This window comes from Chanodichthys erythropterus, chromosome 3 (genome assembly GCF_024489055.1).
Source record: "Chanodichthys erythropterus isolate Z2021 chromosome 3, ASM2448905v1, whole genome shotgun sequence".
NCBI lineage: Eukaryota > Metazoa > Chordata > Actinopteri > Cypriniformes > Xenocyprididae > Chanodichthys > Chanodichthys erythropterus.
This window is the reverse complement of record NC_090223.1, coordinates 12,408,058-12,480,146: the sequence shown is the minus strand read 5'-3', so window position 1 is coordinate 12,480,146 and position 72,089 is coordinate 12,408,058. Positions and strand designations below refer to the sequence as shown.

At 42.0% G+C, this 72,089-nt stretch overlaps 3 protein-coding genes across 3 annotated transcripts in view; all 3 read right to left on the bottom strand.

Moving 5' to 3' along the window:
- LOC137017073 (zinc finger protein 502-like) overlaps positions 1-18,483 on the bottom strand; it is a 634,288-nt gene extending 615,805 nt beyond the window's left edge. The window contains exons 1-4 of the mRNA XM_067381009.1: positions 18,420-18,483; positions 14,931-15,292; positions 14,537-14,846; positions 4,894-4,906 (exon numbers count right to left, since the gene is read on the bottom strand). Of these exons, the coding sequence (XP_067237110.1) occupies positions 4,894-4,906; positions 14,537-14,846; positions 14,931-15,292; positions 18,420-18,477 (743 nt within the window). The 5' untranslated portion in view covers positions 18,478-18,483. The remainder of the gene's footprint in view (positions 1-4,893; positions 4,907-14,536; positions 14,847-14,930; positions 15,293-18,419) is intronic.
- Positions 18,484-22,616: 4,133 nt separating this feature from the next.
- On the bottom strand, positions 22,617-26,312 carry LOC137017091 (zinc finger BED domain-containing protein 4-like). Its single transcript, XM_067381045.1, has 3 exons — positions 25,846-26,312; positions 23,868-24,550; positions 22,617-23,711 (listed from the first exon to the last, which is right to left on the bottom strand). Exons 1-3 carry the CDS (start codon positions 26,047-26,049, stop codon positions 22,619-22,621), a joined length of 1,980 nt encoding a protein of 659 aa, XP_067237146.1. The 5' UTR covers positions 26,050-26,312; the 3' UTR covers positions 22,617-22,618.
- A 16,788-nt stretch (positions 26,313-43,100) lies between these two features.
- LOC137003346 (zinc finger protein 271-like) lies at positions 43,101-68,343 on the bottom strand. Its single transcript, XM_067363471.1, has 3 exons — positions 67,754-68,343; positions 66,064-66,072; positions 43,101-43,827 (listed from the first exon to the last, which is right to left on the bottom strand). The coding sequence occupies exons 1-3, from the start codon at positions 68,341-68,343 to the stop codon at positions 43,101-43,103; spliced, it is 1,326 nt and encodes a 441-aa protein (XP_067219572.1).
- Positions 68,344-72,089: the final 3,746 nt, after the last annotated feature.

Here is a 72,089-nt window from a genome sequence, read left to right as displayed (position 1 = left end):
CGTCGCCAGAGGGTCAAAAAAACATAATTTCATATTTATGTTTAAATATTAGACTATAGCCTTATATTAGTTTTTAATTTTCATTCATGTTGATTATGAAAAGTGAACAGTATGTTTAAGATAGGCTAATATGATGAACACTATGTCGGGAGACATGGGTGGTTCAGACGGGATTTTCACCACTTCATTTTATAATAAGCCTTTCTTTAAAGTGAATTTCGTTTTGTATAAATTGTATCTTATTTTTAATCAATGTTGTATCAACCAATTGCCTGGATTTACTAAATAGGAAGAAAACCAAGAACGTCATCATTAATTGATAAGATATTTTTGGTCGAACAATATGTTTTAGTTGAACATTATCTGTAGACATACTGGAACTTTAAAATGGTCATTAATACTCTTGATATACTATTTAAGGTGCTGAAGACTTTCATGCCCTTAAATTTATCTGAGCGTGAGCGGAGTAAAATAATGAAAGTGATCAGCATGATTGATATTCAAAACGGTAATGCTGCATTGTACGGAAGAGGATTAGGGCCAAGCAATAATAAAAAAAATAAAAACCATTTTGAGATTAAAGTTGTTCAATTTCCAGAAAAAAATTGTCAAATTTCCAGAAAAAAAGTCGAAATAAAATGTTGAGAATAAAGTCATTAAATTACGAGAAAAAAACTTGTTAAATTTAGAGAAAAAAGTGAGGTAAAATGTTGAGAATAAAGTCATTAAATTTGTTTTCGTAATTTAACGACTTTTCTCTCGTAATTTAATGACTTAATAGCTCAATGAGGCCTCTAATGCCAGCGGGTTAATGTACACTTTCAGAGCCCAGCACTTTTTTCTTAATATGCATTCTTGTGTTTGTGAAACATCATCAGTCACTAATAAAAAATAGTTATAAAGAGCTTAAATATTATTAGAAATGTATTTTATGAAACATCTTCATGAAAATAAAATTGGCCTTGTTTCAGTCTAGAAATGCACTGCAGCTAAAGCCATATTCTATTTCAAATCTGAAGATAATTTTGAGAAAACATCTAAAATGCTAACTGATGTTTATTGTCATCCTCTAAGCATCTATTCAGTGTCTCTATTGTTTTGTGGTGCAAACTGCCCCATTCAGTTTCAGTCTCTCCTGCACACATTCACATCTCTCCGGCTTGGTTATGGCTCGAATTATAATTCTTTTGTCATTATTGTAATTACTGATGACTCTCTATTCACACTGTCTTTGTTTCTTCTCACTTCACTTTCTTTCAAACATTCAAATGAGCTTTACTATTTAAACAGCTGCATAAGGGCTAGCTAGCATGTTAGCACTCGATCAAAACACGACAATTTATGAGATTAAAACCATGTTTTTGCTTCAAACTCACTGTAACGCAAGTCGCGTGTTTAAAACAATCTTCTGTGATCATTTTTTGGCTTCAAAACAAAAAAATGAGACAGAAAATATATTATTTTATAGTATTCTGCACAGTGATATACAGGCTATGTTGATTAGCATTGTGTTATAAATATACACTATTATACTAAATATACTTTAATAAACTCTATCTGACATGGCTTGAAAATCTCTCTCTGCATGTTATTATCAAAGGGATTTCTGTCATATAATTAATGAAAGTCTCACTCTTGCACTTTCTGCTCGAGGATGCCCTCTGGCTTTTAGTATGAATGAAACAGACATAATAGCGCTCCATAATACTCACATCGCCACATGTATGAGTAAAAATTGAATAAATATTATTGACAAAGCATATGAGAATATATAAATAATTCTCCAAATGTACACACTTTTTAACTAAAAGCCACGGGGGACATTGTTTAGTCAATCGCTTTCATGAAGACCGTTAGTATTTTTATGGTTGGATGCAGTTGAGGTTCATAATTCATATTAAAATATCGACTCACTTGGTGTTTCATTTTCATAACTTTCAAGGCATTACTGTCACTTTAAGATTTTCAGACTAAAACAGAAGCCAAAAACAGAAGCTTGAGGTTATTACAATCTTTTATACTAAAATTAACTTTAAAACATTAAAACAAAGAACAAATTAGTGCGCCAACTTCCTCTTGCAGGTTAATATTTAGTTTGACCTGATGAATTAATATGAAAGTTTCTCAAACCTGCCTTTTTTGTTGAAAACAAACATTTGTACCCATTTCAGTTTGACTGTTTATATAACTGTGATAAAGTGTTTGAATCTTTCTATCATGAATGTTGTTCAGCATCATGAATGAATGAAGAATAAACACCAACCTCTCTGTTCTTCAGTATCGTCAGTGTGTTTCATTCTGCAGGGTTCGGGATGTTCTCACTGTCCTCTTTAATAAACTCAGTCTTTGCAGATTTCAGCTCTTCCTGATAATCTGATGCTCGTCTGATAGGAATATTCAAGCATTTATTGGAGAATTACAGTGGGAGGAGCTTCAGTGATGATGTAACTTCAGTGGGAGGAGCTTAATTGACTGAAGTCCAGTGTGGGAGGAGCATCACTGAGGATGTGACTGTGATGGGAGGAGCTGATCTGGCAAAACATATATCAGTTTGAGTTTGTTTTAATAATAAATGACACTTAGAAACATTTATGCATGTCTGTCTATTTATTGTAAAGTAACTGACGAAAATTCGTAAATTATATTTATTGCTACTCCTAACATTATTCTGCTTCTTTATTCAACAGTCAGATATCAAGAAATACACAAAAAGAATACAAGTAATGTAAAGTCACTTCTTGCAATTATAAATTATGGTAAGAAGAACAGCTGAAAGCATAAAGTCTGTTGACAGCAATGAAATGAGCTTTAAGTGTCAATTTACAGAAGATCTGAAGACATCAGCATAATAAATGAGGTGATGTCAGACACAGACGAGGACACAGATGAGGTAAGTGCAACAGTGTTTATTAACAGAGGTTTCAGACACAGGTGAAGACACAGGTAAAGAATTGCCAATGTCGTAATTCTGCTCCACCGGGGATAGCTTCTTGGAATAGAAGGCGCATGGATGGAGTCGTGGAGGATTCCCCTGCCGCTGGGACAGTACCGCTCCGACCCCGGTGGAAGAGGCATCTACCTCGACGATGAACTGACGGTTTGGATCGGGATGGACCAGGATCGGAGCAGACTTGAAGGAGAGTTTCAACTGATGGAAGGCGTTCGTGGCTGTGGGGTTCCAGGACAGAGACTTGGGCCGGTTACGGAGAAGAGAGGTGAGTGGTGAACTGAGCATGCTGTAGTAGAAACGGCGGTAGAAGTTAGCAAAGCCCAGGAATCTCTGAAGCTCCTTAATGGTGTTGGGTTGTTTCCAGTGAGTGATGGCTTCCACCTTCCCCTGGTCCATCTTCACACCATTGGAATCGATGACATAACCTAGGAACTGGACTGAGGAGGTGTGGAATTCGCATTTTTCCAGTTTAAGGTACAGTTGGTGTTCACGGAGCTTCTGGAGGACGAGTTTGACATGGTTCACATGGTCTTCATTACGATGAGAGTAGATGAGGATGTCGTCGATGTATACAATGACGAACTTGTTCAGGTAATCTCGGAAAACTTCATTCATATAATTCTGGAACACAGACGGACTATTGGACAACCCATACGGCATCACCTGATATTCGTAGTGCCCGGACGGGGTGATGAACGCTGTCTTCCACTCGTCCCCCTTCCGTATGCGAATCAGGTTGTATGCACTCCTCAAGTCCAGTTTTGAGAAAATGGTGGCTCCACGTAATTGTTCCAGGGCAGCTGGGACCAGAGGAAGGGGATAGCTGAACTTAACTGTCTGTGAATTGAGATGGCGATAGTCAATACACGGCTGCAAGCCTCCGTCCTTTTTGGCCACGAAGAAGAAACTCGACGCGGCAGGGGAAGTCGATGGTCGTATGAATTCCTGCTGAAGAGCCTCTTGAACGTACTCCTCCATGGCCTTCTGCTCCGGGATGGACAAGGGGTATACTCTTCCCTTTGGTAACGTGGCCCCAGGCAGGAGGTCGATGGCGCAGTCCCATGGCCGATGAGGTGGAAGTTGAGTTGCCAACCGCTTACTGAAGACATCCTGGAATGCCCGATAAGCTGAAGGAATGGTTACTTGGACTTGGGTTTCAGTGGGAACGGTGTGACTGCAAGCAGCGAGTCGTTGGGAAACCCGGATGGATTTTTGGATAAGATTCTCTAACCCCAGGGAATCTTCATATACCACGATCCATTGTTTAACTTCTTCACGTAATCCATGACGAAAAGCTGTGATGAGAGTGGTTTCATTCCAGCCACTTATATAAGCGAGGGTGCGGAAGCGCACAGCATATGAACTTACAATTTCGTTCCTTTCTTGGCGAATGTTGAATAGCTGATCGTGAATGGATAAATCAGCTGTCTGCTGGCTGAAGACTTCCTTTAACTGGGAACAGAATGAGGATACAGAACCAAGGATCGCAGAATTAGCTTCCCATAATGATTGGGCCTATTGCAGGGCTTTACCTGATAATAGATTAATGATGAACGCCACCCGGCTTCTTTCGGTGGTGAACAGAAGAGCATTGGCTTCCAGGAAAAGAGAGCATTGTAGTAGGAACCCGCTGCAATACTCCGCCACGCCGCTGTATGTCGCTGGTTTGGCCATGGGACTCGCAGGGGCAGCTGAAGAAGTGAGCGGTGGTTGTGGTATTTTGAAGGAGTGAGGACCGTACAGCGTTGACCAGTTCCAGGAAGGGATCCGTGGTGCGGTCCCCGCCTGTGTCTGAAGAGCTCTGCATCTGGTCTGGTCTTCTGTCAGACACAGACGAGGACACAGATGAGGTAAGTGCAACAGTGTTTATTAACAGAGGTTTCAGACACAGGTGAAGACACAGGTAAAGAATCTTGACACGTAGAACTGACGAATGGTATAACAATGACAACTTTCCTTGGTAGATGACGATGGTGACACAGATGATGATGGAGGACTCAGGACTGGAGATGAAGACGATGAAGACAACAGAAGGTACAATGTTCAGGTAAGACGAGGTCGAGTGACGTGTAGGGATCGGTGCAAGACCAGACAATGAGTGAATGGGACTGGCGTGCTTATATGTGGCTCTGGTGATGATGCACAGGTGTTCAGTATTCAGGTGATTGTGAACGAGTGGGCGTGGCGTAAGTGTTCGTGTCAGAAGGTGCAGATTGTGTAGCCGTGACACATGAAATAAAGAGTGTTTTCAGCAGTTTCTCTGTTAATATTGATGATCCTCAGACTATCAACACTAATTCAACAAGACATTCAGATCATCAGCTCACTATAATATATTAAAATATATATTTTGTAGTACTTCATCTTTCAATCACTAACTTAATTTAGATTTTTTTTTCTCCAGAAAACAAGAAAAATGATCATGTAATCTTACTTATCTAGCAAAAGCATCTAAGATTTTTCATATATATTTAGACTGAAAGCAAGACAAAAAATACTAAATAAGAAAAGCTTTTTTGTGCTTTTTTTTTTAGAAGGCAGCTGTCTGATAATTTTCATGATATACAACTCTCTGGTCAAGAGAGATTCTTGGTTGTTGGTTATTTCTTAAAATCAGGCAGGATTGATTTGTTGGTTTGACTCTTTAAAGGTCAAACAAAAGAATTCACTATCAAAGGTTGGAAATGACTGCAGTAAAGTATTGGGTGTGAAATTGCCTGGGTTGCCAGATTTGTTTTTATATTCAGTAATCTGTTGCATGAAGCTAGTTGAACAAACTCTGAGTTTCACAATAGGTTTGGAGTTGACAAATCCAGATAAATCCAACCTGGTTTAGATCAGGATCAGATGTTTCACTCTGTCAACTCAGGTTTAATCCAGAGATTGCAAAGCGTGTGCACCTGAAAGAGTGACGAACAGCCAATCACACGGAACAAGGAGAACGTCAGTTTAATTTACTTCTAGAGAGAGTCACGCAATTCATGTCTCTTCCGAAGATTAAGAGATCTTTATGAAAAATATGAAATTAAACATATTTACAAAGCAGGAATAAACAAGTGAAAATTTGAGAAAGAAAATATCGGACTATATCAATGCATGTGCATCAAACAAATATACTGAATAATTAATATAGTTTCACAAAAGAGCTCAAAAAATACTTGTAAGCTTTATCTGTTTGAAAGATTTATATAATATGCATGTATTATATTTATTTTAATTTAAAAGCAAAGTTTAATATTGTCAATGACTATAATTGTTACGGTACTGGTGTAGAGATGAGGCAGATGCAGATTTTCACAATCATAAACACTCTTTAATCAACAACGGCAGGGAATCACCAAACATACACATAACACAACAGAGAACGGACGAGGAGTGAAGGGAGTGAGTGCAATATATGGGGAGTGCTGACAATAGAGTCCAGGTGCAGGTGATGAGTGACGATGAGGAGCTGACGAGGGAAGTGAGTGCAGGTGTGGAGAACAGGAGGATCTTGGGAAATAGAGTCCAGGGGAACACAGGATCTGTAACAGTACCTCCCCTCCCTCCAGGGGGGCGGGCGCCCTGGAGACCTCAAACCGGAGCAGGGGGAGGAGTAGACTGGAGTGGAGGTCTCCAGGGCAGGCTCAAAAGCCATGGCGGGTCAGGAGCCGTGGGCAGCCATGGCGGGTCAGGAGCCGTGGGCAGCCATGGCGGGTCAGGAGCCGTGGGCAGCCATGGCGGGTCAGGAGCCGTGGGCAGCCATGGCGGGTCAGGAGCCGTGGGCAGCCATGGCGGGTCAGGAGCCGTGGGCAGCCATGGCGGGTCAGGAGCCGTGGGCAGCCATGGCGGGTCAGGAGCCGTGGGCAGCCATGGCGGGTCAGGAGCCGTGGGCAGCCATGGCGGGTCAGGAGCCGTGGGCAGCCATGGCGGGTCCGGGACCGAAGGCTTAGGACCGTTGAGCCCAGTCGGCGGTGAAGGACCGGCGGGAGATGGCGGGACCGTAGGCTCCGCCGACCGAAGCGCAGCCGGGGCTCCAGAAGGCCGCAGTGGAAGCAGGAGGACAGCCAACAAAACGAACACTGGGGGGAGTGAGGAGGCCAACTGGAACTGAGGGACGGAGTGACGGAGCGGAGATGGAGGAGTGTAGTCCAGAGGGGAGGGCAGGCCGACGAGTGAACAAGGTGTGAGTGGAGGCAGGATGGATACTGGTGAAGCTGGTGGACTGATGGGCAACGGTGGAGCAGAGGGAGGTTGGAGCCGGGGTGAAGGTAATCGCCCAGAGGTCCGAGGTGGAGATCTGGGCGAGGGGGCTTGAGGTGAAGGTTCAGTGAAGAAACACATGGGAGGCGGGAGAGGGAGGCAGGGAGGGAAAACAGTCCTTACAAATTTCATAATAAAGGGCTCGGCGGAGACGGGAGAACTTGGCTCGGCGGAGATTGGAGAACTTGGCTCGGCGGAGACGGGAGAACTTGGCTCGGCGGAGACGGGAGAACTTGGCTCGGCGGAGACGGGAGAACTTGGCTCGGCGGAGACGGGAGAACTTGGCTCGGCGGAGACGGGAGAACTTGGCTCGGCGGAGACGGGAGAACTTGGCTCGGCGGAGACGGGAGAACTTGGCTCGGCGGAGACGGGAGAAGACTGGGGTTGAGGGCCATTTCATCCCCTCAAATACAATTAAAATCCCCACAGGCACTGGAGCTGGCTCTGTGGGGACTGGAGCGGGCTCTGGAGATACTGGAGCGGGCTCTGGAGATACTGGAGCGGGCTCTGGAGACACTGGAGCGGGCTCTGGAGACACTGGAGCGGGCTCTGGAGACACTGGAGCGGGCTCTGGAGACACTGGAGCGGGCTCTGGAGACACTGGAGCGGGCTCTGGAGAGACTGGAGCCGCTTTCTTCCTCCTCCTCCGCTTACTGGGCCCAGTAGAGGAATGTGGGTCCAGCATGGGGCAGGCAGGGAGTTCGCTGGAGGGGTATGCGGAGGAAGACGGAGCTTGGCAGACTGGCCGGGCTGACCGTGTTTTTGGAAGGACTGGACGAGAGGAACACCCAACATTCTGAACTTCTTGGACTAAGAATTCGGAGCAATTTAAAAACAAAACTAAATTTATAGCATCAGTTAAGGAAACATAATCATTAGGTTCCATAAAGCGAATGGTATTCTCATCCAGTCCATCCAAAAACAGGTCAATCAACTGAGCATCCGACCAATCTGTCGAATAAGCGAGCTCTACGAACTCCTCCACATACCTCTCCAGCGAACGACCTACCTGCAGGAGCCCGATAAGGCGATCGCTGGCTGTCAGGGTGAGAGGCGTTGGAGGAGCTGGATCCAGGGAGCCGGTGGAAGTCTCCATTTTCTCCTTGTAAAAATCCAACGTTTTTTGGGTCCGTTCTTCTGTTACGGTACTGGTGTAGAGATGAGGCAGATGCAGATTTCCACAATCATAAACACTCTTTAATCAACAACGGCAGGGAATCACCAAACATACACATAACACAACAGAGAACGGACGAGGAGTGAAGGGAGTGAGTGCAATATATGGGGAGTGCTGACAATAGAGTCCAGGTGCAGGTGATGAGTGACGATGAGGAGCTGACGAGGGAAGTGAGTGCAGGTGTGGAGAACAGGAGGATCTTGGGAAATAGAGTCCAGGGGAACACGTGATCTGTAACAATAATAGGCCTAATTATCATTTTTATTCCTGTTTCTATAAAAGTATGAATATGGAGGCTATCTTACAGCGACAATGATTTTGTCCTCCATTGTTGTTTCGGATTTCTGCCTCCGTCACTACTAAAGCAAGCTCCTGATGGGTTAAGGCAGTGCGAATTTGCGCCAAATTTACTAAAATACTTTTTAACTAAAATTTCAACTAAAATATCCATTTAAGTCTAGATTAAAGACACATCTCTTTAGTCTCTCTAAAATGTTTTCACTATAAACAGATTTAATTTGGAGATACAGGGGGAGTGGCTTTATTGCATCAGACACATGTCACTTTACTCACAGCTGATTGGTCAAGTTTGGATTTGTGATCTCTAACCCAGAATAAATTATGCTCCGGAGCAGGTTAGCCGTGTAGCGTAAATTACCATAGCAATGAACCTCACTAAAAACCACTCCACCTTCATAAGCCTGAAAAACCAGAGTTTGCTCAAACTAATCTTGAACTTACCTGGGTAGAAACTGAAATGGGGTTTGTGCAACAGGCCACAGGTGATGAAGAAAGTGACATATTCATTTCAGACCCTCCCCTCAGGATCTTTGTATAGAGTCCCTTTAGCTAAGACAAACAGATTTAAATGTAAAGAATGCAGTTAGCTAATAATGTAATAATGTAGGCAATTAATATACAAACACTGTTAGAAATTTAATTGAAGGTACAAGCTCCTGGAAAATGAATTACATATTAACAATAATTAGGATATAGAAATTTGGGAATGTGCATGTTGACCCAGATGTTGCATCTTCTGAAGTTCTCGCAGGAGTTGGCGCCGTCTCTTCACAGTTGTTGGTCATCTGAGGTCTTCTTAAGAGGCTGGATCCAAACTGAAGCTGAAGTCCTCTCTAGTCACGGGCTTCCCAAGATAAATCAGAAAGGAGAATGGAGAATAATTGTAGCTGCTGTTCATAACATTAAGTAAATATAGCCACGAGCAATTGATCTGATATTATTATGTGAATACTTGGCTAAAGAGATGCGTCTTTAATCAAGACTTAAACTGATATTTTAGTTGAAATATTAGTAAAAAAAAATTTTGTAAAAAAAAAAAAAAAAGATTTTAGTAAATTTGGCACAAATTTAATATAGTATTTGTATTTAATATTGGGGGCATTCAAGTTATTTGACATTTTATTTATTTATTTTTTTATGCAATAGTTACTTTCCCTGTTAAATAGTTACTTTTATAATGATGTAACTCAGTTACTAACTCCGTTACTATTTGTGAGAAGTAACTAGTAACTATAACTAATTACTTTATTAAAGTAACATGCCCAACACTGGTGAGGAGGTCGGACAGTCTGTTAAATAGTAAAAACGGTGTTTGCTCAAGCTGTAGGCAATATTGAGACTACAAGCTTTAAAGCAGGCAAATTGAGCTTATTGGCCGTATTTTACAACTACTTTCCCGCTGACGAGTTGTGTATTTATTCAGAGGAAGTGTGTGAAAGAGTCTCTCATGACACAAATTTGTGTCTGTTGTGAAGTGAATTTCACGCGCGAATGAAGCAAGTAAACGAAAACTGTTCAAGCGTCACTACACGCGAATAGCGCGATTTATTCACGCAAGTCGCGTCTGGTGTGAAGCCATTAGCGGTTTGTTATCATCATCAAGCTCAGGCTGCGATGCCACTTGATTGAACTGGTCAGAATTCCCAAGATTGAGCGATGAATTGAGCTTTCAGTGTTTTATTAAATAAATTATACATTGCAACATTATACTTCACCTGAGCGAGGGGGATTCAGACGAGTGCCGTGATGTCAGCAGCTCTGATTGGCTGAAGGCAGAGAGCAACAAAATCTGACCAAGTTGAAGAGACGTTCAACCCGGGTGTGTCTCATCCGTCCTGAAAAGTGAAGCCGCAAGCTCTTTGATCACCCCCTGGTGGCTGGATGCAGTACAAGTCATAAACCCGCCCTCTCAATGCAAACGAATGGCACTTGTCAAAATAACAAAAATTGAATTACACTTACAATAAAATTTTCCAAAAGATGGTTTTGGTCATTTAAGGTAGTATAAATATATTCAATAGTTTGTTTTTGTGATCAGTTTGATTTTTGCTAGCAATTTGGTGCTATAGAAATGGGGCGTGTCATCATGACTTACAGTTGATTGACAGCTTCTCTGAGAACTGTTGGAGCTTCGGGGGGAGATTGAAGATAAATAAATAACTAACTATTATTTTTCGATTTCTGTGTTATTTCTCACTGACAAAAGGAGCTGTTCAGCATTAAACTGTCCTAAACGACCTAAGATCTGACGGATCACTGAGGGTTTTTTTTCGGTCACATTAAATGTGGGCTTTATAAGCGAATTATTAAATGTTATTAGCCAAGATAACACGGCTAATGTTAGCCATGACGGAAAAAGCAGGTGATCATTATCTGGCAGTTACTAATTATTTTTATCGGTATAAAATTATTATTATCAGGACAAAACTAATCCTACTCTAGTTAATTAAAGAGCACTGTCTAAAGCAATCAATCTGCTGTAAAGTTAGTTCAACTTGACCAAGGTTTCAAAAATATTATTGCTCTAGAAACAGAATATTATTTTACAAGTATAATTTTAATTTGTGTATAATTTAGATATTTAAAATACTTCAATTACGATGCGTTGTTTTGACCTAGTTATTAGTAATTTAGTTGATGAACAACGTGCATAAATAAACATTCAAATAATTGTAAATTCCTTATTGCCAGATGTAATTAACCCATCGTTTAAGCCAAATGAAATAGGGAGGAGGAAAAGAAAAATATAATAAACAATAGATAAAACAAATAGGTGATCTGATCTTGATGATGCAGACGTCTGGGTGGAAGTTTGATACCGCGACTCCGCCTCCAGGCTCCACTGACGATTCTTTCTGCACATGCCCAGGTTCCAACATGTCAACGCCCATCATCGTCCGTTTTACCCTCGGTTCATTACAATGGAAGGAAGCGACGTTGCGTCATCCATCTTTTTTTACAGTCTATGGTTCAACCCCTCAACATATGTGTTACTTGTGCTGCTGGTGTGTTGTTTAATATAGATTTGTGTGTGCGATTGTAATATGATTCTGCCAGAGTAAACTTATTATTAAACAGATTTACACGTATTTTCAAAATGTAGACTGCACTGCATATATTAAAAAAATGGGTTTTTGAGCAATCATAAACAACGCAAAAACATGCTGTGACATCATGTGCAAACAACTTATAAGTAAACTTACTCAAATTTAACTTTAGATACACTACACACTTTGCAGTTGTTTTTCATTTGAATTCTAATCTAAAGATTTAATTTCAAGATTTAAAGCAAAAACAGAAAGGTCTGACTATCTTTGTGAAATTATATACCACCACACACACACACACACACACACACACATAATAATAATCGAAATGTTTCTGAAGACAATTAGAGATGAATTCATAACCCCTCACCCCCAATTCAATATTTATTAGTGGTGGGCATAGATTCTTTTAATCTAGATTAATCTCTAGATTAAAATGGCTCATTTAAATTCTGCCGAAAACATTCAGAATATGTATGCTACCCAAATAATGACAAAGTAATCCGCCATTTTGTCCGACAAAGCAGTCAGGCGTTAGAAGATTAACCTCGGTGGAGTTAAACTTAAAAAAAAATTGTGTATATTTCCGCGTTTGAAACAACATTCATTCTCATGTTCATTCATGTTTATTTGATGCTATAAATGAACTATTAGTAAGAGATGATCGGTTTACGAGCCTCTTGAGCTGAGGCGCTACAGCAATCTGTCACGACCATGGTCACGACACATTAAAGAGCAACAAAAAGTTTTTTTTTTTTGTTTGAATTTCTTAAAAAAAAACTACAACCTGCTCTGTCTTGTCTGTCGACGTGTTGTCAGTGTCCTCTTTGCTCCGTATCACTGTGTGTGGCGTGACAGCGCCACGGCTTGTCGGACAAAGCAACAGTAACTAAGGGGGGCGGGTCTTTGCAAAGGGTCAATTCGGCTAGATATACATCCGCGCTAAAATATCAAGGTGAAAGTCATCATAGCTTGCGTAGTATAGACCAAGCTCCCAACCCAACTTTGAGAAATGATGTTTCATTAACAAAATTCGGGAGGAGCACTTTCAAATGATCCTTTCAATCATCACGTCATTCTGACCAGCTGTCAGCAATCAGTAATCAACAAGTCTACCCAATCAGCATAAGTGGAGACCATTATAAATACACAGTCGACTCACCCATGTTCCTCGAGTTCTTCAGCATCCCTCCACCACCCCATCTCCTCACTCTCGCATAGTTATCTTCCTAACCAAATCTCACACGCGCCTGGTTATTTCCTTAACCAGAATACGGGGGGAGTACTCTGGGTTCGGGCCAAATACTGAGCTCGGAGCCCTCTCCTCGGACAGCACGCCAAATACGCTATTTATTTATCTGACTTATTTGCAAGTGTGAACTCGTGAATAGATTAACGGCGATATTTTTTTTTATCGCCCGAGTCTCACGTTAACGCAGCACGTTAACGCCGATAACGGCCAACCATTAATATTTAAATATTTGAAGACCTCAGATGCAAAAGCCTCTAAGCGCCATCTTGTAATGAATCGTCACATAGGCTGGGATCCATTTGCATGCTTTATAGAACAGAAGCGTAGTCGTACAGGCAGGGTAAATCAGGAGCAGACAGATATAACACAGGGCAGGCAGAATCGTAGTCAGAACAGGCACTAGTTGGGGGCTGGCAGCAAACACTCGCAGAACAGAATACAAAGCACAGGTCAGGGATAGGCAACAGAGGTTCGTAGACGATAAACAACAGGTTCAACAACGGGTCAGACAGACAGAATAATAACGGGTCAGACAGACAGAATAATAACGCTCAGAATTGTACACCACGGCAATACAAGACCTCGCGATTGACAGTGGGCAACGTGAATCCTTAAATAGTCCAGTAAATGAGCTACACCTGGCAGGTGATTAGTCCGGGATGAAGGCTGATGGGAAATGTAGTGAAAGAATGTCAATACTCAGGTGAAGTTACCTCCGATTGCCAGAGGAGGGAGCTACGGAATTCATGACGCATCTGATATTCTCGTATGTTTATAGCTTTAGGTTCAGTAATTTCACTTTAATGACAATTAATAACTGAACATAAACATACAAGCTTGATAAAAATGCTTATTTTAGAAGAAAATTTCAGATGGCACTTTTGCATCTGAAGTCTTCATTTTCTTCCTATATTTCGAGCATCGTGAACAGTGAGCTGCTCTGCCTGTACATAATTTTCTCCTTTTCGCGTCCGTCTTCAGCGTCTCGGGCCTCTTGTTAACGGCCGTTTACAGACTCAGACATGATGTAGGCTATTTACCTTTATCACTGTCCCAGTAGCTCCCGAAAATAACATAAACAATAAATACAAAAATACAGTACAAAGACTGGAGAAATGTAATGTTCTCTTAAATTGGCAAGTTAGGAGCTACTTTTAGCTTTAAGATGTTTTGTGAATACGGCCCCTGTAAGAAATGTTACTAAACAAAGATAAAATAACTGCTGAAAGTGAGCTGTTATGTAGGATCACTCTATCAATAGGAAAAATATCCCACCTTTATTAGTCAAGCATATTTACAGTACAAACCTTGAAAGTGAACTATAGGCAAAAAACAAAAAACTCAGAAACACAATAATCGTAATCGAGGTAAAATGTTCAATTAATTGAGGTTTTGATTTTAGGTCATAATCGTCCAGCCCTAATTTAAGTGTGCAGCTTCTCTGCTGTGGATCTTCTTGTGTGTTTTCAGATTTGATGACTGACTGAATCTCTTGTCACAGTGTGAACACTTGTAAGGTTTTTCTCTAGTGTGGATCCTCTCATGTGCTTTCAGAGATGATAAATAACTGAATCTCTTGTCACAGTGTGAACACTTGTGAGGTTTTTCTCCAGTGTGAATCCTCTGGTGCACTTTTAAACAGTTTGCTGAAATAAAAGTCTTCTCACACTCAAAGCACATGAACTCTCTCACACCAGTGTGTATTTTCTGATGTGCTTTTAAACTTTGCAGCAGTGAAAAACTCTTTCCACACACAGAACATGAATGTGGCTTCTCCTTCGTATGAACTCTCAGGTGTCTCTTCAGGCTTGATGCCCTATTAAATGTTTTTCCACACTGATCACATGTGAACAGCTTTTCTCCTGTATGAACTCTCATGTGAACATCAAGACTTTGTTTGTATAGGAATTTGTTTCCACATTGTCTGCATACATACGATCTCTCTCCAGTGTGAATGTTCATGTGAACATCAAGATGTTGTTTGGTTGTGAAGCTCTTTCCACACTGATCACATGTGAACGGCTTCTCTCCTGTATGAACTCTCATGTGAACCTCAAGAATACCTTTGGTTGAGAAGCTCTTTCCACACTGATCACATGTGAACGGTCTTTCTCCTGTATGAACTCTCATGTGAATCTCAAAATTACATTTGTACGTGAAGCTCTTTCCACACTGAGTGCAGGTTGTAGATTTCTTGGCTCTTCTTTTATTTAAAAACGTCTTTTTAGTCTTTGAGTGACTCAAAGGTTTTTCTCCAGGTTTGACATGATGTTTCTCCTCCACTTCACTCAGTTCTTCACTCTCCTCCTCCTCTTTAATCATATCTAAAATGGAAGGAAAAATAATTAGTTTTATTTTCAGTACATCAAAATAATCCAGAGAGAAATACACATATATACATAAAAGTGAGCCCTGGCGTAATATCAGAAACTAGACAACTGCTATAAAATATTATCATCACTTTAATGTCTTTTTAATTAATGAATATTAAGTAATGTCCCTGAAACTTGCTATGAATGAGGATTATTGATCTTCAATTATTATTTTTAAAACATTATTGACAAATCCCATGTTTCTGTAGTGAGAACTTCAAGGTGGAGTAAGTAGATTTTGAAAATCACGGTTTGGAAGTTAGTCCGCCGACCCCAACAACAATTGCGTAACCAATCAGCATTAGGGGGCGTGGCTATAACATCGAGGAGAGAGAACGAGTAAGAGGGAGATTTGAGGGGGAAAAAAAAACAATACAAAAGAGCTCAAACGAACATCACTAGAATCCTGCATTTATATTATAAAAGCTTTCCAGCGCTGGAGAGAACTAAAAAAATCTGAAATGAAATAATTATTTTGTTGTGCATCAGCTGTGATAAACAGACATCCACTCTCATTACCTGTGTAACTGTGGCCAGATAGAGTTGAGCAGGTAAACCACTTCACACTGACCACTGCTAGAGAATGAGGTGTTTAGCGTCATTGTTAGTGCTCTCGCCTCGCCTGCCAGCAGTGATCGGCCGGGGTTCAAGACTGACTCTGAGCAACACTGGAGGGTGAGTTTTGGAGGCAGAACAATGAAGAGAGGGGTGGGTTTGTTTGGGTTGATTTCTAATATCAACAATGTCCAATCTACTTATCCCACCTTGAAATATATTTGAGCAACAGCACAATAATCTAACATAATATAAGCATTTCAAAAATATACAATAGTTCCATAATTTTTAGATTGATATTTATTTTACCAAAAGCTTTTTCATTATTAAAGGGTTAGTTCACCAAATTCTGTCATTAATTACCGTAAGACCCTTGTTCATCTTTGGATTATAAATTAAAATGTTTTTGATGAAATCCAATGGCTCAGTGAAGCATCTGTGACAAAGTGTTTGGTGAGGATGAGCGGTATGCTGATTGATTGATATGAATCACCTGGAGCAGAGAAAATGGACAGACTTGATTTAAGGAGCAGATGGAATTGAGAGAGGAGGCCTGATTTTCGTTTTGAATCCTGCGCAGGATGAACGCTATGTGACTGAGGGCAAACTTGGATGAATGCATTGTGAGCTGTTTGTGATCAGAGACTGTATCTGCACACCGGGACGCCGGTTTGTGCTAGTGACGCTGAATGGATCTACATTAATTCGACGGACGAATGGACATTGCTTCAGGAGTGACGGAGGGGTCTCGACGGCCACCGGACGAGGGAAGTGTGGTTTTATTGTTGTATGTAATAATTTTCCTGTGTTTTTGGGGTGGGTTTGTTTATGTGGGATGGGGAGGGTAAATGTGTGTTTATTGATGCCTGACAGAGACCACAGCAGTGCACGTGTGACATTCATATTCATTGTCTTATAGAAAACATGTGTTGAATTGGAGTGATATTGGCACTGATAACTGGTATCTTATGAATTGAAGTGATGAATTGGGTTTTGCAGTGTGTTTTGGGGTTTTATGCTGTTTAATGCATCTCAGCCTAAAGCCAAAGTTTTAAGCAATTAATGTGTTAATAAAAAAAGGGTACTTTATTGTTAATATTGGTGTTGTGGTTGTTCAGACTCCTGATTATCCCGGACCTAACCGGGTTAAATAAAGGTGGTGGCAGCAGAGTGGTCTAGATTGATACTGACCACGTGACCCAGTGTTAAAAAGGGAGAAAGAGCCCAAAATAATTATTACACATCTAATGCCAGCGAGTTAATTTACACTTTCCGAGCCCAGCGTTTTTTTTGGTGCACAAAAGGTATTCTTAATATGTGTTCTTGTGTTTGTGAAACATCATCAGTCGCTAATAAAAAAAGTTATGAAGAGCTTAAATATTATTAGAAATGTATTTTATGAAACGTCTTCATGAAAATAAAATTATCCTTGTTTCAGTCTAGAAATGCACTGCAGCTAAAGTCATATCCTATTTAAAATTTGAAGATAATTTTGAGAAAACATCTAAAATGCTAACTGATGTTTATTGTCATCCTCTAAGCATCTATTCAGTGTCTCTATTGTTTTGTGGTTCAAACTGCCCCATTCAGTTTCAGTCTCTCCTGCACACATTCACAGCTCTCCGGCTTGGTTATGGCTCTAATTATAATTCTTTTGTCATTATTGTAATTACTGATGACTCTCTATTCACACTGTTTTTTTGTTTCTTCTCACTCTTTCAAACATTCAAATGAGCTTTACTATTCAAACAGCTGCATAAGGGCTAGCTAGCATGTTAGCTTATAGCACCCCATCAAAACACGACAATTTATGAGATTAAAACCATGTTTTTGCTCCAAATTAACTCACTATAATGCAAGTCGAGTGTTTAATGAAAGTCGCATTCTCGGACTTTCTGCTCGAGGGTGCCCTCTGGCTTCCAGTATGAATGAAAGTGCCCTATAATGCTCACATCGCCTCATTTAAGAGTAAAAATGTAATAAATATGACTCCCCTATAGAAATTTGACGTAAACATATGAGAATATATAAATATTTATCCAAATGTACACTCTTTTGAACTAAAAGCCACATGACATTGTTTAGTCTATTAGTTTCGTGACGACTAATTTTTTATCATTGGATGCAGCTGAGGTTCATAATTCATATTAAAATTTCGACTCACTTGGTGTTTCATTTTCATAACTTTCAAGACATTACTGTCACTATAAGATTTTCAGACTAAAACAGAAGTTATACTGAAGCTTGAGGTAATTACAATATTTTACACTCAAACTAACTTTAAAACATTAAAACAAAGAACAAATTAGTGCACCAACTTCCTCCTGCAGGTTAATATTTAGTTTGACCTGATGTTGACAATTAATATGAAAGTTCCTCAAACCTCCCTTTACTGACCATTTGTTGAAAACAAACATTTGTACTCATTTCAGTTTGACTGTTTATCTAACTGTGATGAAGTGTTTGAATCTTTCTAACATGAATGTTGTTCAGCATCATGAATGAATGAAGAATAACCACCAACCTCTTTGTTCTTCAGTATCTTCAGTGTGTTTCATTCTGCAGGGTTCTGGATCACTCATGTTCTCACTGTCCTCTTTAATAAACTTTGCTTTAATGCTTGTCTGATGGGAATGTTCCAGCATTTATTGGAGAATTGCAGTGGGAGGAGCTTCGCTGATTATGTGATTAGTGGGAGGAGCTTCACTGATGATGTGATTGCAGAGGGAGGAGCTTCATTGACTGTGAAGTCCAGTGTGGGAGGAGCTTCACTGATGATGTGACTGTGATGGGAGGAGTCGATCTGCCAAAATCAAACATATATCAGTTTGAGTTTGTTTTAATAATAAATGACACTTGTAAGCATATATGCATGTCTGACTATTTATTTTAAAGTAACTGATGATAATTAGTAAATTATATTTATTGCTAATCCTAACATTATTCTGCTTCTTCATTCAACAGTCAGATATCAAGAAATACAGAATATAATACAAGTAATGTAAAGTCACTTCTTGCAATTATAAATAATGGTAAGAAAAAGTTGAAAGCATAAAGTCTGTTGACAGCAATGAAATGAGCTTTAAGTGTCAATTTACAGCAGATCTGAAGACATCAGCATAATAAATGAGGTGAAAACAGGAACTATGACATGAAATAAAGAGTGTTTTCAGCAGTTTCTCTGTTAATATTGATGATCCACAAACTATCAACACTCATTCAACAAAACATTCGGTCCCACTTTATATTAAGTAGCCTTAACTACTTTGTACTTACATTTAAATTAATCATTTGATACAATGCACTTATTGTGTACATGTTTTTACATTGTAGTTATATTTAAAAGCACCTGTATGTAATTACATCTGTAATTAATTTCTGTAATTACATTTATAATTACACTGTTGACCCATCCCTTACACCTTACCCCTACCCTTAAACCTACCCATACCACTAAAGCTTTCCCTAACTTTTTTTGTTGATGCAAATGTAAGGCCACTTAATATAAAGTAGGACCAAACATTCAGACCATCAGCTGAGCATCTCACTATAATATATTAAAATATATATTTTGTAGTATTTCATTTGGTTTCAATCACTAAGGCAAAAACTCACTTAATTTAGATTTTTTTTTCTCCAGAAAACAAGAACAAAAATATCTTATGTCATTTTACTGGCATCTGTATTTAAGATTTTGTTTTTTTATATTTGGACTGAAAACAAGACAAAAATACTAAAAAAAGATACTAAATAAGAAAAGCATTTTTGTGTGTTTTTTAGAAGGCAGCTGTCTGACACTGAGATGGTGAATGGGAGCAGATATCTTTCTTGGTGTGAACAGGCTTTAACAACAGAAAACTGGTTGCAGAAAATTAGCAGAAGTGGAACAGCTTAGAGTAATTTATTTATCTTTTAGAGCTTAGAGTAATTTATTGATTTTAAAAACAACATGTTTAAAGAAACTTCCCTGTTCAATAAATAATTACAATTAATGATAATTTTCATGATATACAACTCTCTGGACAAAAGACCATTGATCATTCTTAAAATTCTTAAAATTCTTAAAATCAGGCAGGATTGATTTGTTGGTTTGACTCTTTAAAGGTCAAACAGAAGAATTCACTATCAAAGGTTGGAAATGACTGCAGTAAAGTATTAGGTGTGAAATTGCCTGGGTTGCCAGATGTGTTTTTATATTCAGTGGTCTGTTGCATGAAGCTAGTTAAACAAACTCTGAGTTTCACAATAGGTTTGGAGTTGACAAATCTAGATAAATCCAACCTGGTTTAGATCAGGATCAACTGTTGCTCAACGCTCGGTATAAACCATCTCTGTCAACTCAGGTTTAATCCAGAGATTGCAAAGCGTGTGCATCTGAAAGAGTGACGAACAGCCAATCACACGGAACAAGGAGAATGTCAGTTTGATTTACTTCTCGAGAGAGAGTCGCGCAATTCATGTCTCTTCCGAAGATTAAGAGATCGCTATGAAAAAATATGAAATTAAACACATTTACAAAGCAGGAATAAACACTGATGTAGTGAAAATTTGAGAAAGAAAATATCTGACTATATCAATGCATGTGAATCAAATATACTGAATAATTAATATAGTTTCACAAAAGAGCTCAAAAGAATACATGTAAGCTTAACCTGTTTAAAAGCTTTATATAATATGCATGTATTATATTTATTTTAATTTAAAAGCAAAGTGTAAAATTGCAATTACTATAATAATTATATTAATTATAGCCTAATTATATGAATATGTCATGAATTATTCATAATTTTAATTTATTTAATATAAATATAATGAATAACAGAAAAAGTTGAGCAATTTTGTCTCAAATGTTTTCACTATAAACAGATTTAATTTGGAGATACAGGGGGAGTGGCTTTATTGCATCAGACACATGTCACTTTACTCACAGCTGATTGGTCGAGTTTGGGTTTGTGCTCTCTAACCCAGAATAAATCCTGCTCCGGAGCAGGTTAGCCATGTAGCGTAAGTTACCATAGCAATGAACCCCGCTAAAAACCAATCCACCTTCATGAGCCCGAAAAACCAGAGTTTGCTCAAACTAATCTTGAACTTACCTGGGTAGAAACTGAAATGGGGTTTGTGCAACAGGCCACAGGTGATGAAGAAAGTGACATATTCATTTCATACCCTCCCCTCAGGATCTTTTTATACGGTCCCTTTAGCTCAGACAAACAGATTTAATTTTCAGTTGTACCATGTGCTATCCATTTGCTTAATTCAAAAAGGAAGAGGCCCACTTTAATTTATTTGTTTATCTTAATGTGCAGTTAATGATGTGTATTTCTCTTTTATGTGGTGTGAATAATTCATCATGCCACTGAAGAAATTGCCCCCGGGTGGTACAATAATATTTTACAATACAATAAAATACAATATTCAATTCAATTCACATTTTATATATATATATATATATATATATATATATATATATATATATATATATATATATATATATATATATATATTTCCCTTTCAAGGGAACTCGGGCTGTGTAGTCGCTATGGGAACCAGTGTTGTTTTTGGCAGCCCTTTTAGTTTTAGTCTTAGTCTTAGTCTTTTGGACAAAAATGCTTTTTAGTTTTAGTCACATTTTAGTCACTTATAAACTTGATAGTTTTAGTCAAGTTTTAGTCGACGAAAACACAAAAAGGTTTTAGTCAAGTTTTAGTCGACGAAAACGCAAAAAGGTTTTAGTCAAGTTTTAGTCAATTTTAGTAAAAAACAAATGTAGTCTTTAACAAATTAATTTAGGTTAAAAAGTATTGGAAATGGACTTAGGTTTGACAGGTTGTAACAAGTGTTGCAATTCATAAAACAACAGTTAACCTTAAAAGCTTTGCATAATAAACTAGACTTTCTCATTGATGGAGATGCAGTGCTGCCAAGCTGTACTTCATGGTCGCATTGGGCAGAAACCTTTTATCCACATATTTCAAGTTATATTTTTTCCATGAATTGATGCTCTTCTAAAATTTCAGCACATTGCCTATTTTCACCATTAATCACAGTAATAAAGGAATGGTTTAAAGTTTAAACAGCAAAAAACTTTGAGCTAATACAACATTACACACAGATAAAGTGGTAACAGTGGAATCACTGTTTTACTCCAAAAAAGCCAGGAATAAAAACATTCTTACTTTGGCAATTGTTGCTTTATTTAAGAAATTGCTAAAGTGCAATGAACAACATGCCCAAAATATAAGCTATTGAGGAACACATACTTATGCTCTACAACTTGTGCTTCAACTTGTCTGCCAGTGCAACAACAAGATGCATATTATTTGTAAACACAAACATCATACAACCCTGTCTATCTTTAACTTGTACAAACTCCAAAGTTGCAAACATTCTGAAACAAAATAATACAATAAATAAATAATACTGAGGTGCATTGAGAATAGGTTCTTAGGAATGCATACTTGAATTTAAAGTATGAAACAAACATGACACTTGAAGTGTGTTGAACATAAAAATGAATACGACAATCCCTGAATACTGTAAACACAGTATTTGGTCTTTAAAGAAAGCAAACTAATTTACTAAATAAATAAAAACAACGTTGGTTTAACACAATGAATTAGAGGAGGGCCCTACCTCTAGTGCAGTCTCACAGCAAGCCAAAACAGAATATCACAGTAATCTGTAAAAAAAAAAATAAAATTAAATGCTCGTTAAATTAGCCTACTGACCTCGATTCAGTTTCAGGAAAGCACTTCTTTCTAAAATGACTCTTGCTCTATTACGACGGCCACGACTGAGGTCACCTGTAATGCTAAAGACTCTCTCAGCAAATGCTTGAGATGCTGGCATGGCCAGAAGGTCTAAGGCAATAGGTTTTAGGCTCGGATAAACATAATCTCCCTGTGCAGCCCAAAATTCTAGGGCAGTCTCTTGGTTTGTAGGCTGTGACAACTGCTCCTTGAATTTCTTGATTTCCTCCTTGACACACGGCTTTGAGATGGTAGACTTGGAAGGCCGGCTTGGTTTGGACAAGAATCTGAATCTGGGCCGCTTGTTATGAGGCTGCTCTTCTTTGGATTCTTCTCCCTCCGCTGGCTCCTCATCTTCAGCCTCCTCCTCCCGTACAACTGGTGGCACCAATTGAGCAAGATAATCTTCTGATCTTCTCAGAAGTGCCTCTATTTGCTCATCATCATTTTCAAGGAGTGCTTCAGGTGCAACTGTCGGGTCAAGGAAGCATGCAGCAGCAGCGAGAGGTGAAAACTTGGAGTCAGTGTGATCAAGAAAGCAGCTGAACCTCTTGTCCATGTTTGCCTTCATCTTAATTGCCAGGGAAGCGAGGTCCTTAAAGCTAGATCCCTGGGCATGGGGGAACTCAGACAGGTGACCCTGCAGGTCCAGAATGGCAGGCACCACAAGGGATAATGACTGTGTGTCACTCTGGAGCAACTGGGTATGCTCAGCGAAGGGGATGAGTAAATCTCTGAGAGCGGACAGCTTATGCCACTCACTTGACAGTAAATAGTCCCAGCTCATCCCATCCGCAACCTGAACTACTGAGTCCTTGATTTGGAGAAGCCGTGATATCATCTGATATGTGCTGGACCATCTAGTAGGGCAGTCTTTGATCAGGGTTAGTTGACACATCTGCAGCAGTCGCTCAGTTGCCACAGATGACTTGCGGAAGAGCTTAACAAGACCTCTAACTTTGCTCAGCAGTCGGTTGACACTAGTGTCTTTCTGGATCATGTTCACCACAAGTTGTAGAGTGTGTACAACGCAGGGGGTCCTACTCATATCTATGGCTCCAAACCTAGAAGAGACAAAAATACAGAGAAAAATAAATAGTTTTAAGGACATTCAATAAAATTGCCATGAACAATTGCTAAAAAAAAGTGACTATAACATACAAGCATAACTCAAGAGTGACTAACATACTGAAAATTAACAGCAAACTGAAGTAATTTACCTCTGGCGTTCTCTAACAGCCACCTCAGAATCTTCAGGGTCACTCGTCTCGATGGATTCATCCTCGGAGTAGGAGCTAGTGGGCTCATCTGGTTCATTAGACTTGAATGCTGCAATCATGTTGCTTCCATTGTCAGTTATGACTGTTAAAATTTTGTGTTGTGGTATTCCCCAGTCCTCTATGCATCGGTCAATACAATGTTTTATACACTCTGCCGTGTGTGGGTGTGCGATCTGAACAAGTCTCAACAATATGTGCTGTGCTTTGTTGACCACAGTGCAAAAAAAACATGCACTAATTGCCAGAAATGAAGCTGTAAGTCCTTTTTTGGTCCATATGTCCAGCCCAATTGCTATTTTACGTGCTCTGGCAAGCCGCTCTTTGTACTTTAGTTTTTCGTCATCATAAATCTTGTCAACTAAGTTGTTTATTTTTGTTCTTTTGGGTATGGTCATCCTTTTATCAAAGGTCTCCATCATGTGGATGAAATCTTCATCCTCGACTGTGCAAGCAGGTAGACCAGTGCGTCCAATCCAAAGAGCGAGCGCTTGTTCTTTGACATGTTGTTCCACAGAGTTTGACTTGTACTTAGATCCTGCGGCGAAGGCTGTTTCGATAGATGTCTGTGCCCCGTCGTTATTTGGACAACCAGATTTCTGTATAGGAGTTCTGGTCACTGGGATCTGGATGAGGAGAAAACAAAGACAATTACTCTCTATACAAAGTACATCTGTAAAAGTCATGTCATGTGAATACAAAACAATTAAATGTGTATGTGTGTATACTGTATATTACAATAGTAATAATAGTATATATATTATGCAGATCATCATGTTTCAACACATTACGTTTAGAAAACAAAAAGGTATTTTCTTTGACGCTTTGTTCAAGAAGCTTTTCGATTTGGGAAACATGGGGAACAGCAACCGGTCTGAAATGCTAATTTTCCCTCCACATTTTAGACTGTCACTGAAATCAAATATGGTTTAACATAATGACGATCAACACTTCCTACCCGGCCAAAATCCCTGCATGTTCAACAAATAAAAGTGACACAAACATTCAGGGATGCAAACACATGTATGGTCAAAAAAGAGAGAGAGTTATCGAAGCCCTCACCCCGCAGCAAATATCACAATTTTATATTTATATATGAATGTCAAGAGCTAAGAAGTGTATGTATTTATATAGCCTACACTACACACAAATAATATACAATTAAATTATGCTCATTTTAAATGTATTGTGTAGGCTATGTATAAAAATATAGGCTTTTAATAATCTTTGAGTGCGCAAAACCATGATAATATGAAACGCTTCAAAACGGAGCGCACAAAGCGCGTGCGTATGCACATCGCGGGTGCAAAATGATGTGCTCAAAGCAACATGGAGTCACAGTGTGCTGCGCTGCTCAAGTGCGCATTTAAAAGTACACGGCACAAAGCGAAGAAATGTCGAGCGCACAATTCCTAGTGTAACGTATATCTGTCCAACAGTTTATTGATCATTTGTTTCTTCAGTTTTAAATTCCAGTTATTGTGCGTTTGAAGCCAATTCATAGTCCCTGCGATGTGTGTGATCTAACAGGCACACACTAGCGAGTCGTTTAAAAACAGCAACAAACATAAAATACAAATACACAAAAACTTTAATTTAATTTTGTAAATAAACTTCTGTACCTCACATTAAGCTATGAAATGGCTTCAGATGACTTTGTGAATTTTATAATCAGACCCTCTCAGACCCAAGTCACCCAAACTGACGTGAAAAAAGCGGGAGGTGCTGATAAGCGCGCTGTTTGCATCCCTGAGTTAGTGCAACCAAGCTAACGTTAATATTAGCCTGAAGTTAGCAGCAAATTTGCGCCAGTAGATATATGCACAACCTTAAGCTTACCATGAAATGTGTCACAAGCCGATTGTTGAGTAAAATTGAATGTATATGATATGTTAAAAGCGTGACTTGTTAGTTAACTTACCTTCGAAAAAATATCAGCGTGATGAGCCTTCAGGTGCCGCTTGAGGTTGGTGGTATTCTTCCCACCTAGTTTGTGGCCACATTTACCGTCGTCTCCCAATACTATGCATTCCGTTTTTCTTTCTGATGAATTATACTGAAAGTATGTCCATAAATCATCTCGTCGTTTCCGACCACCAAGCCTGTTTATTGGCATCGCCGCCATGGTCCTTCAAAGATGTGTGGCGAGTGACCAGCCGCAGGTGTGTTGTCGTGTGGAATCTGGTGCGCGGCATAACGGCAGCCGGGTGGTGGGCGTACCCAAAACAAGGATAGGAAGCGGCAGATTTCACGCAAAATAGGCAGAAATGACATGCATGGTGAACGTCAGACTTATAATCATTTTCGTTCCGTCTCATCTCGTCAACGAAAACTCGAAAACGTCTCGTCATGTTTTAGTCACATTAGAGCCATTTTTAGCTAGTCATCGTCACGTTATCGTCATAAAAAAAGGTGCGTCAACGAAATCATTTCGTTATCGTCATCGTTGACGAAAACAACATTGATGGGAACGCCTCTGCGTGATGTCGTCAGGAAGTAGGTATGAAATCTGTCCAATCAGGAGACAAAACGTCATAGGCGGGTGACGTCACTGACCAGGAACCATAAAGCCAGCTCGAAAACACTGGCCCTTTGATATATTGTGAGTTATGGCGAGCGAACAACCATTCAGGAAGTGTGTTCATCCCTGCCTGTGTTTCATCCTGGGCGGGGATACACATGAAATGTGTGTTGTTTGTTTGGGAGGGGGCTGCCTGTGTGCATTGTGAGCAGCTACCGTTAAAAACGCTGGGCTCGGCTCGTGTTCCTCAGGGCTCGGGTCTGAGGCAGGGCGGCGCCTTATGTCCTGGGGTTCGCAGATGGATGTAGCAGAGGGGTTAGAGACGGGCCCTGCCTTATCTCTGCCTTCACCTGCTGCATCCAGTGTATCTATTTGGAGGCAGGAAGCATGCATTGCGGTTTCTTCTGCTCCGGTAGATACAGTCACGCTGATGGCGTTCAGTAATGAGGAGCTGGATGTTGTCAGCGTGGCAACGGGAGAATCTGAAGACCCGCCACTTCAATCTCCCACGAGCGAGGAGCTCATGGAGGTGCTTTCTTGTGCTGTTGCTAAGTTAAACATCGACTGGCCAGCCGAGAAGCAGGAGTAGCATGTTAAAAGCAAGCTAGACGAACACTTCTTACTGTCTAGATCTGCTCAGCCTCCACATCGGGCTTTACCGTTTTTAGGAATCAACCCAAATAGTTAATGAAAAGTGTAATTAAATTACACTAAATAAGAACTGGATTAACCATAACTGATTCAGAATCAATATTTTACTACTTTATCAATTATTCGTCCACCGAAAAATTGAGGTTACAGTAATTTTACCAATTCTGGACAAATTATTATCCTGTGATCAGCAGTAATAATATTTGTTATTATGATTATTAATTATGATTATGATTATAAGCAAGGTAGCATGAACTTTGTTTAAGGCAGCAATTTGGTAAGCATCAAAAATCAAACATGACTTTATTGAACTAAATCTACGCACAAACTAATCTAACGAAAAACATATAATCACACATACACACACACACACACACTTTCATTCTGTTTTAGGGAAATGGTGAGATTATTGTCTGGAGGTTGATGGATTCCCCAATAGATTAGCTTTTAACAAGTTTCTCTGACCGTAACCTGAGAGAATTAATACACTAGCAATTCAACAATAGTTTCATTTGCTTAATAAAATTGCACTAGCTCAGCAAAATTAGGAGACCTTGTGTTACTTGCTTGGGCTGCTCCTTTAAGCGTGTGTTCCCTTCGTGACGAAGTTGAAGGAAGCAGTGTTGCTCGGTCAAGAGTTCTGAAGGACGACATCCTGTGGGGAAATAGTTGGCTTTGCAGAAAATGGGGTCTTCGTCGATTAGTTGCAGGGTTTACGCGTTGCTGCGTGGGTGTCTCTCAAGGAGTTGCTGGAAACAAAGGACTTTTGGTGAGTCCACGTCTGCGAAGTTCAACGAAGGTTCTTGCAGGGGTTTGAGTTCTGGAGGGGGTTTTAGCTTGCAGGCATGACGATGTTCGGTCCGCCGACTCAGCGAAATGCAAGCAAGGCAAAAGCGGAAGCAAAAGCCATTTTACGATGCGTGGTATTGAGTTTTGAACTGTTTGTTGGTTCCGCCTTTCCGATTGTTTTAGCAAATCAGGTCCTGTTTTGGGGTGGGTCCAACGCCCAGTTCTTCTGTCCTTACAGCCCTTTGTTCTCAAACAAATTTTAGTCAGAACTTCAAGAAGTTATTTTTGCTTTTTCAAAAGTCATACATCTTACATAAATCAATTTTACACCAAAATATTGACATTCATTCATCACAACCATACCAAACAGCGCACACTTTCTGTAATTGAGGTAAATTTCCTTCAAATTTACCTGTAATCAATGTTTAAAAATACACAGAAAGAATTATATAGGTTTCATAAACAAAATAAAAGCATACTTGATACATATGTTAGAGGCTGTTTTGGTGATAAGTTCATGTCTTTTGGCAATATTTCCTAAATTGTCTTTGTTACACAAAGAGTAGCTATGCTGTCAGCCAGGGAACTTTGGAATGTCTTTGAAATGCAAAGCTGGGATGTTTCTTGGAGAAGATTCCCCCGATGACCTGCTGTGATTTTCACCTTGCGAGGTGTCACAAGTCTGAATTTCCTGATAACAGTGGGAATTTACGCTTTGTATCTTGGAGTTTGTTGATCCATCTGTTCCTTAGTCAACAAAGTGAGAGTTCGTCTTTTTGATCTGTACCTACAGTAAATGGTCCCCAAATGGCAGCAATTGGAGAACAGGGTCTTTCAGTAACATTGTGATTAATGCAGGACTTGGTGGGGGAATGAGTTGATTTTCTTTGATCTGATTTGAATGTGGAGTGTTTTGGTCATTTAATGTGCTTCGTTCAGTAATAATACTACACGTTTTTTCCCGACCTCCACACCGAGGTATCAAGGTCATGGTCCCGTGTTTACACCCCTCAGACTTCCGTTTACAGCAATGTTGCGGGTATGAGCAAACATGGGTATGGGGCGATGCCAAGAGCGGCAGAGACGCTTGCGAGCCATCTCTCTCCACAGGCGGCATAGTCCCTTAAAGCAACAACGTTGCCCACTAAGCCACTGAAAACTATATCAGCGCTAGTGGGCAAAGCATACTCGGCAGCAGGTCAGGCTGCGGCGTGCTTGCATACTATGTCCATCATGCAAGCATACCAAGCTGACCTGCTGAAGGACTTGGGGGAAAGTGATGAGGTGGGGGCAGATCTCATTCAGGAGTTGCGTCTTACTGACGGCCAAGTCAGTGGGCCATTCTATGGCAGCCCTAGTGGCCACGGAGCAGCATTTGTGGCTTAATCTCACTGAGATTAAGGACAAAGATAAGACATTTCTCCTGGATGCCCCACTAAATCCTTCCAACCTGTTCGGTGACACTATTACATCAGTCACTGAAAGGTTCCAAGCGGCTAAGAAACACCCTGCAGCCTTGCAGCAGTTTCTGCCTCGACGGGCCCAAGTCGAGCAGCAGAGGCAAGAGCAGCAGAAGCCGAGTACGAGCTCCTCGCAATACAGACAACAGCAGAAGCAGAGCGTTGCTACCCATCAGTGCCCTCAGGAGGGCGCTCTGCTAACCCCGCCGCAAAGCCGGGGCGCAGTAGTTCCCCGCGTGTCACCCGAGGGTGGCGCACTCTCTCTGCAGCCACGCCAGTCGTTCCCTGCCGGGGCTCCACTTCAGGGCACTGTGCTGGCTGCCCATATACCACCAGAGGTAGTATGCTCTTCTCTTAGTAGAGTGGAAAAATCTGTCAAAAGTATCTCAGTGGGTCCTGCACACAATAGAAAAGGGGTATGCGATTCAGTTCAGATCACACCCACCCCGATTCAACAGGGTCTTGACCACTGTGATAGACCCCGAGCAGGCTCTGGTGTTGGCACAAGAAGCAGAGACACTCTTGAGAAAGGAGGCTATAGAGAGGGTTCCTCCTCCCAGCAGGGAGTCCGGGTTTTACAGCCGTTATTTCATTGTGCCAAAGAAAGACGGGGGATTGCGTCCGATTTTAGATCTATGTCAGCTAAATCGAACGGTAGCAAGGCTCAAGTTCAAGATGCTGACAATAAAGCATATTGTGTCACAGATCAGGTCCGAGGACTGGTTTGTGGCAATAGATCTGAAAGACGCGTACTTCCATGTATCAATCCTCCCGCATCACAGGAAGTTTCTGAAGTTTGCTTCGGGGGCGAAGCATTCCAATATAGGGTTTTTCCTTTCGGCCTAGCATTGTCACCCCGCACCTTCACCAAATGTGTAGATGGGCTCTCAGTCATCGCATCATGCTAACAAAAGATGCATCCCTCATGGGCTGGGGGGCGATCATGAGTGGTAATTGCCTGGAAATGATGGTGGTATTTCTAACATTTAAATATTTCCTTCCAGATCTCAGGGACCATCATGTGTTAGTCCGTACAGACAACACATCGGTGGTCTTATATATAAATCATCAGGGGGTCTGAGATCACGCCCGCTTTACAAACTGGTGAATCAGATCCTCCTGTGGTCCCAAGGGAAACTGCTGTCCCTCAGAGCAGTTTACATCCCAGGGTACCTGAATGTGGGGGCAGACATTCTGTCGAGGCAGGGGCCGAGGTGGTGAAGCTCTTATGGGAGAACTACGGCGAAGCCCAAGCGGATCTGTTTGCATCTCGAGAGACGACTCACTGTCCACTGTGGTTCTCGATGTCAAACCCAGCACCTCTTGGGCTGGATGCTATTGTACAGCCGTGGCCGAGGCTACCGCTGTACGCATTTCCCCCGATTGCTCTGCTCCTGGGAGTTCTGGAGAGAGTTCGCCGGGACGGGGCCCATCTTCTATCAATTGCCCCCTCTGGCCGGCCCAAATATTGTGGTTCTCAGACCTGGTATCTCTCCTCGACGGGTCTCCGATGGAGATTCCGATCAGGAAGGACCTTCTCTCTCAGGTGGGTGGTCTTATATTGCATCCTCGCCCGGAGTTTTGGAATCTGTGGGCGTGGCCTCTGAGGGGGCACAACTCATAGATTCCTGTCTCTCAACCGAGGTTGTTGAGACTATACTCCAGTCCAGAGCTCCCTCCACGAGGAAATTCTACACCTTGAAGTGGAGATTATTCACTTCTTGGTGTGAAAATCACCAGTGAGATCCAGTTGACTGCCCGGTTAGCACAGTACTGGAGTTCCTGCAGGACAGATTTTCTTCAGGGTTATCCCCCTCCACACTAAAGGTGTACGTGGAGGCCTTAGCTGCTTACCACGCTCCTTTAAGTGGGGTATCTTTGGGGAGACACCCACTTATTACTCGTTTCTTTCGTGGCACTTTGAGGCTTAGACCTGCAGTATGCATGAGAGTTTCGACTTGGGATTTGGCCATTGTCTTGCAAGGCCTTTCTATGGCTCCCTTCGAACCTATCGAAGAGGTGTCAGAGAAGTTTTTAACATTTAAGAAGCAAGTGGGTGGTCGAGGCCATCTCACTTGCTAACGAGTCATTTGGACAGCCTTCACCATTGGCTGTTAGGGCTCATTCTACTCGGAGTATGGCTGCCTCCTAGGCTTTGATTTCAGGGGTATCCCTATGTGACATTTGTGATGCGGCAGGCTGGTCCTTACCGCATACATTTGTGAGGTTTTACGAACTTGACCTCGGCTCCACTCCAGGGGCACAGGTGTTACTGTGAGTTGTACGCTTCGCCCTCACACAAACGGTCACTTGCTCATATGGCGACATTGGGATTATCGTTCCCATAGCGACTACGTAGCGCGAGTTGTTATGTATATGTTATTATGTATGAGTTGTTATGTATATTGTTATATATATAGATAAGATGAATCAGTGTGTCGAATCTGCTGTTCGGAGCGCCAAAGTCACGTGATTTCAGCCGTTGGCAGTTTGACATGGGATCTGAATCATGATTCGACTCACAGATTCATTTATGCTCCGATGCTTCATGAAGCAGTGTTTTGAAATCGGCCATCACTAAATAAATCGTTATTTAGATTTTTGGCGCTCCAAAAATATTCTCGCTGCTTTATAATATTAATATTGAATGACTGTACTCACATGAACCGATTTAGATGTGTTTTTACTACCTTTATGGATCTTGAGAGAGGAAGTGTACATTGTTCCCTACGAAGGCCTCACAGAGCTATCGGATTTCAACTCAAATATTTTAATTTGTGTTCTGAAGATTAATGAAGGTCTTACTGGTGTGGAACGGCATGAGGGTGAGTAATAAATGACAGAATTTTCATTTATGGGTGAACTAACCCTTTGAATACGATGTAAGATGTTTTTTGAATACGACCCCTGTAAGAAATGTTACTAAAAAAAGATACAATAACTGCTGAAAGTGAGCTGTTATGTCAGATCACTCTTTCAATAGGAAAAATATCCCACTTTTATTAGTCAAGCATATTTACAGTACAAACCTTGAAAGTGAACTATAGGCAAAAAACAAAACAAAACTCAGAAACACAATAATCGTTCATTAATCGTAATTGAGGTAAAATGTTCAATTAATTGAGGTTTTGATTTTAGGTCATAATCGTCCAGCCCTAATTTAAGTGTGCAGCTTCTCTCTGCTGTGGATCTTCTCATGTGTTTTCAGATTTGATGACTGACCGAATCTCTTGTCACAGTGTGAACACTTGTAATGTTTTTCTCCAGTGTGGTTCCTCTCATGTTTTTTCAGAGATGATGAACAACTGAATCTCTTGTCACAGTGTGAACACTTGTAAGGTTTTTCTCCAGTGTGGATCCTCTCATGTGTTTTCAGATTTGCTGACCGGTTAAATCTCTTGTCACAGTGTGAACACTCATAAGGTTTTTCTCCAGTGTGAATTCTCTGGTGTTTTTTTAAATCGCCCCCTGTAGTAAAAGTCTTCTCACACTCAAAGCACATGAACTCTCTCACACCAGTGTGTATTTTCTGATGTCTCTGTAAATTTTGTAGCCGTGAAAAACTCTTTCCACAGACAGAACATGAATGTGGCTTCTCTTTCGTATGCACTCTAAGGTGTATCTTCAGGCTTGATGGATCAAGAAATGTTTTCCCACACTGATCACATGTGAACGGCTTCTCTCCAGTGTGAATCCTCATGTGTACATCAAGACTTTGTTTGTATGGGAATTTGTTTCCACATTGTCTGCATACATATGGCTTCTCTCCACTGTGAATGTTCATGTGACGCTTAAGATTTTGTTTGGTTGAGAAACTCTTTCCACACTGATCACATGTGAACGGCTTCTCTCCATTGTGGATCCTCATGTGAACATCAAGAATTTGTTTGTATGGGAATTTGTTTCCACATTGTCTGCATACATACGGTCTCTCTCCAGTGTGGATCCTCATGTGCTCATCAAGATGTTGTTTGGTTGAGAAACTCTTTCCACACTGAGTGCAGGTTGTAGATTTCTTGGTTCTTTTCTTTAAAAAATTATTTTTAGTCTTTGAGCGACTCAAAGGTTTTTTTCCAGGTTTGACATGATGTTTCTCCTCCACTTCACTCAGTTCTTCACTCTCCTCCTCCTCTTTAATCATATCTGAAATGGAAGGAAAAATTATTAATTTTATTTCCAGTATCAAAATAATCCAAATAGAGAAATATACATATATACATAAAATTGAGTCCTGATGTAATAGCAGAAACTGTTATATAATATTATCACTTTGATGCCTTTTTATAAATTAATGAATGTTAAGTAATGTCCCTGAAACTTTCTATGAATGAGGATTATTGATCTTCAATTATTATTTTTAAAACATTATTGACAAATCTCATGTTTCTGTAGTGAGAACTTCAAGGTGGAGTAAGTAGATTTTGAAAAACACCATTTGGAAGTTAGTCCGCCGACACCAACAACAATTGCGTAACCAATCAGCATTAGGGGGCGTGGCTATAACATCGAGGAGAGAGAAGGAGTAAGAGGGAGATTTGAGAAGAAAAAAAAAAACAATACAGAAGAGCTCAAACAAACATCACTAGAATCCTGCATTTATATTCGAAAAGATTTCCAGCGCTGAGTAAAAAGATATTAAATTAATTCATTATTTTGTTGTGTGTCAGCTGTGATAAACAGACATCCGGGGTTCAAGACCGACGCTGAGCAAGATTGGAGTGTGAGTTTTGGAGGCGAAGCAATGAAGAGAGGGGTGGGTTTGTTGTGGGGTTGATTTCAAATATCAACAATGACCAATCTACTTATCCTACTTTGAAATATATTTGAGCAACAATAATTGAGAATCAACAATAATCTAACATAGTATAAACATTAAAAAAAAATACAATAGTTCCATAATTTTAATAGCAATTTTAGATTGATATTTATTTTACCAAAAGCTTTTTCATTATTAAAGGGTTAGTTCACCAAATTCTGTCATTAATTACCATAAGACCCTCGTTCATTTTTGGAATATAAATTAAAATGTTTTTGATGAAATCCAATGGCTCAGTGAGGCCTCTAATGCCAGCGACTTAATTTACACTTTCAGAGCCCAGCGTTTTTTTTTTTTTGTTTTTTTTTTTTTGCTGCACAAAGGTATTCTTAATATGCTTTCTTGTGTTTGTGAAACATCATCAGTCACTAATAAAAAAAAGTTATGAAGAGTTTAAATATTAGAAATGTATTTTATGAAATGTCTTCATGAAAATAAAATTGGCCTTGTTTCAGTCTAAAAATGCACGGCAGCTAAAGTCATATTCTATTTCAAATCTGAAGATAATTTTGAGAAAACATCTAAAATGCTAACTGATGTTTATTGTCATCCTCTAAGTATCTATTCAGTGTCTCTATTGTTTAGTGGTGCAAACTGCCCCATTCAGTTTCAGTCTCTCCTGCACACATTCACAACTCTCCGGCTTGGTTATGGCTCTAATTATAATTCTTTCGTTATGGTAATTACTGATGACTCTTTATTCACACTGGGTTTTTTTTTTTATTTCTTCTCACTTCACCTTCTTTCAAACATTCAAATGAGCTTTACTATTCAAACAGCTGCATAAGCTAGCATGTTAGATTAGCACACCATCAAAACACGACAATTTATGAGATTAAACCATGTTTTTGCTCCAAACTCACTGTAATGCAAGTCGAGTGTTTTAAACAATCTTCTGTGATCTGATGTGATCTCAAAACAAAAAATGAGACAGAAAATACATTATTTTATAGTATTCTGCACAGTGATACAGGCTATGTTTCTGTCATTTAATTAATGAAAGTCTCTTTCTGCCCTCTGGCTTCCAGTATGAATGAAAGTGATCCATCATGCTCACATCGCCACATGTGAGGATAAAAATTGAATAAATATTACTTCTCTATATAGAACTGACAAAACATAGGAGAATATATAAATATTTCTCGAAATGTACACACTTTTGAACTAAAAGCCACATGACATTGTTTAGTTAATCACTTTCATGAAGACCGTCAGTATTTTTCTCAGTGCAGCTGAGGTTCATAATTCATATTAAAATATCGATTCACTTGGTGTTTCATTTTCATAACTTTAAAGACATTAATGTCACTATAAGATTTTCAGACTAAAACAAAGTCAAATACTGAAGCTTCAAGCTTAGACCTTTTTAATGATGTAGTTAGTTGAGGTAATTACAATCTTTTACACTAAAACTAACTCTGAACTAATGTAAACAAAGAACAAATTAGTGCACCAACTTCTTCCTGCAGGTTAAAATAATATTTAGTTTGATCTGATGTTGACAATTAATATGAACATTTCTAAAACCTCCTTTTACTGATCATAACAAACAGACATTTGTACTCATTTCAGTTTGACTGTTTATCTAACTGTGATGAAGTGTTCTAATCTTTCTAACATGAATGTTGTTCAGCATCATGAATGAATGAAGAATAAACACCAACCTCTTTGTTCTTCAGTATCTTCAGTGTGTTTCATTCTGCAGGGTTCTGGATCACTCATGTTCTCACTGTCCTCTTTAATAAACTCAGTCTTTGCAGATTTCAGCTCTTCCTGATGCTCTGATGGGAATATTCCAGCATTTATTGGGGAATTGCAATGGGAGGAGCTTCACTGATGATGTGATTGCAGTGGGAAGAGCTTCATTGGCTGTGAAGTCCAGTGTGGCAGGAGCATCACTGATGATGTAACTGTGATGGGAGGAGCTGATCTGCCAAAATCAAACATATATCAGTTTGAGTTTGTTTTAATAATAAATGACACTTGTAAGACACTTGTTTATGTAGGTCTGTCTGTTTATTGTAAAGCAAATGATGATAATTCGTAAATTATATTTATTGCTGATCCTAACATTATTCTGCTTCTTCATTCAACAGTCAGATATCAAGAAATACAGAATATAATACAAGTAATGTAAAGTCACTTCTTGCAATTATAAATAATGGTAAGAAAAACAGTTGAAAGCATAAAGTCTGTTGACAGCAATGAAATGAGCTTTAAGTGTCAATTTACAGCAGATCTGAAGACATCAGCATAATAAATGAGGTGAAAACAGGAACTATTGACATGAAATAAAGAGTGTTTTCAGCAGTTTCTCTGTTAATATTGATGATCCACAAACTATCAACACTCATTCAAGAAGATCATCAGATGAGCATCTCACCATATATTAAAATATATATTCTGTAGTACTTCATTTGATTTCAATCACTATGGGAAAAACTCACTTCATTTAGTTTTTTTTTTTTTTTTTCTCCAGAAAACAAGAAAAAATATCTTATGTCATTTTACTAGTAAAAGCATCTGTATTTAAGATTTTTCATATATATATATATATATATATATATATATATATATATATATATATATATATATATATATATATATGTATATATATATATATTTAGACTGAAAACAAGACAAAAATACTAAGAAAGAATACTAAATAAGAAAAGCTTTTTTTAGAAGGCAGCTGTCTGACACTGAGATGGTGAACGGGAGCAGATATCTTTCTCTGTGTGAATAGGCTTTAACAACAGAAAACTGGTTGTAGAAAATTAGCAGAAGTGGAACAGCTTAGAGTAATTTATTGATTTTAAAAACAACAAGTTTAAAGAAACTTCCCTGTTCAATAAATAATTACAATGAATGATAATTTTCATGATACACAACTCTCTGGTCAAGAGAGATTCTTGGTTGTTGGTTTTATTGATCATTCTTAAAATTCTTAAAATCAGGCAGGATTGATTTGTTGGTTTGACTCTTTAAAGGTCAAACAGAAGAATTCACTATCAAAGGTTGGAAATGACTGCAGTAAAGTATTGGGTGTGAAATTGCCTGGGTTGCCAGATTTGTTTTTATATTCAGTGGTCTGTTGCATGAAGCTAGTTGAACAAACTCTGAGTTTCAGAGTACGTTTGGAGTTGACAAATCTAGATAAATCCAACCTGGTTTAGATCAGGATCAGATGTTTCACAGCGCTCAGTATAAACCTTCTCTGTCAACTCAGGTTTAATCCAGAGTTTGCAAAGCGTGTGCACCTGAAAGAGTGACGAACAGCCAATCACACGAAACAAGGAGAACGTCAGTTTAATTTACTTCTCGAGAGAGAGTCGCGCAATTCATGTCTCTTCCGAAGATTAAGAGATCGCTATGAAAAAATATGAAATTAAACACATTTACAAAGCAGAAATAAACACTGATGTAGTGAAAATTTGAGAAAGAAAATATCTGACTATATCAATGCATGTGAATCAAACAAATATACTGAATAATTAATATAGTTTCACAAAAGAGCTCAAAAGAATACATGTAAGATTAATCTGTTTAAAAGATTTATATAATATGCATGTATTATATTTATTTTAATTTCAAAGCAAAGTGTAATATTGTCAATTACTATAATAGACCTAATTATATAAATATGTCATGAATTATTCATCATTTTAATTTATTTAATATAAATATAATGAATAACAGAAAAAGTTGAGCAATTTTGTCTCTAAAATGTTTTCACTATAAACAGATTTAATTTGGAGATACAGGGGGAGTGGCTTTATTACATCAGACACATGTCACTTTACTCACAGCTGATTGGTCAAGTTTGGGTTTGTGATCTCTAACCCAGAATAAATCCTGCTCCGGAGCAGGTTAGCCGTGTTACCATAGCAATGAACCCCGCTAAAAACCAATCCACCTTCATGAGCCCGAAAAAACAGAGTTTGCTCAAACTAATCTTGGGTAGAAACTGAAACTTACTTTGTGCAACAGGCCACAGGTGATGAAGAAAGCAACATATTCATTTCAGACCCTCCCCTCAGGATCTTTGTATAGGGTCCCTTTAGCTCAGACAAACAGATTTAAATTTTCAGTTGTACCATGCCACTTAATGGTTTTATATTTTATTTATATTTTAACCTAAACGTGACAATTTAAATCTGGTAAATTGTATAAACAGTCTTTACTCGAGCTATATATAAATATTGAGACTGAAGCTTTAAAGCAGGCAAATTGAGCTTATTCGCTGTATTTTACAACTACTTTCCCACTGACTAGTTGTGTATTTATTCAGATGTAATGACTGAGACAAATCAGACACAATTATTTGTTATAGCTGATGCATAAACTTGGGAAAAGGAGATCCAGGCAGAAGATAAAGTTGAAGAAAAATTATGTATTCATTACAATTCAATTTAGCCTCACACGCAAACTTTAATCGATAATGAAAATATTTAATTAAAACCAGAAGGTAAAATACAATCAGAAAGAAGTAGTTAATAGTTAATAATAAAATTTAGAGTACAGTAATTCCAGAGTATTGTATCCAATAGATGAAGATGAAATACCAAAAAGAAAGAACAATAATTCAACATTCGCAGATGAGAGAGAGAAGCAAAAGCCAAGGAGAGCAAAGGAAGAAAAAGCTAAATTATCAACGACTCAGTCCATATTATACCATAAGCATATAGGGAAATTTACTCAGACCTTGTTTTCGTTAATTAGAAAGGTCAATGGATTTATCCGAGACGTCATAGGGGCCTTTCCCTTAAGGGTATTTTGCAAATATTACACTTTCAAATATCAGGAGAAATAATAACAGACATATTTTGACCTGTCACACTGAAACACTTAAAGAACAATTGAACATAACAAGCATACATACTCTGAAATATAAAAGAATAATGACCATAAGAGTACAATAGTGTAAATACTTGAAAATATGAGAATTAATATATATAAAGTAGGAGTACATAAATATATGAAAGCAAAAGTAAAATTGATAAATCATAAGCCATAAATTATTAAAATAAATGTGCAATACATCAGTATTACAAGATTCTTTTATAGTTCTTCTTCAAAACTCAGCCAGTTAAATCGTCACGTCTACACTGATCGCCCAGAGTCACGTCTCCGCTGGACACGTCCCTGGAACCGACCGAGAGCGGAGAGGATTGTTGTCCAGTGTGAACGATCCTCCACTGACTTCAGCATGTGCAGCTGGCATTCCGAAACCTCCGCCGACTTCGCACTCAAGCCCGTCGGCCGCTCCGCACTCAAGCTCACCGGTTGCTACGCACTCAAGCCCGCCGGTTGCTACGCACTCAAGCTCGCCGGTTGCTACGCACTGAAGTCCGCCAGTGTCTACGGACAAGATGGCCGCTCCGCCACTGTCTGCCATCCACAGCACAAGGATGACCGTGGTTGCCAGAGGTTCCTGACTCGCCATGGCTGCCCGAGGCTCCTGACCCACCGTGGCTGACCGAGGCTCCTTACCCGCCGTGGTTGCCAGAGGCTCCTGACCCGCCGTGGCTGCCAGAGGCTCCTGACCCACCGTGGCTGCCCGAGGCTCCTGACCAGCCGTGGTTGCCAGAGGCTCCTGACCCACCGTGGCTGACCGAGGCTCCTGACCCGCCGTGGCTGACCGAGGCTCCTGACCCGCCGTGGCTGCCAGAGGCTCCTGACCCGCCGTGGCTGCCCGAGGCTCCTGACCCGCCGTGGCTGACCGAGGCTCCTGACCCGCCGTGGCTGCCCGAGGCTCCTGACCCGCCGTGGCTGCCCGAGGCTCCTGACCCGCCGTGGCTGCCAGAGGCTCCTGACCCGCCGTGGCTGCCCGAGGCTCCTGACCCACCGTGGCTGACCGAGGCTCCTGACCCGCCGTGGCTGCCCGAGGCTCCTGACCCGCCGTGGCTGCCCGAGGCTCCTGACCCGCCGTGGCTGCCAGAGGCTCCTGACCCGCCGTGGCTGCCCGAGGCTCCTGACCCTCCGTGGCTGACCGAGGCTCCTGACCCGCCGTGGCTGCCCGAGGCTCCTGACCCGCCGTGGCTGCCCGAGGCTCCTGACCCGACGTGGCTGCCCGAGGCTCCTGACCCGCCGTGGCTGCCCGAGGCTCCTGACCCGCCGTGGCTGCCCGAGGCTCCTGACCAGCCGTGGTTGCCAGAGGCTCCTGACCCGCCGTGGCTGCCAGAGGCTCCTGACCCACCGTGGCTGCCCGAGGCTCCTGACCAGCCGTGGTTGCCAGAGGCTCCTGACCCACCGTGGCTGACCGAGGCTCCTGACCCGCCGTGGCTGCCCGAGGCTCCTGACCCGCCGTGGCTGCCCGAGGCTCCTGACCCGCCGTGGCTGCCCGAGGCTCCTGACCCGCCGTGGCTGACCGAGGCTCCTGACCAGCCGTGGCTGACCGAGGCTCCTGACCAGCCGTGGGTGCCAGAGGCTCCTGACCCGCCGTGGCGGCCAGAGGCTCCTGACCCGCCGTGGCTGCCCGAGGCTCCTGACCCGCCGTGGTTGCCAGAGGCTCCTGACCCACCGTGGCTGACCGAGGCTCCTGACCCGCCGTGGCTGCCCGAGGCTCCTGACCCGCCGTGGCTGCCCGAGGCTCCTGACCCGCCGTGGCTGCCCGAGGCTCCTGACCCGCCGTGGCTGCCCGAGGCTCCTGACCCGCCGTGGCTGCCCGAGGCTCCTGACCAGCCGTGGTTGCCAGAGGCTCCTGACCCGCCGTGGCTGCCAGAGGCTCCTGACCCACCGTGGCTGCCCGAGGCTCCTGACCAGCCGTGGGTGCCAGAGGCTCCTGACCCACCGTGGCTGCCCGAGGCTCCTGACCCGCCGTGGCTGCCCGAGGCTCCTGACCCGCCGTGGCTGCCCGAGGCTCCTGACCCGCCGTGGCTGCCCGAGGCTCCTGACCCACCGTGGCTGACCGAGGCTCCTGACCCGCCGTGGCTGCCCGAGGCTCCTGACCCGCCGTGGCTGACCGAGGCTCCTGACCCGCCGTGGCTGCCAGAGGCTCCTGACCCGCCGTGGCTGCCCGAGGCTCCTGACCCACCGTGGCTGACCGAGGCTCCTGACCCGCCGTGGCTGCCCGAGGCTCCTGACCCGCCGTGGCTGCCCGAGGCTCCTGACCCGCCGTGGCTGCCCGAGGCTCCTGACCCGCCGTGGCTGCCCGAGGCTCCTGACCCGCCGTGGCTGCCCGAGGCTCCTGACCAGCCGTGGTTGCCAGAGGCTCCTGACCCGCCGTGGCTGCCAGAGGCCCCTGACCCGCCGTGGCTGCCAGAGGCTCCTGACCCACCGTGGTTGCCCGAGGCTCCCGACCCGCCTTGGCGCCTACAGTTCCTGGACCTTCCCTGGAGACCGCCATACCCGTCTGCACAACCAGTATCATCTGCCCGTAGGTCTCCAGGGCACCCACCCCCCCTCCCCTGTTGTGCCATCCACAGCACATTCTGTCATGCTTCCAGCCATTCCTGGACTCCAATTCCCAGAATCCTCCCTGACAATCACCTGCACTCACTCATCCAATCAGAAATCACTCAAACCCAGCTGTAGCACATTACCGGACTATATAAGTTAGTCACACACAGCCACACATTGCGAAGTCTTGAGTTTCCTATGGTTGTCATTTCTGAGCTTCTCCCTGTTTGTTCTGCCTGTTACCACTTGGACTGTTACCCTGGACTCTGATGTTCACCGCCTGCATAGTTTACATGCCTGTTCTTGTTTATCCCTGTCTGCCCCCTGCCTCGACCTCTTGCCTGTCTTTGTTTACCCAGTGTAAATAACCATAAGTATATTTTTGTTATAGAAAATGTAATTCTCTTGTATTTTGAAATGTATAAAGTGAAATGGTTGACTTCCGGTTTTAAGCCACACGCATTTCCTCTTCTTTTGGAAGCGCATGTGCCCTGGCTAGCGCATTTTGCAGTATATAGCTTGTTAGCCCAAATACGGCAGTGACTTCGACACGGAGCAGTGATAAACGTTAAATTCATATTTGCAGCCCCTCCAAAGAGGCAAAAGGTACTTAAATAAGTTGAGATATGATCATTTTGTTTGATAATGTGTTCGTTTTTGCATCAATGTAAGACAGCAGTATGTGAACAATGGTAGCTAATCAGTCACATGTTTTGTATGCATTTCAGCTCTTACGTTGGTGAACCATTAGTAAAAGTCTAATCCTTGTACGGGGGGCCTGCTACACCTAGTCTGCCGCCTGCCTCGATCCTCTGCCTGTTAACTGGTTTTATGATTCCTGTACTGCCCTTAAAGTTGAATAAAATTTGCAGATGGATCTTACCTTGAGTCCCGCTTCGTTACAAGTGAACAAAGTGCAAATAAATACTTTTAAAAAATAAACTGAACTTTCACTACAACTATATTTTTCTAAAATATTTTTTTTTCTAAAATATACTAGCTAAAGTACAATTATTTTATAGTGTGTTAAAAGATGTATTGTGAAAATATGATGCTAATATACTTTTATATATTTAAAGATAGTACATTTTTGTTAGTATATTTGCAATGTACTATAGAAAAAGGGAATATATTTAAAATACAATAAAGTATACTTTTTTCACTAGGGTTTACAACCCGCAGCTTCACAATTAATAGAGACGGTATGACTAATTCACACACACAATCACTCTCATTACGTACTGGTACTGTGCACTAATTTATCTTTATCTGATTTAAAACGAGCAGAAATCTGTAAGAAATGTTACTGAACAAAGATACAATAACTGCTGAAAGTGAGCTGTTATGTCAGATCACTCTTTCTGGAGGAAACAATATCCAAGCTTTATTAGTCAAGCATATTTACAGTACAAACCTTGAAAGTGAACTATGGGCAAAAAACAAAACTCATAAACACAATAATCGTTCATTAATAGTAATCGAGGTAAAATGTTCAATTTCAAGGTTTTGATTTTAGGTCATAATCGTCCAGCCCTAATTTAAGTGTGCAGCTCCTTTTGCTTCTTTATGTGGATCCTCTCATGTCTTTTCAGATGTCCTGACACACTGAATCTCTTGTCACAGTGTGAACACTTGTAAGGTTTTTCTCCAGTGTGGATCCTCTCATGTGTTTTTAGAGATGATGAACAACTGAATCTTTTGTCACAGTGTGAACACTTGTAAGGTTTTTCTCCAGTGTGGATCCTCTCATGTGTTTTTAGAGATGATGAACAACTGAATCTCTTGTCACAGTGTGAACACTTGTAAGGTTTTTCTCCAGTGTGGATCCTCTCATGTGTTTTCAGATCTGATGAATAAATGAATCTCCTGTCACAGTGTAAACACATGTAAGGTTTTTCTCCAGTGTGGATCATCTGGTGTTTTTTTAAATCGCCCCCTGTAGTAAAAGTCTTCTCACACTCAAAGCACATGTACTCTCTCACACCAGTATGTATTTTCTGATGTGCTTGTAAAGTGTGCAGCTGTGAAAAACTCTGTCCACACACAGAACATGAATGTGGTTTCTCCTTCGTATGAACTCTCAGGTGTCTCTTCAGGTTTGATTGATAAAGAAATGTTTTCCCACATTGATCACATCTGAACGGCTTCTCTCCAGTGTGGATCCTCATGTGAACATGAAGACTTTTTTTGTATGGGAAATTGTTTCCACATTGTCTGCACATATACGGCTTCTCTCCAGTGTGAATTCTCATGTGATGCTCAAGACTTTGTTTGGTTGTGAAACTCTTTCCACACTGATCACATGTGAACGGCTTCTCTCCAGTATGAACTCTCATGTGACGCTCAAGATATTTAGCTGTGAGACTCTTCCCACACTGAGTGCAGGTTGCAGATTTCTTGGCTCCTCTTTTCTTTAAAAATGTCTTTTTAGTCTTTGAGTGACTCAAAGGTTTTTCTCCAGGTTTGACATGATGTTTCTCCTCCACTTCACTCAGTTCTTCACTTTCCTCCTCCTCTTTAATCATATCTAAAATGGAAGGAAAAATAATAACTTTTATTTTCAGTACATCAAAATAATCCAAAGAGAGAAATACACATATAAACATAAAAGTGAGCCCTGATGTAATAGCAGAAACTAGACAACTTGCTACAAAATATTATCATCACTTTGATGCCTTTTTTATAAATGAATGTTAAGTAATGTCCCTAAAACTTTCCATGAATGAGGATAATTGATCTTTAATTATTATTTTAAAAACATTATTGACAAATCCCATGTTTCTGTAGTGAGAACTTAAAGATGGAGTAAGTAGATTTTGAAAAACACCATTTGGAAGTTAGTCCGCTGACACCAACAACAATCGCGTAACCAATCAGCATTAGGGGGCGTGGCTATAACATTGAGAAAAGAGAACGAGTAAGAGAGAGATTTGAGAAGAAAAAAATACAATACAAAAGAGATTCGAGAAGCTTTCAAACGCTGGAGAGCTAAAAAAAAATATTAAATGAAATCATTATTTTGTTGTGCGTCAGCAGTGATAAACAGACATCCACTCTCATTACTGTGTAACAGTGGCCAGATAGAGTTGAGCAGGTAAACCACTTCACACTGACCACTGCTAGAGAATGAGGTGTTTAGCGTCATTGTTAGTGCTCTCGCCTCGCCTGCCAGCAGTGATCGGCCGGGGTTCAAGACCAACTCTGAGCAACATTGGAGTGTGAGTTTTGGAGGCGGAGCAATGAAGAGAGGGGTGGGTTTGTGTGGGTTGATTCTAATATCAACAATGTCCAATCTACTTATCCCACCTTGAAATATATTTGAGCAACAGCACAATAATCTAATAATCACTTACTTAGTCATCCTGTTGAGTTTGTATATCTCCCCTTTACAGTTTGAGCATTTTCATCTTATCATCTCTGATTTTTCTGGGAAATAAATGTCACTATTTTCACTTATGTTAACAATAACATATTAACAATAATAATAAGAAGAAATAATACGTATTTCTATAACTTTGTTGTTGAGTTATGGAACAGTGTTTGTCATCGTTTGTAACACATTTTTTGTACAATAAATTATTCAAAGAATAATGAGAACCTGAGAAAGTTACAGAAAGAACAAGCTGAAATCAACATTGCTTAGTTCTGGTGAGTTGTGCTAAACTTCGATTCCGATTTCTTTAGACATTGTTTATCAAGAAGTAACAGCCAGGATAAACGCACTTGTCCAAACCCAACTTATTGAAACTTTGTTCAATTCCGTCCTTGTAGTTTTTTTTCTCCTCATTAAAACCAAAGGTGTTCATCAGTGATTGTATATCAAGAGCAAATACATATGTGTGTGCATTTTGTTTTGTGCTTTTAGCAGAAAAAAGTGCTCGATCGTCTGTGTGAAGACTGCGCATTGTGCACGAGCGCCAAGAGAACGAGAGTTACGTATGTAACTGCGGTTCTATGAGTTCTGGATGACCGCCAGAGGCAGTGCTTCACACTGGATATTATCTCTCGTTGCAATTGCATAGGTCGAGTTTAATACCAACAAAGTCCCTCGTGACCAGGATGACTCGGGGTGCTCCCCTATTTAACCCCGTGACTTCCTGCAGACTGTCCCTACGGAATCTTCTCGCACCGACTCCGAGTGACAGAAAGCTCTGGCGGTCATCCAGAACTCATAGAACCGCAGTTACATACGTAACTCTCGTTCTATTTCGTTCTTCCTGACCGCCAGAGGCAGTGCTTCACACTGGATGACTTATAACAACAAGGTCACGAGGAGGTCCTGCTTACCCTTAAGAGGAAGTTGAGGGCCCAGAAAGGACCGCTGCCCCCATGGTATCAGAAGCCGCCACATTAACCCTGTAGTATCTGGAAAAGGTACTTGTTGATGACCATGTAGCTGCTGCACAAATATCACTAAGAGGAACACCTTTTAGTGCAGCCCAAGACGCTGAGATGCCCCTTGTCGAATGACATCTCACCCCCAATGGTACTGAATAATTATTAGATTTGTATGCATGGGAGATTACCTCCACTACCCAGTGCGACAATCTCTGCTTTGAAAGGGGCTGACCTCTTTTTGGCCCCCCGTGACTGAGAAAAAGTTGGTCTGATTGCCGGAAAGCTTCTGTGGCCCTCAGATAGGCCCGGAGGGCTCTTACTGGGCACAAAAGTCTGCTTCCCTCCTCCTGTGTACCCAATACTGTAGGATTAAACACTGTCAACTCAATAGCCTGGTTTCTAAAATTGTCAGAGAGCCTTTTGGGGAGAAATGCTGTGTTCGGCCATAATGTCACTACTGAACCCTCTGCATTCCAGCGCATACAGGATGTGCTGACTGATAACGCGTGGAGTTCACTCACACGCTTAGCCGAAGTAATGGCCAAGAGAAACGCTGTCTTCAGTGAGACCCACTTCAGGTCACTCTGCTCCAGAGGTTCAAACGGGTGCAATGTAAGAGATTTTAAGACTAGGCTCAGGTCCCATGAGGGCACCCGAGTGGGCTGAGGAGGGTGCAGCCGTTGAGCACCTCTAAGAAACTGAGTAACCAAGGAATGAGTCCCCAATGGCTTACCATCTATTCGCACATGATATGCCGAAATTGCAGCCACATATACTCTCAAGGTAGACACTGTCCTATTATTTTCTAACAGAGACTGCAGAAAACGTAAAACCATGGGAACAGGGCATTGCTCTGGGTCCAATGCATGCTTTCTGCACCAATCAGTGAAGAGCTTCCATCGACAGGCATAAGCACTCCTGGTAGAAGGTGCTCTGGAGTTCAATATAGTGTTTTGCACCTCACGATCGCAGACTCTGAAAAGTGGTTCCGGCCTTTCAGAGGCCAAACACAGAGCTGCAGGCGGTCTGGATTCGGGTGCCAAATCTGACCCTCCAACTGGTGGAGAAGATCCCTTCTCCTGGGAAGGCTCCAGGGATCCTGCTCTAGGAGATTGTACATCATTGGAAACCAAGGTCTCCCCGGCCAGTTCGGCGCTACCAACAGCAGTCTGTGGTGTCCTTGAAGGACCCTGTGAACAGTTGCCAAGATCAATGGTATCGGGGGAAAGGCATAAAGTAACTGATCTGGCCAAACGTTTGCTAGAGCATCCTGCCCCAGAGGACTGGATTCCTCCACTAGTGAGAACCAGAGACGGCAATGGGTCGATGTCGCTGAGGCGAAGAGGTTCACCTCCGCCCTGCCAAACCGCTGCCATATCATCTCTACCACCTCTGGGTTGAGTCTTCACTCCCCCGATGGAGGTCTGTGGCGCGACAAATAATCTGCCACCACATTTGACACTCCCGGAATGTGCATCGCTCTGATGCTTGCAAACTGTGGGAAGGCCCAAGTCAACAGTTCCTGAGATACCCGAAGGGACTGGCTGGACCTCGTGCCCCCTTGATGGTTGATGTGATAGACCACTGAAGTGTTGTCGGACCTGACAAGAATGTGCCTGCCCTTCAAAAATGGTACAAAGTGCTTTAGAGCCAACTGTACTGCACGAAGTTCCAAGGTATTTATACTCTCGCTCTTCTCCTGGGGGTTCCAATGTCCTCTGACTGCTCTGTGTTGCCAGACTGCCCCCCAGCCTGCAAGAGACGCGTCGGTCTGGACTACCTCCCTCCGAGAGGGAATCACGCCCAGAGCCACCCCTTTGGTCAGATACGACCTCCTCCTCCATGGCTTCAAGGCCAGAAGGCATCGTTCTGTAATCTTGATCCACCTGTTCCTGTGCCAAACGGGATTCAAGTGGAGACTGTTCACCCATATCTGAAATGGGCGGAGTGATAGGAGGCCTAGCGGTATGACAGCAGCTGCTGCCGCCAACATACCCATGAGCCTGAGGATGCACCTGAACGGAAGTCTGGCCTGCCTTCGAAACTGTTGTAGGAGGAGCTGTATATTGTCCACCCGCTGTGCTGATGGCGAGGCTTTCATTGCTCGTGAATCTAGCATGACACCTATGAACCCCAAAGACTGACTTGGAGTTAGCTGGCTCTTGCTGAAATTCACAGAAAGACCCAGACGGGTAATATGTGACAGTAGCTGTGTGATTTCCAGCACTGCCTGCTCCTGTGAGTGGGAGCAAAGGAGCCAGTCGTCCAAGTACGGAAGCACTTGTAGTCCTGTAGCTTGGATTGGAGCCAGTGCCGCAGCCATGCACCTGGTGAAGACCCGTGGTGATAGGGAGAGGCCGAATGGGAGGACACGGAACTGATAGACCTGTTCCTGAAATGCAAAGCGTAGGAATGGCCTGTGTTGTGGAGCAATTGGAATATGGAAGTACGCATCCTTTAAGTCTACTGTGGTGAACCAGTGCTGCTGCCTGACCGCCTGGAGAACATCGGTTATTCGTAACATGTGAAATGGTAAGACCTTCAGGAACTTGTTTAGGCCGCGAAGGTCGAGTATGGGCCTTACTCCCCCGTCTTTCTTTGGAATTAAGAAGTATATTGAAAAGAACCCATTGAGCCGTTCTGACCCTTCTACTGGTTCGATGGCACCCTTCTGTAGAAGTTGCGCTATTTCTTGTTTTAGTGAAAATGAACTGTTGGGGTCTGAGACTATGGTCATTCTGACCCCGTTGAAAGCGGGCGGCCGCCGTCGGAACTGCAGCTTGTACCCCTGAGTTAGTGTTGCTATAACCCATGGGTCGGAGGTTGTTGTCTCCCAATAACTGAGCTGCTGAGGAGTAAAACGTCCGACGGCTGGCCGCAGACCTTCAGGTCCTGCGTCCCTGGCCTCTAAAATCCCTGGAGGGCCGTTGGCCAGGTGCTCTGCCCCTTGGGGCCTGAAATACTTGCTGTCCCCGAGCCCGGGGCCGCTGAGTAGAATGCTCCACTCGCTGAGATCGCTGTGGCTGAGGCTGGTCTCTCTGAGTATCACCTGGGCGTGTTGAAAACTGAGGCCGTGGTAGATCATGCCCCCTAGAGGGCTGCCTATAATGTAATTGAGACTGAGGAACTCTCCTCAGGTCAGCAAATTGCTGCCTGGTCTGATTCACCTGGACACTGCGTTCCAGCGTCTGCTGTGCAGCTGGTCCAAAGAGCTGTCCTGGAACTACTGGAAGGTCCCTTAGTGTCTTTCTACATGCCTCAGACAGAGGTGATTGTGCCAGCCAGACTTGGCGGCGTGTCTGTGTGAGCGTCGACATCAGCCTGCCCAGCTCTCTTGTCATGAATGCCATTGCTTGAAGCGAGGCATCACTTAAGTTCGAGTTTAAAGGATCACTTCCTGATGTCTGAAGAGATTGAGACAGGGCCAGCATGAGATGTGAGAGAGAATTGCCAATGCGACCCATTCGTGCTGCTGTGTTATATGCCTGGATAAGAAGATCATCTGTAATCCGGCATTGAGGCCGGGGGCAACGAACATTAGGCCTTAAGACCTCCTCTGGGGAGAGAACAAAAGAGGCAATAATTGGATCAACTTTCGGCATTTGACCCAAGCCATACGTGTCTGCATCCTGCATCGCAGCCAATGCTCTGCTTGCACTAGTGGGGTGTGTAAGAGATCTAGGGTTAGCCCAGCATCTTTGCAACTCCTCAATATAATCTTTCGATGGTGGAATAGTAAGAGGAGAGGGTTGCGCTGAACCTCTGAAAAAGGCGCTGGAAGTGGTTGCCACCACCGGGGCTGTGTCAAGACCTAGGCGAGCCAACGCAGCCTGAAGAGCTTGCTTCACCAGTTCTAGCTCCGACTGTGGACTTCCTACAGATCCATGACCAGTGCCCTGGGAGCCATCATGGGAGAGATGGGATTGGTGATCCGAGACAACCTCCACTTCTTCCACATCATAAAATTGGTTGTGAGAAGCCGCCATTGATAGAATATCTTCCTCCATAATGGGCGACTCCGTGGTGGGGGCTTCGACTACAGACACTAGTTTCTCACCCGGTTGTAATTTCATAAGCAAAGACTTAATCTGAGCAAACTCAGCAGTCAACACATCCACTTTCTTGACTAAGGGGTCTTCTTTGCATCTCTTTCCAGCGGAAGCACTGGTTGATTCAACGTTTCTGCGCTTATGCGTTGCCTTACTCGGCGGAGGTGGTGGTAGCGACTCACCCAAAAGTCCTTCCACCAAAGCTATCCTCGAAGTTCTCCACTCCCAAGACATGACACTACAGTTCATGCAAGCATCCTCTGTGAGGCCTTGTCTCAAGTGTTCCAAGCCTAAACAGGAAGGGCAGCAGTCATGCCCATCATCCATCTGCAGCATGGTCATGCACAACGCACACGTATGAGAAATTGTTTCCATTCTGACAACAATTTATTTTTGTAGGCCGAGCGGAATCACTCTGACCGTTGCTGGTCTCAGCCGTCCTTGTTACCAGAATATCTAGAGAATAATAATATATATATATATATATATATATATATATATACACAAACACTTAGTATTTCAGTGTATAAGTAAGTATATATAACCACAATTTTAATTGCCTCCACTACTGTGTTACTTCAACAAGCTCCCAGCAGAGTATTGTACTTCTTGTAGCACAGACACTGACCGCTATACAGAGCGCACACACTCCTAGCGTGGTCTAACTACATCTACAGTTTATTATAGCACTATATGGCCGTACCACAGAGCGGAAACACTCCGTTCTAGCGACCAAAACAACGCCGGGAAAATGTGAACGAACCCCAAGCGTATATGTAAACAAACTCACCCGTCGTCGTTGTTTCCGATCGTGATCTGTTTCTTTCAATGAAACTCCAATTGAATCCGCTGCAGCCTCTGGAGGACGCGCAGTCGCGAAACACCAACAATGGTTTTGTTGCGAAGCTGTGAAGAACGGATTCCAAAAGTGTTGTTGTTTTTTTATTTTTATAATATTCTATGACCTGCAATATGTGCACGCGAGAAGATTATAGGGACAGTCTGCAGGAAGTCACGGGGTTAAATAGGGGAGCACCCCGAGTCATCCTGGTCACGAGGGACTTTGTTGGTATTAAACTCGACCTATGCAATTGCAACGAGAGATAATATCCAGTGTGAAGCACTGCCTCTGGCGGTCAGGAAGAACGAAATAGAACTGATAATAGCGGCAACGAGCAAAAACAACTAATGCCAGCGAGAGATCGCCTCTTATTTATCACAGACCAAAGAATTTCTTATCGAATTGAGATGTTTCTTTCTTTTAGGTACGTCCGTCCATGTTGTGAGATCGAGACACGTCCCACCCGCAAATGCCTATACAACAAGCCTAGCCTACTTTGAGAAAACTATTCAATATTCCACAGAATGAATAGTCTTGTTTTATTTGTTATATCATTATGTCGTTGTATTAGAAACACCCTCGCAGCATTAACATTCTCAACATGAGTCAGGAGAAATTGTGCATATCTTTAGTTTACAGATTACATTGCAGGAGAATATTTGTTTTAAATGTGAATTATTTTATTTAAAAAGTAGACATTTCATGCTTTCTTTAGACCTATGTTTCATGTTTGTGTGATAATTATTCGCTGAGTTTCAGATAACTTTTTAGACGTTTCAGAAAGATTTAAAGAGATGAAAGGGCATTCTGTTTGTTTTTTTCATTTTTTTTTTTCATTTTACAAAAGCAGTAGGTTTCGTTTTTACTGTGAGCGTGCACAAATAAAAGTAGACCATTTGTAGTCTGTGATGATGTCTTGCACTAATCTGTATCGCCAAAAATGACGGAGTAGGCCTATTTTAAGTTTCAGCTGTCAAAATCCATCAGAAAGCGCCAGCGCGTTCGTCGGCCTTAGGGTCAAAAAACATAGTTTCATATTTATGTTTAAATATTAGACTATAGCCTAATATTAGTTTTTAATTTTCATTTATGTTGATTATGAAAAGTGAACAGTATGTCTAAGATAGGCTAATATGATGTCGGGAGACATGCAGTGGATCAGGCGTGATTTTCACCACTTCATTTTTACCAATTCAAGTTTTGTTTTATAATTAGCCTTTCTTTAAAGTGAATTTCGTTTTGTATAAATTGTATCTTAATTTTAATCGATGTTTTATCAACCAATTGGCTGGATTTACGAAATAGGAAGAAAACCAAGAAAGTCAGGTGTGAAGGTCATAATTAATTGATAAAATATTGTTGGTGGAACAATATGTTTTAGTTGAACATTATCTGTAGACATACTGGAACCTAGCTGGAACCTTAAAATGATCATTAATACTCTTGTTATACTATTTAAGGTACTGAAAACTTTCATGCCTTAAATTTATCTGAGCATGAGTAAAATAATGAATGTGATCAGCATGATTGATATTCAAAACGGTAAGCACGCGCTGCATTGTGTGTATCTGCAGTCTGTGAATTTATATGTAGAGTGTCTCCTTTACGCAGAAGCAGAACTGTGTGTTCAAATGCAGTGTTTTGCACCGACGCGAGGCAACGACATAGTCGGCTTTCATTGGCGTCTGTATTTTCCCCTACCAGTTCATATTTTGGCGCTCTAACTCAGTGAAACTTTGCGCCAGTGCGCTGCATCTCATTTAATTACGTCAACACAGCAAATGATGTGATAGGCTACTGGTCACAGAACATAAAAATAACTGCAAATTTACAGTCATAACCTGTGAATTTGTAAAGTCGCCAATGACGATCTCAGCAAAAATATCACTCACAAATTAATATTTTTAGTCGCCAATGTGACAATTTCAGTCGCAGTCTGGAGCCCTGGCTTAGTTCACCCAAAAATGAAAATTCTGTCATTAATTACCCGTAAGACCCTCATTCATCTTTGGAATAGAAATTAAAATATTTTTGATGAAATCTGATGGCTCAGTGAGGCCTCTAATGCCAGCGAGTTAATTTACACTTTCAGAGCCCAGCATTTTTTTTTTTTTTTTGCTGCACAAAAGGTATTCTCAATATGTGTTTTTGTGTTTGTGAAACGTCATCAGGCGCTAATAAAAATAGTTATGAACAGCTTAAATATTAGAAATGTATTTTATGAAACGTCTTCATGAAAATAAAATTGGCCTTGTTTCAGTCTTGCACTGCAGCTAAAGCCATATTCTATTTCAAATCTGAAGATCATTTTGAGAAAACATCTAAAATGCTAACTGATGTTTATTGTCATCCTCAAAGTATCTATTCAGTGTCTCTATTGTTTTGTGGTTCAAACTGCCCCATTCAGTTTCAGTCTCTCCTGCACACATTCACAACTCTCCGGCTTGGTTATGGCTCTAATTATAATTCTTTTGTCATTATTGTAATTACTGATGACTCTCTATTCACATTGTTTTTTTGTTTCTTCTCACTTCACCTTCTTTGAAACATTCAAATGATCTTTACTATTCAAACAGCTGCATAAGGGCTAGCTAGCATGTTAGATTAGCACCCCATCAAAACACGACAATTTATGAGATTAAAACTATGTTTTTGCTCCAAATTAACTCACTCTAATGCAAGTCGAGTGTTTAAAACAATCTTCTGTGATCTGATGTGGCTTCAGAATAATAAATGAGACAGAAAATACATTTTTTATAGTATTCTGCACAGTGATACAGGCTATGTTGATTAGCATTGTGTTATAAATATACACTATACTAAATATACTCTAATATACTCTCCTTCTGCATGTTATTATGAAAGGGATTTCTGTCATATAATTAATGTCATTCTCATTAAAGTCTCAATAAAGTCTCATTCTCTGACTTTCTGCTCGAGGGTGCCCTCTGGCTTCCAGTATGAATGAAAGTGCTCCATCATGCTCCCATCGCCATATATAAGAGTAAAAATTGAATAAATATTACTCCTCTATGTAGAAATTTTACGAAAAATATGAGAATATATAAATATTTCTCAAAATGTACAAACTTTTGAACTAAAAGCCATGAGGAACATTGTTTAGTCAATCGCTAAAGTTTTTTTTTTATCATTGGATGCAGCTGAGGTTCATAATTCATATTAAAATATCGACTCACTTGGTGTTTCATTTTCATAACTTTCAAGACATTACTGTCACTATAAGATTTTCAGACTAAAACAAAGTCAAATACTGAAACTTCAAGTTTAGACCTTTTTAAGGATGTAGTTAGTTGAGGTTATTACAATCTTTTACACCAAAACTAACTCTGAACTAATGTAAACAAAGAACAAATTAGTGTGCCAACATTCTAGCAGGTTAAAATAATATTAGTTTGATCTGATGTTGACAATTAATATGAACATTTCTCAAACCTCCCTTTACTGACCATTTGTTGATAACAAACATTTGTACTAATTTCAGTTCAACTGTTTATCTAAATGTGATGAAGTTCTTGAGTATTTCTAACATGAATGTTGTTCAGCATCATAAATGAATGAAGAATAAACACCAACCTCTTTGTTCTTCAGTATCTTCAGTGTGTTTCATTCTGCAGGGTTCTGGATCACTCATGTTCTCACTGTCCTCTTTAATAAACTCAGTCTTTGCAGATTTCAGCTCCTCCTGATGCTCTGATGCTCTGAAGAGAATATTCCAGCATTTATTGGGGAATTGCAGTGGGAGGAGCTTCACTGATGACAAGATTACAGTGGGAGGAGCATCACTGATGATGTGATGGTGATGGGAGGAGCTGATCTGCCAAAATCAAACATATATCAGTTTGAGTTTGTTTTATAATAAATGACACTTGTAAGCATTTGTGTAGGTCTTTCTATTTATTAATTTGGGAGCTAAATGGTTACAAATGGAGCGGAGAGGAATATCCTTGGAAGAAAGCCACACTTTTTGACCCATAATGTAGACAGGAGGCTTCGACCGGTGGCAATCGGCCTGAGCCTTAGTGCGCGCTTCCACTCGGAGGAGAGTCTTTCGGGCTCTTCTCCAAGTGAGACGACACCTCTGGACAAAAGCGTGAGCAGAGGGGACCGTGACTTCGAATTCCAGACTGGGAAATACAGGTGGCTGGTAACCTAAGCTACACTCAAACAGAAAGAGACCCGTGGATAACACTGGTAACGAGTTTTGTGCGTACTCAAGCCATGAGAGATTCTGGCTCCAGGAGGAAGGATTCTGTGACACCAAACATCGCAACACTCGCTCAAGGTCCTGGTTGGCCCTCTCAGTTTTGCCGTTGCTCTGAGGATGAAAAACAGAAGACAGACTAACACCTGCACCCAGCAAACAACAAAACTCTCTCCAAAATTTGGATACAAATTGGGGCCCCCTGTCAGAAACCACGTCCATCGGGAGGCTATGAATGCGAAAGACGTGATCAATGACAGTAACCGCTGTCTCCTTGGCAGAGGGTAATTTGGGCAAGGGAATAAAATGGGCCGCCTTCGAGAACCAGTCCACTACAATCAAAACGACTGTATTGCCCTGGGATGGCGGGAAGGCTGTGACAAAATCGAGTGCAATGTGTGGACCAGGGTCTCGAAGGGACAGACAGCGGTTGAAGTAAACCCTCCGGATTGCGTCTGGAAGTCTTAGCACGAGCACAAACTGAGCAGGCCAAAACAAAATCTTGGATGTCACGAGCCATGGAGCACCACCAGAATCACTGTTTAACTAAAAAACTGGTACGATTCACTCCTGGATGACACGCCACATTGGAACAATGACCCCATCGAATGACGTCAGACCGTAACCCCTCTGGCACAAACAAATGACTCGGTGGGCAACCGGACGGAGGCGTTACCCCTTCTAAGGCCGTGCGGACCTTTGACTCGATCTCCCCTACAAGCGAGGAGACAACCAGTCTCTCAGGTATAATAATTTTGCAAAAGAAAATAACATGCATGGTGATATAGGTAAAATATTTTGTGGGGTAACACTTTGGTATGGGAAACATATTTACTAATATTTACTATTAACTTTTGCCTCAAACTCCTAATATACTGCTTATTAATAGACAGTAAGTTAGTTATAGCATTTAAGGGTGGATATCAGGTAGGATTTAGGGATGTTGTAGAATAAGGTCATGCAGGTCAGGAATTATTATCAGCTTTATAATTAATAATAAACAGCCAATATGCAAGCTAATAAGCAACTAGTTTAAAGTGAGAATTGTTCCCCATACTAAAGTGTTACCCTTTGTGGAAAAAATGCATATGAAGTTATTTAATGAGCTTCCTCAGTTCACCTGAGTTTCCTAAAGTTAAGTTACTCCTGTCAGCAGCTCTTCCCCTCCGGTGTTGTTGATTTGTTCACTCCTGAAATCAAAGAACATTTTTTCTTCAATGTGATTGGTATTAAATTATTAAACATTAAATGCAATCGAGGTAATTTGATTACCATGAAAGATCATTTCATTTCGTTTCATTTGATTTTCACGCTTCCTGTAAGGGATGTCATACAGCAGTTTAAATAAATTAGCTCACTTCCAATTACCCATTGACAGATTACCAACAAAACCTTAACAAAACTATCAAAGCCCCTCTTCTGATCATAAAGATGTGATTAAAAACGCAAACTTTCATAAGAGCGCAGTATATTAGCCAAACAGTTCTGAAAATGGTTATGCTAACGGACTTTTTTGAAGAAAATAAACCATTTCAATAAAGTAAATATTCAACAGAAGCATGTCAATTACTGGTAAGAAACGTATCCAGAATAGTTGTATATCATTTATGTGATTTTAGGGACTAAACTCACCCGAAAGCAGAAAAAACAACAGCGAGAGAGAGATTTTGCAGCCTGTCCGTTACTGCAGTGCCGCCCATTACCATGGTAACTTCTCCAGTGTTTGAACTTTCAAAGTGCGCGCCCATTAAAACACGTCAAAGTCATGCAGCATTTACATAAATAAGCATCTACCACTACCGGTTTATGACCTGATCCGTTTATTTTGCGGAGGACAAGATATGTTCAGATAATTTGGCTACTTACAAAAACATTTCTGAGCTAAACTAGCTGTACTGAACTAGCATTCTGCTGCTCATCTGCCCTTCACCTCTGAAAAATTGAGATTACAAACTGCCTGTAGTAAACCAAGTGTCATGATCACGAGTTGGAGTACCCTATTTAGCCACCAGAGGGCACTCCAACACGGACTATTGTTCACCACTCAGACTATATTGCCCATAACCCACTTCCCGGACTCATTAGCACTTCATTGCATCCAGCTGTTTTGTATTATGTTATTAGTATCTGTCTATTTATTCTGAGTTTGTGTCTGCTTTTGTTATCTAGGCTTCACGTTTATGGTCACTGGTTTTTGTTTCTGTTTTCTTTGTTTATTGTGGACTGTTCTGTGGACTTTGACCCTTGCCTGTCTGGATTACGTTTTGGATTATCCCATTGAAGCTGCACTTGGATCTTACCCTCTTGTCTCTGTGCCCATACGTGACAGAAGCCTAGATCATGCAAAGATCCAGCAGCGGAAGGATCCGGCCATCTGCTGGGGCTGGGGAGGGTCAGTCCTGTCTGACCAAACTTCGGCAGAAGAGAATGGAGGTGAGGGCCTTCACCCAGAAGTTCTGGTCACGGGCGGAGAGGTTAAGTCTCCCTGATGCGGTGCTCAAGGACATATTCAACGACTGTCTGGATGAACCTATGCCGCAGTGGGAGATGGAGCTGGTGAGGGGGTTAAACTTTTGGAATTTCTCCAATTACCTGTATCTGCGTGGGAATGGGCAGATACGGATACCTCCAGCTCCTGCTCCAGTTCATCAGTTCGCTCCAGCACCCGCTCCAGTCCGTGTGACCGCTCCAGCCCGTGAGTCCGCACCAGCCCATGTGTTCGCTCCAGAGCCTGCTCCAGGCTGTGAGTCCGCTTCAGCCAGTGAGTCCGCTCCAGCCCCGTATGCGCTTCCTGTCAGTCCCATCACAGCCAAGAGGGCTGTCTTCACCTTTTATGTTTTGGCTGTTCTGCATGCCTGGAGAGTGCACGTAAGTTCCCTTGACCACGGACCAGTCTGCCAGCCTGAGCCCGCTGTCGTCCCAGAGCAGCCTGCTGCCGTCCCAGAGCTGTCAGCTCTCCCTGTTATGGCCACGCCGCCCAGGCCGTCTGCCCTGCCACCGCTGCCCAGGCCGCCCGCCCTGCTACTGCTGCCACTCAGCCAGGACTCCGACCTCGATAGAGCCCACATGGTCTGTTCCTCCGGCTCCCCCCTGGCCTTCTGTCAGGGGCTCTGGACCTGGCCCACCGTCCCTCCCCCTGGTCCTCCTCCAGTCCACCTCCTTCCTAAGAATTTTGTTTTTGTATCTGGTAGCCGCTCCTTAAGGAGGGGGTACTGTCATGATCACGAGTTGGAGTGCCCTATTTAGCCACCAGAGGGCACTTCAGCATGGACTATTGTTCACCACTCGGACTACATTTGTTTCTGTTTTCTTTGTTTATTGTGCACTGTTCTGTGGACTTTGACCCTTGCCTGTTTGGATTACCTTTTGGATTATCCCATTAAAGCTGCACTTGGATCTTACCCTCTTGTCTCTGTGCCCATACGTGACACCGAGTGCCTTAGTAACTTTTAGGTGTCACAGATTCAACAAAAGATTTTTCTAATTTACTTAAAGTGTAAACTTACCTGAAAACCGCAGATGTCACCGGAGTCGCCATTTCTCTCGTCAGTTGCAGAGATGAATGGTCACATGCAGATAAGCGTGGCATCGGCTTGCAGTCGCGAGTCGCGCCTATGCCTGGCCGATACTTATTCTCCAATCTAGTCCAATTTAGTGAAGATGGATGCTCCCTGCAACAGCTGGAAGGTTGAAGACATCAACGGCTATGAGGATCGGTATTCTTTACGGTAATGTTGTTCAGCCCTCGGTAGTCAATACACGGTCGCAGGGAACCATCCTTCTTCCCCACAAAACATCCCTCAGGATTGAATGAGGAATCTACTGTATCCACAGCCACGCTGGAGTAATCCTTCTCCACAGCAGCCATCCGACTGTGATGAGCATGTTGATCTCGATGCTGCAGCTGCAAGATCAATCAATCCATCTAATGTACTCGGCAAATCCAGCGCGTAGATCTCATTCTGGATGCGGTCGGCCAGCCCATGCAGAAAAATATCCCACTGTGCCTCTGCATTCCAGTTGCACTCCAGAGTTCGGAATTCGATGGAATAGTCTGTAACAGTTCTTTCTCCTTGATGGAGGTCCACCAAGGCTCAGGCCGCCTCTCTTCCCGAGACCGAGCGATCAAACACCTTCTTGAGTTCTGCACTGAAAGACTGGAACGAGACACATCACAGATGACCCCGCTCCCACACCTCCGTTCCGCACAGCGCTGCTCGTCCTGATAGCAGTGTTATCACAAACGCCACCCTTGACTCCTCTGTGGGAAATGACGACGGCTGGAGAGCAAAAAAAAAGGAACATTTAGCCAGAAAGGAACGGCATAATTGTGGCTCACCAGAATACACTGTGGGGGCTGGCAATCGGGGCTCTGTGGGTCAAGCAGAGAGGTCATCAGGCGGAACCATGGATGGTGGGCTGGGCACAGTGGGAGTGTGGGCAGAGTCGGTTCGCAGTTGTTGCAATTGTGTGGTTAGTTCAGAGACATGCACCACCAAAGCCTGTACAGCGCATCCTGTTGCCACGATCTCTTCTTCCTGACGATCAAAACAGAGGTTTCTACTAGAAAGAATCTCATGTAGTTCGGCAGCACTCTCTGGATCCATGTCTGGTCAGATCGTTATGTCAGGAACAAAAACACCGGATCCAATAGCGAGTGTAAAACAGTTTATTAATCCACAACAGGGCAAGATGGTCAGATACATGCAACACGTCAGACTTCGGTGGCAACGAGATAACAGCAGGCTGGAGTCCAACAGGCAGGTGGTAATCCAGAGAAACAGGGCTTGGATACAACAGGCAGGCGTTAATCCAGAGAAACAGGGCTGGGAGAGAGTCCACACTCGAACAGAAAACAAAACTCACAGGAAACAGGAGACAAGGAAGAACTGCTGGAGACAAGACCACAACGTAAGCACAAGAACGATCTGACATCGAACACAGCAAACAAACGACTACATTTAGGACAGATAATGAGACGCACCTGTTACTGATCAGTGCGGTTAGTCCCCATGGCAACAATAATGACTAACCGACACTGACAGTACCAAAACACAACACACACTCACACGCAGACCAAGCGAGGATGAGTCAGTGAACCCATGAACCGTGACAACAGGGGGAGTGGCTTTATTGCATCAGACACACGTCACTTTACTCACAGCTGATTGGTTGAGTTTGGGTTTGTGATCTCTAACCCAGAATAAATCCTGCTCCGGAGCAGGTTAGCAGTGTAGCGTAAGTTACCATAGCAATGAACCCCGCTAAAAACTAATCCACCTTCATAAGCCCGAAAAACCAGAGTTTACTCAAACTAATCTTGAACTTACCTGGGTAGAACCTGAAACCGGCTTTGTGCAACAGGCCACAGGTGATGAAGAAAGCGACATATTCATTTCAGACCCTCCCCTCAGGATCTTTGTATAGGGTCCCTTTAGCTAAGACAATCAGATTTAAATTTTCAGTTGTACCATGCTATCCATTTGCTTAATTCAAAAAGGAAGAGGCAGGTTTTTTTATTATTATTTTGTTTATCTTAATGTGCAGTTAATGATGTGTATTTCTCTTTTATGTGGTGTGAATAATCCATTATGCCACTGAAGAAATTGCCCCTGAGTGGTTTTATATTTTATTTATATTTTAACCTAAACATAACAATTTCTTAACCTAGCTCTTGATTAGCGCTCCAACACATTATCAAGTTCCTGCTTGTGTAACGGAGGCCAGCTAGTAGTTGCTGTGCGAGTAAACCTCACTCCTCTGATCTCAAGAGATGCTCTAGTGACTGACGCTAGGGGTTGCAGCATTTAGACTCCTTGTTAGAGCGTCCGACTCCCAAGCCAGAGACCCAGGTTCGACTCCCGCACAGAGCAAAGCCAGTAGTACCTGGGTAGAGGGGTTACATTGGTGCCGTGACCCGGATGGAATGAGGTTTGGGGGGGTGAGTGCAACAGATTCGCACCATGTTAACCAATCAGGATCTTGCTTTAGTAGTGAGGGAGGCAGAAATCCGAAACAACAATGGATGACAAAGTCATTGTCGCTGTAAGATACATCTTCATACTTTTATAGAAACAGGAATAAAAATGATCTTGCTTGGAGGAAAGTGAGTGAGGAGGTTGGACAATCTGGTAAATTGTAAAAACGGTCTTTACTTGAGCTATATATAAATATTGAGACTACAAGCTTTAAAGCAGGCAAATTGAGCTTATTCGCTGTATTTTACAACTACTTTCCCGCTGACTAGTTGTGTATTTATTCAGATGTAATGTGTGACGACCTCTGCTGTTGGTCTTGGGTATTGCTGCTTGGTACCTGTTTCCACAAATTGGCAGTCTATTGGATACACCTGTGTCCAGTGCTTCAGGCACTCCTTTAAAAAAAGATCTCCAGTTGAGCCAAAGGGGAACTTTGGGGACTTTGGCCTTGGACTTTGTTTGGTTTTGGACTTTATGTTTTGTTTGATTTGTTTTCTGCATTTTATGCTTCAACACTGTATTACATTTCCAACCATGCACTCTGCCTTACACACTGACGTTACTGATGGATACAGAAACATTGTGATTTCCTTTAATTGTTTTCATTATATTATTTAATGTTACCTTAATTTAATAGTAAATAAACATCTTTTTGACACAAAAAGAAGAAGAAGAGATGCAAACGCACTTAGAATTTGTGCGCAATCTGAGAAAGCACTTTAATCGTTGGTGTACAGTAGTAGACATTAACACATTGGAGGATTTGATTCACTTGATAGTGTTAGAACAATTTAAAAATTCAGTTCCGAGTCGTATAGCTACGTATATCAGTGAGCATAGTGTTAAAACCCCAGAGGAAGCAGCTGTGTTGGCCGATGATTTTGTACTGATGCACAAAACTGCATTTGTTGATTGGCATGCTCGTGACGTTCAGTCCGCTGTGTCTCTGTCCAAGCCTTTGTCTAAGTTTAACTGTGTTTTCACAGGAAAATTCGACCTGAGCAAAACTTGCAATTATTGTCATGAGAAAGGACATTGGAAAGCAGATTGTTCTGTCCTTAAAAATAAATCTAAATGTTCTGCACAGAGTTCACATGTTAAGCCTGCTGCTTTTGCGGCCTCTGTCCTGTCTGTAGGGAGTGAAATTTTTGAAAAGCAAAAAATTGATGTTGATTTCTCTTCTTACTCGCCTTTTATTACAGAAGGTCGTGTATGTCTGGTTGGAGAGAAAGGAGAGAGGAAGTCCCTGTTAAAATCTTGTGAGATACTGGCGCCATGGATTCATTCATTCTAGAATCAGTTTTACCTTTTTCCTCACAGTCTCATACTGGTGCCTCTTCATAAGGTAAGACTTCAGTCAGATTTGATTCAAGGGTGAGGTTGTGGTGGGAGTATGACCAGCTTTGCCAGTTGAGGGGGTCCATATTTTGGGAAATGGACTGGTAGGTGAACGTGTGTGGGCTGATAGCTCAGTGTTCCCTATAGTGTCGTCTGATAATAAAATCGAAACTGAACTGACTTCTTTGTGTCTGGACACAGTATGTGTGGTGACTCGTGCAATGAAACATACAAATGAGGAATTGTAATCAAAAAGAGTCAATCTGATAAGATCTGTTCTAATTTGTATTTGCCTGAACTGTCGTCTTTGTATTTTCCTGTTTCTGCAGAGGAATTAGGAAAAGAACAGCGAAGTGACTCGTCTTTGGATGAACTTCCAGAGTGTTCTTCCAGCAGAAGAGTGTAATGTTGCCCGTGGATATTTTGTTCACAATGGAGTGTTGTTGAGGAAGTGGATTCCTCACAAGGATTTCATTGGTGATCCTGTTTTCCAAGTAGTGGTTCCAACTAAGTTTGGACAAATGATGATCAAAATTGCGCATGATCAATCAGGTCACCAGGCAGTGCGTAAAACTGTTATGACCCCTGACTCAAGGGAAGCAACAAAGACAAGGGACACACGCAAACCAAATATTAAACCCAAGATGATGTTTATTTACTATTAAATTAAGGTAACATTAAATAATATAATGTATTGTATTGCAAACGTTTCAACACCAAACAAAGGCACTTTAAATGAGTCTCCCAACTGTCACTAAAAACAACCAAGTCGTCTAAATAGATGGCACAACCCCCCACACCCGAAATTACTCGGTTCATGAGGCGTTGAAAAGTTGCCGGAGCATTTTGCAGGCCAAAACTCATGACCCGGTAAGAATATAGCCCTGATGGAATAACAAAAGATGAGATTTCTTGTGCTCTCTTGGCACTTGCCAGTAACCTTACAGCAAGTCAAACGTACTGACGAACTTAGCTGAAGCAACCTTGTCTACGCAGTCTTCCACGCGGGGCAAAGAAAAACAGTTTCGTTAAGCTATTAACTTTGTGAAAGTCTGTACAAAATCTCACAGTACCATCTGACTTTCCAACTAAAATACATGGAGAAGCCCAATCCGAAAACGAAGGAACTGCAATATTGTGATCTTGCATATACTCGATTTCCTTCCTCATCACCTCTCGTTTCTCAGGTGCAACAAGATAAAAATGTTGTTTAACAGGTTTTGCTTCCCCCACATCAATGTCATGTTCCACCCAATCAGTACGAGACGGCATGTCACCAAATAATTCAGGAAAACTACGCAACAAGTCACATGTTACAGGAGATAAATGACGGAGAGTAAACTCTAAGTTCTGCAATGACTCTGAATTATTCAATCGACCATGGAACACGGAATCATCAGGCAAAATGGTCTCCTCTTCTTCCCCCACTAAACTCACATTACCCATACCAATGGAAACGGCCGAAAGTGTCAAGACAAAAATGTCACATTTTCCCTATAGGTTAGCCTCATTTTCATAATAAGATTTAAAAACATTTACATGGCACTGTATAACTGACTTTTTCCGCGATGGCATTGCAACGTCATAATTTTCATCAGTCAGTTTACGCTGTACAACAAATGGGCCATCAAATTTAGCTTCAAAAGGAGAAGATACCATAGGCCTTAACACCAAAACTTGATCGCCTGGTTCAAAAACTCGATGCTCAACTGTACGATCATATAATCGCTTCATGTTTTTCTGATGTTTTTCAAGATTTACTTTCGCTAGTTCTCTAGCCTGAATTAGTCTGTTTTTAAACCCTAAAATGTATGACGGCAAGTTTTTAAGAGGCTCTGGAGCTTTACTTAACTCCTGAAATACAGAGAGAAGTCCACAAACTTTATGGCCAAAGACAAAGTCATTAGGGCTAAAACCCACACTTTCCTGCACTACTTCTCGTGGGACTAACATCATCTATGGTAAACCCTCTTCCAAATCTCTATCCAGCTGCACACAGTACGCACAGAGAAGTTACTTTAACGACTGATGGAATCTCTCCAAAGCGCCTTGACTTTCTGCATGATACGCAGTTGATTGATTATGCTTAATGTGCAGCTGTTTTAACACTTGCTGGAAGAGATGAGACGTTAGGTTTGAACCCTGATCACTTTGGATTATTTTTGGAATTCCAAAGACTGATATAAATTGGGTTAAAACTTTCACAATAGAACGGGGCGTAATGGTACGCAGTGGATATGCCACAGGAAAGCGTGTGTTCAAACACATCACTGTGAACAAATAAGTGCTACCTGACTTCGAACGAGGCCCTACACAATCTACAATGAGATGTTCTCCAGTGGCTGCAATTGGTTTCAAAGGAGCAGGTTTCAATACCTGGTTCGGCTTACTCGTTAATTGGCAAGTTTTACATATCTTAATGTAAACAGAGATGTCTCGTTTTAAGCGTGGCCAAAAAAGATATCGCAACAAATGATCAAATCAGACACAATTATTTGTTATAGTTAACCACTAGTTGTTTTAAGCTCACTCTGGAGTGAGTTCTTAGTTACAAGTTTTATTGCACTAAAGTATTTGTGTTGCACATGGAGGAACAGAGACAAAAGACACAGGAATCCTGCATCTTCCCTGCATTTTCCACACAGAACACAGACGTTCCTGCATTAATTTATAGACAGACTGTTCTATAAATGAACATGCATATCCCCAGGAAATGGTATCCATTCTTACTGTTTGTTGTTTTGGACTCAGTGCATTCACATGTTTTATGATACATATAATGTAACTTCAATTATGCCATGTTTAATGTCTATGGGTTCGTATAGAGAAGAATTAAATGCTTGTGTATGCGGTATTTCCATACCTGTGCAACACATCAGTATTACAAGAATCTTTAATAGTTCTTCTTCAAAACTCAGCCAGTTAAATCGTCATGTCTCCGCTAATCGCCCAGAGTCATGCCACATCTCCACTGATCGCCCAGTCACGTCTTCGCTGATCGCCCAGAGTCATGTCACGTCTCAGCCAGTGCAACACATCAGTATTACAAGAATCTTTAATAGTTCTTATTCAAAACTCAGCCAGTTAAATCGTCATGTCTCCGCTGATCGCCCAGAGTCATGCCACGTGTCTGCTGATCGCCGAGAGTCACGTCACGTCTCCGCTGATCTTCCAGAGCCACGTCACGTCCCTGGAACTGACCCAGTGTGAACGATCCTCCACTGACTTCAGCACATGCAGCTGGCATTCGCACTCAAGCCCGCCAGCCGCTTCGCACTCAAGCGTGCCGTCCGCTCCGCACTCAGTCCCTCCATCTGCTCCGCACTCAAGCCCGCCAGTTGCTACGCACACAAGCCTGCCGGTTTCTACGCAATCAAGTCCGCCAGTGTCTACGGAAAAGATGGCTGCTCCGCCAGTATCTATAGACAATATGGTTGCCTGATGCTCCTGACCCGCCATGGCCACCCGAGCCACCTGACCTGCCATGGCTGCCAGACACTCCTGACCCGCCATGGCTGCCCAAGGCTCCTGAACCGCCATGGCTGACCGAGGCTCCTGACCCAATCTTGGCTGCCCGAGGCTCCTGACCCGCCCGTGGCTGCCCAAGGCTCCTGAACCGCCGTGGCTGCCCAAGGCTCCTGAACCGCTTTGGTTGCCCGAGGCTCCTGACTCGCTTTGGTTGCCCGAGGCTCCTGACCCACCCGTGGCTGCCCAAGGCTCCTGAACCGCTGTGGCTGCCCGAGGCTCCTGACCTGCCTTGGCGCCTAGAGTTCCTGGGAACATAACAGAATGTCCCCCTCCCGGAAGGCGCGTCATTGCGCCGTGGATGGCACAACCGGGGAGGGGGGGTGGGTGCCCTGGAGACCTCCATACCCATCTGCACATCCAGTATCATCTGCCAGTAGGTCTCCAGGGCACCCACCCCCCCTCCCCGGGTGTGCCATCCACGGCGCAATGACGCGCCGTCCGGGAGGGGGACATTCTGTTATGTTCCCAGCCATTCCTGGACTCCAATTCCCAGAATCCTCCCTGACAATCACCTGCACTCACTCATCCGATCAGTAATTACTCACACCCAGCTGTAGCACATTACCCGGACTATATAAGTCAGTCACACACAGCCACACATTGCAAAGTCTTGAGTTTCCTATGGTTGTCATTTCTGAGCTTCTCCCTGTCTGTTCTGCCTGTTACCACTTGGACTGTTACCCTGGACTCTGATGTTCGCCGCCTGCCTAGTTTACCTACCTGTTCTTGTTTATCCCTGTCTGCCCCCTGCCTTGACCTCTTGCCTGTCTTTGTTTACCCAGTGTAAATAACCATAAGTATATTTTTGTTATAGAAAATGTAATTGTCTTGTATTTTGAAATGTATAAAGTGAAATGGTTGACTTCCGGTTTTAAGCCACACGCATTTCCTCTTCCTTTGGAAGCGCATGTGCCCTGGTTAGCGCATGGTTTGCAGTATATAGCTTGTTAGCCCAAATACGGCAGTGACTTCGACACAGAGCAGTGATAAACATTAAATTCATATTTGCAGCCCCTCCAAAGAGGCAAAAGGTACTTAAATAAGTTGAGATATGATCATTTTGTGTGAGTCTGCTGCCTGCCTGTTAACTGGTTTTATGATTCCTGTACTGCCCTTAATGTTAAATAAAAGCTGCAGATGGATCTTACCTTGAGTCCCGCTTCGTTACAATTGTTACAGTGATCATTTTCAGCACACAGTTAAAATATACCTCAAATATATTTTTATAAAGTGCAAATAAATACACTATTAAAAAATAAACTGAACTTTCACTTCAATTATATTTTTCTAAAATATACTAGCTAAAATACAATTATTTTAAAGTGTGTTAAAAGATGTATTGTGAAAATATGATGCTAATATACTTTTATATATTTAAAGATAGTACATTTTTGTTAGTATATTTTCAATGTATTATAGAAAAAGGGAATATATTTAAAATACAACAAAGTATACTTTTTTTCATTAGGGTTTACAACCCGCAGCTTCACAATTAATAGAGACGGTATGACTAATTCACACACACAATCGCTCTTATTACGTACTGGTACTGTGCACTAATTTATCTTTATCTGATTTACAACGAGCAGAAATCTGTAAGAAATGTTACTGAACAAAGATACAATAACTGCTGAAAGTGAGCTGTTATGTCAGATCACTCTTTCTGGAGGAAACAATATCCAAGCTTTATTAGTCAAGCATATTTACAGTACAAACCTTGAAAGTGAACTGTGGGCAAAAAACAAAACAAAACCCAGAAACACAATAATCGTTCCTTAATCATAATTGAGGTAAAATGTTCAATTAATTGAGGTTTTGATTTTAGGTCATAATCGTAACTTAAGTATGCAGCTTCTCTCTGCTGTGGATCTTCTCGTGTGTTTTCAGAGATGATGACTGATTGAATCTCTTGTCACAGTGTGAACACTTGTAAGGTTTTTCTCCAGTGTGAATCCTCTGGTGCAGTTTTAAATCGCTTACTGTAATAAAAGTCTTCTCACACTCAAAACACACGTACTCTCTTACACCAGTGTGTGTTTTCTGATGTGCTTGTAAAGTTTGCAGCTGTGAAAAACTCTTTCCACACACAGAACATGAATGTGGTTTCTCCTTCGTATGAACTCTCAGATGTATCTTCAGGTTTGATGGATCAAGAAATGTTTTCCCACACTGATCACACTTGAAAGGCTTCTCTCCAGTATGAATCCTCATGTGAACATCAAGACTTTTTTTGTATGGGAAATTGTTTCCACATTGTCTGCATACATACGGCTTCTCTCCGGTGTGGATCCTCATGTGATGCTCAAGACTTTGTTTGGCTGTGAAATTGTTTCCACACTGAGTGCAGGTGAAAGATTTCTTGGCTCTTCTTTTCTTTAAAAATGTCTTTTTAGTCTTTGAGCGACTCAAAGGTTTTTCTTCAGGTTTGACATGATGTTTCTCCTCCACTTCACTCAGTTCTTCACTCTCCTCCTCCTCTTTAATCATATCTAAAATGAAAGGAAAAATTATTAATTTTATTTTCAGTACATCAAAATAGCTCTATCTAAGATTTTTACTTTAATAAAGCCTAAAAATACCCCGATATGTTTGCAGATATTTAGGAAACATGCTAAGTTCACCTACTTGTTCCTCAGAAAAACAATCCTACAGACAGATATTCTACTATGAAAATGTGTGTTCCGGGCAGAATGTCTGTCTTTGTTTTGGTCTCTGTGAAACCGCATACTGCCAGTTTATCAAATAGTATTTCGACATTACAGATTGCCAGTTGGCGGAAAACACTGCGTATTGCAACCATGGAAGCCAAAAAACAAACTGGGTCAGAGAATCAGGCAATAACGTCAGCTGCGCGTTCCCGCTCTCTTCTCTGTCACGGTGAAGTGACACACCCACGCGGGCGCCTCCTGTCTCTCACTCATCTCATTCGCTCCGGTTAAGTAGTGCTTGTATTGTGCATAATTTTAGTCATTCCCACAGGTTTTGCAGTCACACCTAAAGCGCACACTACTGATCTGTATAAGTGAAGCGAACAAGCGACGCTCAGTCTCAAACAGAGACAAAAGTCAAACAGAGCCACAAGTACCAAAATAAGCGCCTTCCTGTGCTTAAACTGCCAAATACATACAAAAGTATGTCAAAACCAGCAGCACAGGCATAAAACTCTGCATTGAAGAGTTGTTTGTATATGTTGTCATTTATAGTTCTTAGAAAGAAAATCGGAATCGACAAAAATCAGTATCGGCCGATCACACTAACAAAAAATCGGAAATCGGAATCGGCCAAGAAAACTGCAATCGGTGCATCTCTACGCCTCTGAATATCTCTATTAACAACAGCATATGAACAAAACGGATAAATCAGCTCATCAGCTTACTACGGAAGCCCTAAACGGCCATGGATTATTATTTTTTTCTATCTTGTTTGATCACAACTTATTTTTTTGTGATCTCGAGATAACAAAAATTGTTTTCTCGTGATCACGACTTATTTTTCTTGTGATCTTGAGATAACAAAAGTTGTTTTCTCATCATCTCGACATAAAAGTTCTTTTTACAATGATTGATTCTGAAACACACCGTACCCGGATTCTACTGTTGCTATAGTAACGAACACAACTTTGAAGTTCATCTGATCGACGGATAAATCATGCGCTCTTATATCTTGCGGATATTTCAGCTAAATATTTACTTCACTTAATAATAAAGTTTACAATAAATCAATACATATAGGCTAATCAATCACTGTTCAATAAATGTACGCTTAACATATTGTTTGTGTAATTAACATAATATTCAACAGAGCATCTCAAGCGCAGGCAGAGTGCCTTCAGAAAGATGTCAGATTATTCTATAATTCTAAAACCTTTTAGATTAAACCAACTTTATTTTCCGTACTAATTTAAAAATATATATTACATAATGTGTTTGTTATTTTTATTCATCATGTAGGATAGGCTGTATTGTAATATCATGTGCCTTAAACTGTCTTCCTCCTATCTTCCATTAAAAAGAGGTGCAATACTCCAGATTTTCCAAAAAAAACAAAACAAAAAAACTTGAATCCAGTTGATATAGGCTAAAACTATCTTGGGATGCTGTTTGAGAAGCGTGTGTAACAAGTTCAAGTTCGTAGGGAAGGAAGAGGACAGGGTCGACTTTGACTGCTGACTGAGTTTTTATTTCAATAACAAGGTGTCCAAACAAAAGTCTGTGCAACGCACAATAAACAATCCACATCCACAGACGGGCTTCACTCCAGTAGTGCTCTCCAGCTCAGTCCCAGTGTTTCTCAGTCAGCAGTCCCTCTCTCTCTCACACACTCCTGCTTCTCCTGGTGTTTTATCCTGTCTCCGTGCCAATTACTGGAATTAGAAACAGGTGTTCGTGATTTACAATTAACCCACTCACTTACCAAGCATCTCCCGACTCTCTCTCCTGCTGCAGACTTCACTGAACCACGCCCTCCCTGCCACATACCCCCACCGCCCGACTCAGGCCGGGGAGCCATCCGGCCTGCAGCCCCCCCCCCATTTCTGGAGAGGAAATCGGCCACAGCCATCTGAACACCCGGCCTGTGGACCACTTTGAACTTAAAAGGCTGTAAAGCCAGATACCAACGAGTGATCCGCGCGTTGGTATCCTTCATGCGGTGGAGCCACTGCAGGGGAGCGTGATCCGAACAGAGGGTGAATTCCCGTCCCAGGAGATAATAGCGGAGGGTGAGGACGGCCCACCTGATGGCAAGACACTCTTTCTCCACGGTGCTGTACTTAGCTTCTCTCTTAGAGAGCTTACGGCTAATGTACAGCACCGGCCGTTCCTCCCCCTCTATCTCCTGGGACAGGACAGCACCCAGCCCCTGTCCGCCGGGTCTGTCTGCAACAAAATAGGGAGAGAAAAATCAGGAGAGTGAAGCAATGGCCCGCCACATAGAGCAGCCTTCACCTGGGTAAAGGCCTGCTGGCACAGCTCCGTCCACTGGACCGTATCTGGTGCCTCCTTTTTAGTTAGATCAGTCAACGGGCTGGTGAGGTCCGAATAATTAGGTACAAACCTTCTATAATATCCCGCCAGCCCGAGGAACTGTCTAACCTCCTTTGGTCTTAGGGCGCGGACAGGTCGCAATCGCTGCTGTCTTATCAATTTGGGGACGCACCTGTCCATGCCCCAAGTGGAAGCCCAGATACCTTACTTCAACACGCCCAATCGCACACTTCTTCGGGTTGTCCGTGAGCCCGTGCCCCCTCAGCGATCTCAGTACGGCCCTCAAATGCTGCATATGCCGCCGCCAGTCATTACTGAAGATAATAATATCATCCAGATAAGCAGCAGCATATGCACCATGGGGCCGCAAAATTTTATCCATGAGACGCTGAAAGGTGGCCGGTGCCCCGAACAGCCCGAACGGAAGAGTAACAAATTGGTGTAATCCAAACGGCGTTGTGAAAGCTGTCTTTTCTTTGGATAATGGCGACAAGGGGATCTGCCAATATCCCTTTGTTAAGTCCAATGTCGAATAAAAGCGAGCCGTACCGAGCCGGTCAAGCAATTCGTCCACCCGTGGCATTGGATACGCGTCGAATTTCGACACAGCGTTCACCTTGCGGTAATCCACACAGAACCGAACTGAGCCGTCCGTTTTGGGAACCAAAACTATCGGGCTCGCCCAGTTACTGCTGGATTCTTCTATTACCCCCATTTCAAGCATCGCTCCTAATTCTTCCTGAACTACTTTTTTCTTGTGTTCAGGTAAGCGATACGGCCGGCTGCGAACCACCACGCCCGGCTCTGTCTCGATATGGTGCTGAATGAGATTTGTATGACCAGGTAGGGGAGAAAACACGTCAGCAAACTCTGCCTGTAATTTGGTTAAATCAATGAGCTGGGAGGGCGAGAGATGATCTCCCACTGGGGCCAGTTCGAGAGATTCTTTTTTTATATTCGCCTCTGGCCCAAGATCATCCTCTCCGCTAATCACCGTCGCCAGCATCACTGATTCTCCCTCATTCCATTTTTTAAGGAGATTGAGGTGGTAAATTTGACGTGCTCCCCTCCTATCTGAGCGTATTACCTCATAATCGAGCTCTCCAACTTGCCGTGTGACCTCAAATGGTCCTTGCCACTTTGCAAGTAATTTTGAACTTGACGTTGGGAGCAATACAAGCACTTTATCTCCCGGTGCAAATTTACGCAAATTGGTCCCTCTGTTATACAGCCGGCTCTGTTTGTCCT

What these genes read in the sequence shown, in the direction of transcription:
- LOC137017091 (XM_067381045.1), bottom strand. Translation starts at nt 26,049, where the DNA reads ATGGCGGCGATGCCAATAAACAGGCTTGGTGGTCGGAAACGACGAGAT. An exon ending in ACGCTGATATTTTTTCGAAG is followed by an intron (nt 24,551 to 25,845) that starts GTAAGTTAACTA and finishes CTCCTCATCCAG; the next exon opens with ATCCCAGTGACCAGAACTCC. An exon ending in GCTGTTAGAGAACGCCAGAG is followed by an intron (nt 23,712 to 23,867) that starts GTAAATTACTTC and finishes TGTCTCTTCTAG; the next exon opens with GTTTGGAGCCATAGATATGA.
- LOC137003346 (XM_067363471.1), bottom strand. Translation starts at nt 68,343, where the DNA reads ATGATTAAAGAGGAGGAGGAGAGTGAAGAACTGAGTGAAGTGGAGGAG.